The 57,500-nt window shown below is 43.3% G+C and overlaps 5 protein-coding genes across 8 annotated transcripts; 2 read left to right on the top strand and 3 right to left on the bottom strand.

Annotated features, from left to right (window-relative positions):
* The first annotated feature begins 13 nt into the window (after nt 1–13).
* Nucleotides 14–7,308, top strand: slc49a3 (solute carrier family 49 member 3). Of its 2 annotated transcripts, XM_056472448.1 has the most exons (10): nt 14–317; nt 2,159–2,317; nt 2,722–2,938; nt 3,020–3,096; nt 3,246–3,383; nt 4,993–5,109; nt 5,265–5,417; nt 5,774–5,931; nt 6,070–6,173; nt 6,337–7,308. In XM_056472448.1, exons 1-10 carry the CDS (start codon nt 156–158, stop codon nt 6,477–6,479), a joined length of 1,428 nt encoding a protein of 475 aa, XP_056328423.1. In that variant the 5' UTR covers nt 14–155; the 3' UTR covers nt 6,480–7,308. The 2 variants fall into 2 exon arrangements, with proteins under 2 accessions (XP_056328423.1, XP_056328424.1); XM_056472449.1 differs by lacking the exon at nt 2,159–2,317.
* A 5,898-nt stretch (nt 7,309–13,206) lies between these two features.
* LOC130240858 (nuclear cap-binding protein subunit 1) lies at nt 13,207–30,274 on the bottom strand. Of its 2 annotated transcripts, none has more exons than XM_056472519.1 (23): nt 30,056–30,274; nt 29,014–29,105; nt 28,799–28,899; nt 26,746–26,902; nt 26,405–26,512; nt 25,803–25,924; nt 25,579–25,648; nt 22,606–22,821; nt 22,371–22,468; nt 22,174–22,237; nt 21,957–22,067; nt 21,738–21,802; nt 21,543–21,605; nt 18,486–18,560; nt 18,308–18,411; nt 16,872–16,994; nt 15,991–16,093; nt 15,800–15,893; nt 15,596–15,699; nt 15,383–15,500; nt 15,149–15,295; nt 14,749–14,862; nt 13,207–13,923 (listed from the first exon to the last, which is right to left on the bottom strand). In XM_056472519.1, exons 1-23 carry the CDS (start codon nt 30,087–30,089, stop codon nt 13,810–13,812), a joined length of 2,397 nt encoding a protein of 798 aa, XP_056328494.1. In that variant the 5' UTR covers nt 30,090–30,274; the 3' UTR covers nt 13,207–13,809. The 2 variants fall into 2 exon arrangements, with proteins under 2 accessions (XP_056328494.1, XP_056328495.1); XM_056472520.1 differs by having other exon boundaries at nt 15,149–15,292.
* Nucleotides 30,275–30,832: 558 nt separating this feature from the next.
* On the top strand, nt 30,833–39,443 carry LOC130241110 (thiosulfate sulfurtransferase/rhodanese-like domain-containing protein 2). The gene is given in 10 exon segments (XM_056472839.1): nt 30,833–31,180; nt 32,710–33,203; nt 33,283–33,391; nt 33,470–33,592; nt 36,154–36,259; nt 37,953–38,068; nt 38,695–38,853; nt 39,028–39,166; nt 39,240–39,331; nt 39,334–39,443. Coding segments are annotated over 10 exon segments (1,527 nt in total). The 5' UTR covers nt 30,833–31,015; the 3' UTR covers nt 39,358–39,443.
* A 210-nt stretch (nt 39,444–39,653) lies between these two features.
* atp6v0e1 (ATPase H+ transporting V0 subunit e1) lies at nt 39,654–45,602 on the bottom strand. Its single transcript, XM_056472974.1, has 4 exons — nt 45,387–45,602; nt 43,524–43,571; nt 43,022–43,130; nt 39,654–40,180 (listed from the first exon to the last, which is right to left on the bottom strand). The coding sequence occupies exons 1-3, from the start codon at nt 45,488–45,490 to the stop codon at nt 43,037–43,039; spliced, it is 246 nt and encodes an 81-aa protein (XP_056328949.1). The 5' UTR covers nt 45,491–45,602; the 3' UTR covers nt 39,654–40,180; nt 43,022–43,036.
* Nucleotides 45,603–49,324: 3,722 nt separating this feature from the next.
* On the bottom strand, nt 49,325–54,774 carry rpl26 (ribosomal protein L26). 2 transcript variants are annotated; one of them, XM_056472456.1, is made up of 4 exons: nt 54,666–54,774; nt 52,628–52,800; nt 52,390–52,530; nt 49,325–49,492 (listed from the first exon to the last, which is right to left on the bottom strand). In XM_056472456.1, the coding sequence occupies exons 2-4, from the start codon at nt 52,793–52,795 to the stop codon at nt 49,364–49,366; spliced, it is 438 nt and encodes a 145-aa protein (XP_056328431.1). In that variant the 5' UTR covers nt 52,796–52,800; nt 54,666–54,774; the 3' UTR covers nt 49,325–49,363. The 2 variants fall into 2 exon arrangements, with proteins under 2 accessions (XP_056328431.1, XP_056328432.1); XM_056472457.1 differs by having other exon boundaries at nt 54,602–54,680.
* Between the last annotated feature and the right edge of the window lie 2,726 nt (nt 54,775–57,500).

Below are 57,500 nucleotides of genomic sequence, written 5' to 3'. Positions count from 1 at the left end.
CCTCCAGACGCGGAACTGAAGCTCCACACACACCGGCTCTGGAGCTTCAGTGCGGGCATGCGCGCTGGCACTGCGCCGTCTCGAGCAGCACCGTCTCCGCACACTGATGGACTCCGCGCTCGGGTTTTAAACAGGAGATTCTCCGGTCCTGCTGGATGATGGAGGGGGAAGGCGCGGAGAGCGAGCCGCTGATCCGGAGCTCGAGCGCCGCTGACCGGCCTGACCCCGCCGCAGGAGCTGCTGCCCGGTTCACGGAGTACCGGAGGAGATGGTTCATCCTGTCGGTGCTCTGCCTGCTCAACTGCTCCAACGCCATGGTAGGGTCAGCTTAAATCATTATTAACGCTGTCCTTCATCATCCACATGTCCTGCTGATTCCAGATTCTGACCACCGTCAAACGGCGATATCAGTAGTAAACACGAGCTACTCAGCCTGTAGGACGGGTTGTTTTGATGACGTCACCGCGCGGCTCCTCCCCCTGCACTGCAGCTGGTGTCCAATAGGAGGACGCTGTTTTAATTGTTTTAGTTTAATGTGTATTGGCGTTCACCTGCCCTCAGGTAGTGTTACCTTTAAAGGGACATGATTATTCTCATTCTCCACCTGTTCCACACCTGTATCTGTCATCTGAGTTCACACAATGGCCGTCAGTGGGGTTTATCCAGAATATCCTGCTCTGTGTTCAACAGAGGAAACTCATTAAGAAAATTAAGATTCATTTACCTGCTATTATCATCATTCAGAAACATCACATGAAGATGCTGAGAACTCTCTCACACACACACACACACGCACACACACTCACACACAGCGTCCACAGCGGAGTACACTGGCCTATACAGTGAAATGAGAGGAGCTGTGTGGATCAGAGAGATACAAATATAGAAACACATGTCAGCAGGGGCGACACGGTGGCTCAGTGGTGTCGCACTGTGGCCTCACAGCAAGAAGGTCGCTGTTTCGAGTCCCGGCTGGGTCAGTTGGTGTTTCTGTGTGGAGTTTGCATGTTCTCCCCGTGTTGGTGTGGGTTTCCTCCAGGTGCTCCGGTTTCCCCCACAGTCCAAACACATGCGCTATAGGGGAACTGATCAACTAAACTGGCTGTAGTGTATGAGTGTGGTGTATGGGTATTTCCCAGTACTGGGTGGCGGCTGGAAGGGCATCTGCTGTGTAAAACATATACTGGATAAGTTGGTGGTTCATTCCGCTGTGGTGACCCCTGATGAATAAAGAGACTAAACTGAAGGAAAATGAATGAATGATGTGAGCCAGTGTTCTGCTAATGTAAAGGGAATGACAGGTGTGTGTGTGTGTGTGAGAGAGTTACTCTCTCTCTCCTCTCCATGTGCACCAGACAGCCGCTTCACTCCATGCATATCCACATTGTGTGTGTGTGTGTGTGTGTGTGCTGGAGCTGATGGTCCCACTGAGGCCATTCTCGTGAGCGGCGTGTGTCTGTCCATCTGTGTGTCCACTGGGACACTCATTTAGACACACACACACACTGCAGACGTGTCAGAAGGCCAAAGCTGTTTGTCTGAAACAGGAGAGATGGACATGATGTCGGACACACAGCAGAGCAGATGGAGAGGAACCTGAGAACACACACACACACACACACACACACACACACACACACACACACTGAAGAGATTCTAAACTATTATCTGTTGAATACAAAAGGAGATAATGTGAAGAATGCTGAAAGAGCAGACACTGACGTCCACAGGAGGAGCAGAAATACTGAAGAAACAGGTCTGGAGCAGTGGAGAATGCTTAATCATGTGTGAACCGTCTCTCTCTCACACACACACACACGTGCACACACACACACACACACACACTGAATGAAGATGAAGCGCTTCAGAATACAGCATCGAGTGTAAACAGCCGACACGAACTGCTGCTCTAACACTGACGGCACATTCATAACATCATTCCTGACTGATACACACATGACTGAGTGTGTGTGTGTGTGTGTGTGTGTGTGTGTGTGTGTGTGTGTGTGATGAGCTGTTTCTGCAGTTTCAGCAGATAAATGTGGAACTGAGTCACATGAAACACACACACACACACACACACACACACACACACACACACACACACACACACACAGAGAGAGAGAGAGAGAGTAACAGTACAGTGGTGTGTCCTCAGGCCTGGTTGACCTTTGCCCCCGTGGCGGGTCAGAGTGCGCAGCTGCTGTGTGTGTCTCTGCCGCTGGTGAACTGGCTCTCGCTGGTGTTCGTGCTGGTGGCCGTCGTCTGCAGCTTCAGCAGCATGTGGGTTCTGGACACGCTGGGCCTGCGCTGCTCGGTAATACACACACACACTTCACCAGAACACACACTTCACTGTAAGAATCACACTCCACAATAACACACACTATTGTAACACACACACACACTTGACCATATTTGTAATTAGTTTTGAAGTTGTTGTTGTATTGAGGTAAAGGCTCCTGTAATGCACAACTCATGTTTATGTGGGCTTTAACTCCAGTAGAGTGTGTGTGTGTGTGTGTGTGTGTGTGTGTGAGTGAATATCTCCAGCAGCCTTGGATGACATGTATGTGTCATCAGAGGAGGAAAGCCCCGCCCACTAGTGCCCATCATCTCTCCATCTCATTAGCATAAACAGCAGCCCTGAGTGAGAAGCAGCCGTCTGTCCATTAGACCAGCGTGTGTTAACCTCTGTGTGTGTGTGTGTGTCTCCCGCAGCTGATCGGCAGCTCCTGGCTGAACGCATGTGGGTGTGTGTTGCGTGTGTGTGGCGTGTTGAGCGTGACGCCGCAGTGGGCCGTGTTCGCTGTGGTCATGTGTGGTCAGACTCTGTGTGCTTTAGCGCAGCCGCTAGTCATCTTCGCACCCACTAAACTAGCGGCTCTGTGGTTCCCGGATCACCAGCGGGCCACGGCTAACATGCTAGCATCCATGGGTAACCAGCACACACACACACACACACACACTGATTCTTAATATTGTGCGCAGATCAGACTAACTGTGTGTGTGTTTTCAGCCAACACCGTGGGTCTGCTGCTGGCCAATCTGCTCTCTCCGCTGATCGTGGGCTACAGCGGGGACCTGTTCCTACTGGTGAGCCTGAAGAGTGTGTGTGTGTGTGTGTGTGTGTGTGTGTGTGTGTGTGTGTGTGTGTGTGTGATGTGTGCCTTCAGCTCTTCATGCTCTGCATTCTGTGCCACTGGTGTATGTGTGTATGTGTGTGTGTGTGTGTGTATCCACAGCTCCTCATATACTCCATACCCGCTGCATTGGCCTGTCTGTTGGCCACTCTGGGCATCCGTCAGGCGGTTCCTCCAACTCCTGCATCCGCCAGCAGCTCCAGTTCTGCTTCTGAACCCTTCCTACAGGGCATCAGACAGGTACACACACACACACACACACACACACACACACACTCTTCAGGGGCCTCAGGGGCCTCAGGGCCGGTTCCACAACGCTGGATTAACAAACTCAGGATTAGTTTAGAGTTGACTAAATCAAATCAGAACATAACCTTAGCAAAACTAAAATATAACCTGAACATAACCTGAACACAAGTCAAGTATAACCTGAACATCACCCAAATATAACCCAAATATAACCTTAGCATAACTCAAATATAACCTGAACAGAACCAAAACATAACTTGAACATAACCCAAACATCTTCAAAACATAACCCAAATATAACCTGAACTTAACCAGAACATAACCTGAACATAACTCAAATATAACCAGAACATAACTGAAACATAACCTGAACACAAGTCAAATATAACATGAACATAACCCAAATAAAACCAGCATTTAACATGAACATAACCAAAACATAACCTGAACATAACACACACAGCGAGGACACACACATAGCGCAGACACAGACAGACAGACAGACAGACAGAGCGTGTTTAGCTTCGCACTCTGCTTGCACGCATATGTGACAGGATACAGGTTAATCTCCACTGCTGTATGGATATCTGTGATGTTAATGTACAGAATAAACCTGATTTAACGTCCACACACCGGGACTGAAGCGTCTTCCTTTATAATTGTTCTGACACGCGGCTGTGCTGATGAAGTAAAGCTGAAGTGAATGGCTGTACTTCATTACACACATGCTCTATTTTAAATCATGTTAAACATGTGAAACTCACTCTTGATGATGATTGATGATCCTAGCGAACTGAACACACCTGTTACTCCCGGCTGCTTTGCGCACTTCTGGTCTTGTTGACATGATTATACATGTGACTACCGGACATGTTAATGCGCGCAGCTGTCAATCAATATTGGTGGGTGGGGGGACCGCGGGGGGACGTCAAGTTGCGGTCGATCTGAAAACCGCTCCAACTGGTCCACCGTTTATTATGTTGTTAAATTTGAAAAAAAAAAAAAGTTTATATGGGTGTGTTTATATCAGCCCAATATGACGGTCTATACTACTATATCTACACACACATCTGTTCAAACAGCTATAAAAGTAGATTTTTCACCATAGCTGCCCTTCAAAATGTACCATTTCCTGTCAGCCTCCTCTCTTGCTTTGTTGCGAGCCGTACTGCAGTGTTTGATTATTATATCTGAGCGCGGCTCACTCGCTGTGAACAGCAGCGTCTCATTTCAGAGCTCTCTCGGTTCTCAGAGTTACTACAACATAATCAGTGCATCCATGCTCGACCTTTAAGGTTTCACGAGAGTAACATGCACGAGCAGACCTCTCGATTACTTCAACTGAGCTCAGATTAGTCTGATGTAAGGGTCTTCACCTTGTGGTTGCGGCTCACTGAAGTCAGGTTTTCGACAGTAATCCTCTTTTGAAACAGCGCCCTGCTCAGTCTAGCAGATTAAGTTACCATGATGACAGAACACAACACGACAGAGCTCCTTCATGGTACCGGTACAGTTATCCAGCTAACCCTGTGATCCGGCTTGGTGGAACCGGCCAGCACTGATGTGGAATGATCACGGTGTTCTTCCTCTTGTCTTTCAGCTGCTGGGGAACAGAGCCTACCTGATCCTGCTGGCGTGCTTCGGCTCCGGGATCGGTGTATTCACCTGCTTCTCCACCCTGCTGGAGCAGATCCTGTGTGTGAAGGGTTACTCTAATGTACGAACACACACACACACACACACACACACACACACACACACACACACACACACACACTAGAATAACTGTACTTGCTGGCTGGATGCTGACAGACTGATTGACGGGTATTGACAGATGATCAATAACCGGTGCGTGTGGGTGTGTTCCTCCAGGGTTTTGCAGGAGTGTGTGGTGCCGTCTCCATCGTGTGTGGTGTAGCAGGAGCGTTCCTCCTCAGCCTGTATGTGGACAGAAGCAAGAAGTTCACGGAGGTGATGAAGATCTGCATGTGTCTGACCTCCGTGAGCTGCTCTGTGTTCGCTGTGGTGAGTCTGGAGATGAGGATGAGGATGATGATGAAGATCCAGTTCTAGTTTAGTGTTGAGCTGAGAGTGTGTCTGAGCCTCACACATCATCAGGAAGCCTATTCCAGAGTTCAGGAGCCATACATGAGAAGGCTCGACCTCCTTTAGTGGACTCTGCTGTTCTGGGTCCTACAGAAGCCCTGAGTGTAGAGATGTTGAAGAGCGAGTTGGACTGCAGTGAGACAGAAGCTGGGTCAGATGAACAGGAGCTGGGTTATGATGACAATGATAGATAAGAAGCTACCGAGAGTAATGCTGATTAAGATGAGGATATTGATGCTGTGTGTGTGTGTGTGTGTGTGTGTGTGTGTGCGCAGGTCAGTCAGCTGCCGCAGCAGAGTGTCCTGCTAGTGCTGGTCTGCTGCTGCTTCGGGCTCTTCGGGTACTCTGTGTATCCTGTGGGGATGGAGCTCAGCGTGGAGACCACACACCCGCTGGGGGAGGCCACATCTGCAGGACTCATATTCACCTCAGGGTACGCCAGCCTGTGTGTGTGTGTGTTTATTTACAGCAGTTTTGACAGTGTGTGTGAGAGAGAGAGAGAGAGAGTCTACAGCAGCTCTGATTAGATGTGTGTGTGTGTGTGTGTGTGTGTGTGTGTGTGTGTGTTCAGGCAGATCCAGGCTGCGCTGTACCTGCTGCTGCTGCAGGCTCTGGCCACACCCACACACTCTCCAACATCTGTTTGTGCAGCTGACACCAGCATGAACTGGACAGGTGAGAGACACACACACACACACACACACACACACACACAGCTGATGCAGAGCCTGTAGCTGTTTTTCCATCCACGTGTGTGTGTGTGTGTGTATCTATCATGTTGATGTTCTGTGTGTCCAGTACTGACCGCTCTCTCTCTCTCTCTCACACACACTCACAGTGCCGGTGCTGGTGATGGCAGGTGTGTGTGCTGTCAGCTCCTGCGGTTTCGTGGTGCTTTTCCACACTGAGTATCGGAGACTCCGAGCTGAAGCCGACAGCGCCACAGAACCGGAGCCCACAGGAGACGCCGCTGATGCATGATGGGAAAACACACTCGTTTTCACCCTAAACACACACACACACACACACACACACTTCACCTCACTAACACTGACAACACACGTGCCTTCAAGATGGTTTGGTTTAAACTCAGGGCCTCATTTAATAACACACACACACCTTAAAGAGTGTGTGCACAACGGCTCAGTGACGAGCTGTTTCCTCTTCAACAGATATCCTGCAGAACGCCGGCAGACACACACACACACACACACACACACTCACACTCACACTCACTCATTTATTATTGGAGAAAGTGACCGCACTATCCCACCATCCTCATCTGACCACTCAGGCTGCATCTACACTGCAGATCTTGATGGTCATTTCTGATTTGTGACTGCATCAGGTTTTAATAGGGACTCGTATCCAATCGTATGCATTTACACAGCACACGGCAAAGGCACAATGAGCAGGAATATAAGAGCGGGCGCTGACCAGCAGCTGATAATTAAACAGCGCTCTTTTCTCTATTCCTGTATTTAAACTGTTCACAGGATTAGATTTTTTACAATTCTTTGTTTTACTATAGACAGAAGAGTTCTCAGTTGGCCAGCTTCTCTTATTACAGGCTTTTTTAAGTGTGTGTGTGTGTGTGTGTGTGTGTGTGTGTGTGTGTGTGTTAGGGCATTTAAATCCCCAAGTGCCAAAAGCAGCATTCTTCAAAATATCTTCAACAGAGGAAACTCAATGTTCAGTAGAGAGTAAAGGAAGAGGAGATCCTCGTGTGTATCTGAGCTGACAGGGTGTTCAGAGGTTTACACTCTTCCAGATCTGAACATTCAGAAGGCTCAGAGTTTCAGCACTTTCTACACTCGTGTGTGTGTGTGTGTGTGTGTGTGTGTGTTGATCTGAGATCAGTGTTCACACACTAATGTTACACAAAGAAGCTCCTGACGCACAACATCAGCTCTGTGGCCTGGACCGATGCTTCATGCGGTGTTACAGTGCTGCTGCTGTTTTATACTACAGTAATGTGGTTTTCTAACAGGTACACACGTTTTATTTCTGATGCTTTATTTTATTAAGTTTACAGGTTTCTCCTGCTTATGTGTCTAAAATGACAGATATATCTGAGTGCAATAACGCTTCATTAGGGTGTAAAGGTGTGTGTGTAGCGGGTGAACTGTAGGTCTGACCACTAAACTGCACTTCTTTATATATTCAGCTCTAATCAATATCTGATGCTCATTTATTTTTGAAATAATCTTTTTTTACTGTGATCAAATTAAATATTTACTATCTATAAATGCTGCTTTGTGTGTGTGTGTGTGTGTGTGTGTGTGTGTGTGTGTGTGTGTGTGTGTGTGTGTGTGTGTGTGAAGTCACTGCTGCCATATCTGATAATGCTGATCTGAACTGTATGAACAGGTCAGTCTGGATGTCCCCATGAAGGGTTATGAAATGTACATCTGTGTTTAATGTGACGTAATTTCAACTAAACCATGAAGACCGTAGCCCCTCCCCTTTAAAAAAAAGCAACCAATAGTGTTTAGTTTTAATCTCAGCTCTGACAGCGTGTAGGCTGTAGTATCGTATCGGCGAGTACAAGGAAAAAAAGCATGGTATCGGCGAGTACAAGAAATAAAGCATCGTATCGGCGAGTACAAGAAATAAAGCATCGTATCGGCGAGTACAAGAAATGTAAAAAAAAAAAAAAAAAAGCATCGTATCGGCGAGTACAAGAAATGTAAAAAAAAAAAAAAAAAGCATCGTATCGGCGAGTACAAGAAATAAAGCATCGTATCGGCGAGTACAAAAAAATAAAGCATCGTATCGGCGAGTACAATAAATAAAGTATCGTATCGGCGAGTACAATAAATAAAATATCGTATCGGCGAGTACAAGAAATAAAGCATCGTATCGGCGAGTACATGTAAAAAAAAAAAAAAAAAAGCATCGTATCGGCGAGTACAATAAATAAAATATCGTATCGGCGAGTACAAGAAATAAAGCATCGTATCGGCGAGTACAATAAATAAAATATCGTATCGGCGAGTACAAGAAATGTAAAAAAAAAAAAGCATCGTATCGGCGAGTACAAGAAATGTAAAAAAAAAAAAAAGCATCGTATCGGCGAGTACAAGAAATGTAAAAAAAAAAAAAAGCATCGTATCGGCGAGTACAAGAAATGTAAAAAAGAAATAAAGCATCGTATCGGCGAGTACAAGAAATAAAGCATCGTATCGGCGAGTACAAGAAATAAAGCATCGTATCGGCGAGTACAAGAAATAAAGCATCGTATCGGCGAGTACAAGAAATAAAGCATCGTATCGGCGAGTACAAGAAATAAAGCATCGTATCGGCGAGTACAAGAAATAAAGCATCGTATCGGCGAGTACAAGAAATAAAGCATCGTATCGGCGAGTACAAGAAATAAAGCATCGTATCGGCGAGTACAAGAAATAAAGCATCGTATCGGCGAGTACAAGAAATAAAGTATCGTATCGGAGAGTACAAGAAATAAAGTATCGTATCGGCGAGTACAAGAAATAAAGCATCGTATCGGCGAGTACAAGAAATAAAGCATCGTATCGGCGAGTACAAGAAATAAAGCATCGTATCGGCGAGTACAAGAAATAAAGCATCGTATCGGCGAGTACAAGAAATAAAGCATCGTATCGGCGAGTACAAGAAATGTAAAACAAAAAAAAGCATCGTATCGGCGAGTACAAGAAATGTAAAAAAAAAAAAAAAAACATTGTATCGGCGAGTACAAGAAATAAAAAAAGCATCGTATCGGCGAGTACAAGAAATAAAAAAAGCATCGTATCGGCGAGTACAAGAAATAAAAAAAGCATCGTATCGGCGAGTACAAAGAAATAAAGCATCGTATCGGCGAGTACAAAAAAATAAAGCATCGTATCGGCGAGTACAAGAAATAAAGCATCGTATCGGCGAGTACAAGAAATAAAGCATCGTATCGGCGAGTACAAGAAATAAAGCATCGTATCGGCGAGTACAAGAAATAAAATATCGTATCGGCGAGTACAAGAAATAAAGCATCGTATCGGCGAGTACAAGAAATAAAGCATCGTATCGGCGAGTACAATAAATAAAGCATCGTATCGGCGAGTACAAGAAATAAAGCATCGTATCGGCGAGTACAAGAAATAAAGCATCGTATCGGCGAGTACAAGAAATAAAGCATCGTATCGGCGAGTACAAGAAATAAAGCATCGTATCGGCGAGTACAAGAAATAAAGCATCGTATCGGCGAGTACAAGAAATAAAGCATCGTATCGGCGAGTACAAGAAATAAAGCATCGTATCGGCGAGTACAAGAAATAAAGCATCGTATCGGCGAGTACAAGAAATAAAGCATCGTATCGGCGAGTACAATAAATAAAATATCGTATCGGCGAGTACAATAAATAAAATATCGTATCGGCGAGTACAATAAATAAAGCATCGTATCGGCGAGTACAAGAAATAAAGTATCGTATCGGCGAGTACAAGAAATAAAGCATCGTATCGGCGAGTACAATAAATAAAGTATCGTATCGGCGAGTACAAGAAATAAAGCATCGTATCGGCGAGTACAAGAAATAAAGTATCATATCGGCGAGTACAAGAAATAAAGCATCGTATCGGCGAGTACAATAAATAAAGTATCATATCGGCGAGTACAAGAAATAAAGCATCGTATCGGCGAGTACAAGAAATAAAGTATCATATCGGCGAGTACAATAAATAAAATATCGTATCGGCGAGTACAAGAAATGTAAAAAAAAAAAAAAAAAAAAAAAAAAAGCATCGTATCGGCGAGTACAATAAATAAAGTATCATATCGGCGAGTACAAGAAATAAAGCATCGTATCGGCGAGTACAAGAAATAAAGCATCGTATCGGCGAGTACAATAAATAAAATATCGTATCGGCGAGTACAATAAATAAAATATCGTATCGGCGAGTACAAGAAATAAAGCATCGTATCGGCGAGTACAAGAAATAAAGTATCATATCGGCGAGTACAAGAAAATAAAGCATCGTATCGGCGAGTACAATAAATAAAGTATCATATCGGCGAGTACAAGAAATAAAGCATCGTATCGGCGAGTACAAGAAATAAAGTATCATATCGGCGAGTACAATAAATAAAATATCGTATCGGCGAGTACAAGAAATGTAAAAAAAAAAAATAAAAAAAAAAAAAAGCATCGTATCGGCGAGTACAAGAAATAAAGCATCGTAGCGGCGAGTACAGGAAATAAAAAAAGTATCGTACCGGCGAGTACAAGAAATAAAGTATGGTATCGGCGAGTACAAGAAATAAAAAAGCTTTGTATCGGCAAGTACAAGAAATTTTTAAAAAGTATCGTATCAGAGAGGACAGGTAAAAAGTATCGTATCAGAGAGGAAAAGATAAGTTCGCATCGGAGAGGACAAGATAAAAAAGTATTGTATCGGAGAGGACAAGTAAAAAGTATCGTATCGGAGAGGACAAGAAAAAAGTATCGTATCAAAGAGGACAAGAAAAAAAAATCGTATCGAAGAGGACAAGAAAAAAAGTATCGTATCAGAGAGGACAAGTAAAAAAGTATCGTATTAAAGAGGTCAAGAAAAAAAATATCGCATCGGAGAGGACAAATAAAAAAGTATCGCATCGGAGAGGACAAGAAAAAAAGTATCATATCGGAGAGGACAAGTAAAACAGTATCGTATCGAAGAGGACAAGAAAAAAGTATCGTATCGAAGAGGACAAGAAAAAAAGTATCGTATCGAAGAGGACAAGAAAAAAGTATCGTATCGGAGAGGACAAGTTAAAAAGTATCGTATCGGAGAGGACAAGTAAAAAAGTATCGTATCGGAGAGGACAAGTAAAAAAAGTATCGTATCGGAGAGGACAAGAAAAAAGTATCGGAGAGGACAAGAAAAAAAGTATCGTATCAGAGAGGACAAGTAAAAAAGTATCGTATTAAAGAGGTCAAGAAAAAAATATATTGTATCGGAGAGGACAAGAAAAAAAGTATCGTATCGAAGAGGACAAGAAAAAAGTATCGTATCGGAGAGGACAAGAAAAAAAGTATCGTATCGAAGAGGACAAGAAAAAAGTATCGTATCGGAGAGGACAAGTAAAGTATCGAAGAGGACAAGAAAAAAGTATCGTATCAGAGAGGACAAGATAAAAAAGTATCGTATCGGAGAGGACAAGAAAAAAAAGTATCGTATCGGAGAGGACAAGAAAAAAAAGTATCGTATCGGAGAGGACAAGAAAAAAAAAAGTGTCGTATCAGAGAGGACAAGAAAAAAAAGTATCGTATCAGAGAGGACAAGTAAAAAAGTATCGTATCGGAGAGGACAAGTAAAAAGTATCGTATCGAAGAGGACAAGAAAAAAGTATCGTATCGGAGAGGACAAGTAAAAAGTATCGTATCGAAGAGGACAAGAAAAAAGTATCGTATCGGAGAGGACAAGTAAAAAGTATCGTATCGAAGAGGACAAGAAAAAAGTATCGTATCGGAGAGGACAAGAAAAAAAGTATCGTATCAGAGAGGACAAGTAAAAAAGTATCGTATCGGAGAGGACAAGTAAAAAGTATCGTATCGAAGAGGACAAGAAAAAAGTATCGTATCGGAGAGGACAAGTAAAAAGTATCGTATCGAAGAGGACAAGAAAAAAGTATCGTATCGGAGAGGACAAGAAAAAAAATTATCGTATCAGAGAGGACAAGTAAAAAAGTATTGTATCGGAGAGGACAAGTAAAAAAAGTATCGTATCGAAGAGGACAAGAAAAAAAGTATCGTATCAGAGAGGACAAGTAAAAAAGTATCGTATTAAAGAGGTCAAGAAAAAGTTTTGTATTGCACGTAGAAGAAATAAATGTAACGGTAAGCACAAGAAAAAAAGTATCAATAGTAACATGTATTAAAAATAGTTTTATAACAGCAACTACAAAAAAATAAATATCATCAACAAGCAAAAAAAAAAGGTAGCGGTACACATACTTAGTCTTCAAAAGAAAATGGTATCGTGTATGCTGCCTATTCCTACTGTTTACCTTACAACGGGTGTTATTTCAAGTGTAATTTATGTTGATATATTCCTCATCCTGTGTTCTTATGGCCTTTGGGCAGGTTTGGGGTGTAAGGTTCTGCTGTGGTTTTGTATTTCGTAACCCTTTTGATATGTTTGCAAAGGTTAACAAAAAGAAACTGAGCAATATTAGTGTAACTAACCCTGTATCTAGAGGCTATCAGACTGATACCAGATTTAGCATTATGGCCCACCCCTACCAGTGTTTGAGGTCATAGCAGTAGTGTCCTGAAGGGGGCGGGGCATGGCAGATATTAGAGAGCATTTGATTGGTCAGAGGATTTGATGAGAAACTGAAGTATGAGCTGACGACAAAATAAATAAATCCTTGATCCATTTAGTTTATTTTGGAGCACTCTAGACTATAGATATCTGATCTCACTAGCGGACTGACAATATTGTCTTTAAAACAATATCTTTATGATTTCACTGTAAACCTGCTGCTCCTGTTCACAGTCATGAACACACAAACTCCAGTCATCATCCTCCTGCTCCACAACACACACACACACACACACACACACACACACACACACACGCACACACGCGCGCACACACGCGCGCACACACACGCGCACACACACGCGCACACACACGCGCACACACACGCGCACACACACGCGCACACACACGCGCACACACACACACACCAACAGAAGACAGCAAGACTGCGTTTGTTTTCTTTTGTATTTTAGTGTAAAAAAACAAACAAACAAACAAAAATACAGACGTTTCATCATCCAGAATCATGGCATTAGCATGAGAAGCTGGATCTGCTCCATCATCCTCCAAAAGACATAAAACCCATAAAATACAGCAGAGTCTGATCACGCTAGCAGCTCCACGCATGTGTGTGTGTGTCGATACGGAGCGGTTAAAAGATCCACACTTACCACAGAGCTGATGACCAGACAAAAACAAACCACCAGACGGATAAACAGGCTCCTATTACTCTGAGTCTGTGTCTGTGTAGAGTCCAAATGTCCAATCATTCCTAAATCAAGCAGCACAATATCTCTGTTAATGAAGTGGTGAAATACTCTGGCCTCTGCATTTTGAAGTGAGTGTGTGTCAGATCCATGATTTCTGAAAGCAACACTATATGCTGTGCTCGTCTAGACAATGCTGACTGATTTAACAATGATTAGACATTTGGACTAGAAACAGACACCAACTCTGCACAAGTACAGCATGTTTATCAGTGCAGTAGAGCACACTACACCCGGATGCTCGCGCTGACCCTGCAGACGCCCCGTGCAGCAGTGCATTGTGGGCCTCAGAGCTGCAGGGCGCAGAACTGCTGGTAGACGGCCAGGATATGGTGGTCCAGCTCAGCGGTGAACAGCAGGTTCTCCAGGGTGCCCATGTACTGCTGGATGATGGGGTGATGCTGTGGAGAACAGGAGGAGGACAGCAGGGTTATGATCAGTGAAGAATATGAACATTACTGAATCTGCAGTTCATCATCTGGCCACTGGGGGCTGCTACAAAACACAGCACACTTCTATCGACTCCAATGTTAAAGTGACCAACTTTACAGCAGAAATAAAGGAGTTTACACCCTGGGACAAACATATAGTCTGGTGTATATAGCTAACACCACCCTGCATGATAACTGTGAGGGGGTGAATGTGTTAATAACTCATCTCTCTCATTTATATTCATCCTTAAATTCTGCATAATTAAGGGCGTGGTCAGTTGATTGACAGGTCTCTGGTGCTAGTCACCTGAGCTCAGCATATATATCGTATTAGTGCTTTAGCTTTATGTGGCTTGCCTTTTGGGATTAATTCTTACAATTACCAGATAATAATGGCGTGCTGTGCACATTGGTTATAATTTATATATGAATTTCATCAACACAAAAGCATCTTACACACACGTTACAGCAGTGTGTAGGCCAAACTGATCAAAAACAACTCATCAATTATCATTCAGGTGTTAAATAGGAGGAATTCCTTGTAAATTAAACAAATAATCAATAAATCTTATCAGCTTAGTCAGTATTAGAGGACAGAAAGGCATCAGAGAACTGTCTGAAGTGGAGGACAGACACCTATAATCACTGGTGTCGGCCGTGATCAGATCACTGAAAGCCCATCTGAACACCAGTGAAACAGGGCATGAGGGTTCTACTGTTCTACACTACACTGGAGTCAAAACTGAATCAACAACACACAAACATCTTGGAGAGCGCAGTGAAGAGAGACATTACCATGAGGAAGATCTGCTGCAGCCGCTCGATACAGCTCTTATACCAGCTGGTGTTTATATCTGTGCCTGCGGTCTCACAGCGCACCAGGTGCTCCGTCAGCAGCATGATGAAGCGCTGTACACACACACACACACACACACATCAGTGACAGTAGAAACACACACTGGTCAGGCGTTAAAGATCATTCACATATATGTGTGTGTAAGTCTTGATTGTCACTGACTTCAATACTAATACAATACTATGCAACAATGGTTACAACATTCTTCAAAATATCTCCTCTCGTGTTCAACAGAAGAACGACACTCGCAGATGTTTGTTAGTGAGCGATGTCAGAATGCTGCAGTCAGTGTGTATGATCAGACAGTGCGGTGTGGTCTATAATCTTAGGTGTTCAGACCTGGAAGATGACGAGGAACAGGTTCTTCTGCTCGCTCTGCGCCGCCTCCACCTTCTCCTGCAGCTTCTCGATCTGCTCCTCCAGCTGACCGTCCTCATCCTCACTGTTCTTCTCCATCTCCTCTTCATCACCGCTGTCACGCTGCTGCTGCACGCACACGCATATTTAGACACACATACACAGACAGACAGACAGACAGACACACACACACACACACACACACTCGTCCTGCACCTTCTTGCTCTGCTGTTTCTCCAGCTTCTCCTTGGCCTCGTCCAGCTCCTTCTGGATCTTCTGCACGTGTTTGTTCATCTTCCGGATGGTGGAGTGAAGAATCTCCCACACATAAAACCTGCACACACACACACACACACACACACACAGAAAACATGGGTCACTTCACCTGCACAGGTAAGTGTGTGTGTGCGCATGTGTCTGTGTGTGTACCTGGTGAAATCGTGAGCCATATCCGGAGAGAAGACCCAGTTGGCGACAGCAGCACAGTCCACGATCTGCGTGCGGATCAGCTTATCCACCAGCACCGAGATCATCTGCAGGACACAAACAGGAATATTCATGTGTATCTGTGTGTAATCGCTTAATCTGTAATCAGTAGTGTGTGTTTGTGCAGTGGTGTGTGTGTGTGTGTACCTCAGGGTGGCTCCTCCAGAACTCATACAGCACTCTCAGGATGTGCAGCTTCCCCTCATCACTGTCCGTCAGCGTCTTCAGCACCTCGTGGAACCTGAAGAACACATGAAAATTAACCACGGCGGAGCTCTCAGTGTGTGTGTGTGCGTGTGCGTGTGTGTGTGTGTGTGTGTGTGAGAGAGAGAACTGACTTGGCCAGCGCACTGAAGGAGTGACTGAAGGATTTGGCCGCCAGATGAAGCAGCGTCTGCAGAAACACTTCGATCTTCAGCGGGTTGAAGCTGTCGCCCTCATCTGGACACACACAGAACAGCAGAACACACTCAATCTGGAGAAACTACACACACACACACACAGCTGTGGATGGGGGATTATTAGAGGATCACACACAGCTAAGTAACACACACACACCACTTACTGTATCAGCTCAGGTGTGTGTTAGTCTCTAATAATTCAACAGCCCATCATCACATCATATGATTAGCATACAGTTGAAGTCAGAGTTATTAGCCACGTTTACTGTTTCCCCAATTTCTGTTTATCAGAGAGCAGACTTCTCCAACACATCTCTAATCATAATAGTGTTAATAACTCATCTCTAATAACTGATGTCTTTTCTCTTTGTCATGATGACAGCACATAATATTAGACTAGATATTCTTTAAGACACTAGTATTCAGCTTAAAGTGACATTTAAAGGCTTCACTAGGGTAATTAGGGTAAAGTTAGGGTAATTAGGCAAGTCATTGTATAACAGTGGTTTATTCTGGAGACAATCCAACACTAATATTGCTGAAGGGGCTAATAATATTGACCTTAAAATGGCTTTAAAACTATTAAAAACTGCTTTTATTCTAGCTGAAATAAAACAAATCAGACTTTCTCCAGAAGAACAAATATTAGAGGAAATACTGTGAGAAATCCTGAATCTGAGAAACATCATTTGGAGAATATCTGAAGGAGACAACAAAATTAAAAGTGGGGCTGATAATTCAGACTTCAGCTGTATATCAGTCATGATACTCCAAACACACACACACACACACACACACACACACACACACACACACACCATCATCTTCATCCTGGTTGGGGTTGGGGACGTCCTTCAGAATGATCAGGATCTCTTCGTTAGACGCTCGGTTCTTAATGGCGTTTCCTACTGTCAATGATAGAGCGTATCCTGGTAATGAACCTGAAACAACACAAGACACATTATCTGTGTGTGTTTGTATATTGGTTCATGCATGCGTTTGAGTATATTAGTGCAAATCTGTGTGTATATATGTATATACATATATATATATACACACACACACACACACACACACACACACACACACACACACACACACACACACATTCATTCTCTATTGGCTTAGTCCCTTTATTGATCAGGGGTCACCACAGCAGAATGAACTATTCGACATTTTACAAAGCGGATGGCCTTCCAGCTGCAACCCAGTACTGGGAAACACCCACACACACTACAGCCAATTTAGTTGATCAATTGCCCTATAGCGCATGTGTTTGGACTGTGGGGGGAAACTGGAGCACACGGAGGAAACCCACGCCAACACGGGGAGAACATGCAAGTGATCGTGCTACCCACTGTGCCACCGTGACACTTCATTTATATAGAAAGACCCACCCCGCACTGACAAGGGATCAGAATTTGTTCCATACATGAGCTAATTTGTCCTACTTTGACTGGTATACCATCACAAATAGTGAAAATAACCCATAAAAGGCGAAATCTGACGTAAATGAAGTCATCCTCCACTACAGTAATACTTTTACTGTTGTTAAATAGAGAAAACATTTTACAAGGAACGCAACTTACACCAAATCTTCCACCTTTCTTCTATTCTTGAAAGAAAAAAATTAGGCTATTGTTGGTATACATGAACTTTCAAATGTACTTCACTAAAGGGACTAGAAAAATCATCAAGCTCTACATTATTATCATTATTATTATTGGTAGTAGTAGTAGTAGTAGTAGAATAAAGTATTATTATTTATTTTTAATTGCTCAATATTCAAATGGGCAAATTGTGAAAGTTGAGGAAATCTGTGGTAATTTAATCGTGCTGCTCAGTTTGTTATCTGCATAATAAATGACAAATCTATAAATGTTTTTAATTTATAACTCTTTCCTAATGATATATGGACCAAATTAATGGCCGATGTAATTACTTATTTTAAAAATAGTAATTTCTTTTTTTACTCTAAATCTTCAGGAAATATTTATTTGTATTTAATTTTTACACATTAAAAAGTGTGATATTGATGACCATCCAACAAGCTAATCCAGCTAGAAAATAGTGCTTAAAATGCCACTAAATTCAGTACTTAAACCTCATATTTAAAGAGAAAAATCAAGTCAATAACTGTAAAAAGCTCCACTTTAAGAAAAAAAGAGCCACCGCTCTAACCAGGCTGGCTACAGACCTGATATATACAGAGATTGTGCGTGTGTGTGTGTGTGTGTGTGTGTGTTGGACGTACTGCTGCTCTCCTCCGCATATTTATAGTAGCTGACGGGGTCTGCAGGAATCAGCGCTGAGAAGCTGGCAGGAACGATGTCCACGATCCGCTGGTGATACGACAGCCTGTGGGAGAGAATACACACTCAAACACACATCTGCTGCAGCTCCACGTGTGTGTGTGTGTGTGTGTGGTTTACCTCATACACTTCTCCAAAACCTCTTTTACAAACTTGGGTTTGGGCTTCTCCATGTCTTGAGTCAAGCAGTCGGCCCTGCAGGAGCAGAATCAGGAGAGAATCATCAGCAAACAGAAGATAGACAGAAACATCAACACACGAGACCCGGAGAGGGCAGAGAGAGCATCAGACGAGAGAGAGAATAAATGAATATAGAGTGATAAAGCCTGTCAGAACCAGCTAATAATGCCATTCTGAAGGCAGAAAATCTCCCTGTAATATTTATGAAGTAGTTCAGTAACACACAGCAGTGTGCACGTTCCTCAACATCTGTTAATCAAATACAGAACTGAGATCCTGATTTAATAACAGCTCATATTAATGGAGTCTCAGACTCACTGAGGCCAATGAAAACGGTTTAGCACATCTAGAAAAGATTGAATATAGGACATCAGGGGTGTAACGGATCACGGTTAATCTCTGACTCGTACGGATCACACAGTTCAGAACACACAAGACCCACAGATTAATTCATTTTTAACTTGTAGATTAATCCTAAATGAGTAACGATCACAGAGAGATCACCTCTCGCATCATCCAAATCATGTTTATGAAAGCATTTAAGCCAGGGGAGTCCAAACTCGGTCCTGGAGGGCCGGTGTCCTGCTCAGTTTAGCTCTTGCTTCAACACACCTGCCAGGAAGGTTCTAGTATATAGTAAGAGTTTGATTCGCTGGCTCAGGTGTGTTTGATTAGGGTTGGAGCTAAACTCTCCAGGACACCGGCCCTCCAGAACCGAGTTTGGACACCCCTGATTTAAGCTTTCCTGTATAATATAATGATGTATAAAAGAGGTTGTGCTGGGTTATTGGGGATGTGCTGGTTTCTCAGGTGTTTTCTGTCACTTGTTTAGCCTGCATTAATGAATTCAGTGTAAGCAACACCATCAATCATTAAAAGATCGGGATCTGAACACCCACACTGAACATTCTTTATAAAGGATGCTGACTTGCATATGTTTATTAATCCTAAGAGATTGAGTCTTTGGTCTTTGAGTTTAGTAATGAGGTTACAATCAATCCAATAACACAGCAGTGCTGGGAGAACAGTCTATAGTTCAGATAAAACCACTGATGTTTATGGTCAAGATTAAAATCACCGTCATATACATTTAACGATGCTCAAACATGACAGTTATAGGCAACAATTACATTTAACCAACAGGTGGCGACAACCAGCCATCAGAAATACACCAGTGAATAATTCTGAGTGAAGAACTTCATCATTTACTGAGAATGAGAGTAAATATAGCGTCTCTACATTCAGCGCTCTCAGGAGTAACAGTGCATTTCTCACAGCACTGAAGATTTGACTGTGTTTATTCAGCTGGTTACTTCATTTTATTTTTAATAAAATCACAGGTTCTCAGTTCTGTTTGTTAAATCAGGCCCCTCATGTATCAGCGCTGCGTACGCCAGGTTTCACGCTCACGTCTAGATTTACTAACGATGAAAGTAACGTGAGTGTGCGTTGGTCCGCACCGACTTCATGTCTGGTGTACGTCTGTTTCCTGTGTGTGTTTGTTTTAATTCCATTGGCGACTCCTAGAGGCAGTTATGTTAAACTGCACACTACAGAGTATCGCACCAATAAAGTATCCTGGCAACTAACTGGTGCTTTCCAAAGGGATCTGGCAGACCGCTCGGGGTTAAGCCAGTCGTGTTTGAGCCATGCAATAGCAGCAGTATGTGACGGGATCATCCGCATATCTATCAGGTATAGAAAGTTTCCACACTATGCAGTTGACCAGCAAAACATTAAAGCACAATCTGCAGCGATCGCCAGTTTCCCCAGTGTAATCAGAGCGATCGACTGCACACACACTGCTATAAAGACACCATCTGAAGATGAATCTGCACACATGAATCAGAAACATTTCCATTCAATACATGTGCAAATAACATGAGATGCTCAAATGCGCTTAAATATTGGAGCAGGGTGGCCTTGGTGAACACATGATTCATTCATCCTCACTAACAGCATGGTGGAGAAGAGGCTCCAAGGTGGCAGGCACTCGGTCAGGTGTGGAGCGGGCGATTGGGCAGCTGAAATGCTGGTGGCGCTGCCTTGATAAGAGCGGAGGAGTGCTGCTATACCACCCTAACACAGTGTTCCTCTAATACATCTGTGTCTCCCACAGACACTACTCCAGACAGTAAAGTGTCACCCACAACGGAGGCAACTCCGCCTGTTCGCTCCACACTGTGACGGTGCGCCGCTGTTCTCCTCTTACCCTGCACCTTTACATCAGACCATTTCTTTTTTTAATTCCCACACAGTGTGATGTTCAGACCCCACTGTGTTAACCACGTCAGCTAAACTCTCCAGCTCTATTGTTTTCTTTTGTTATTAATTCTGGAGGACAAACTTGCAGATAACACAGTTTATCTCCAGTCTACCTCTGACAGGAGCACCTCACATTCACATTCTGTCAAGTTTCTCTTCTTGCGTGCTTTTGCCATTGCTTTTTCACTTGGTTTTGCCAAAGTGGAGTCATTAGCATATTTATAAGGGGGAGGAGTCAGGGAGGGGTTTTGCGCTCGTGCACGTGCACTCAGTTTCAGGATAATTTAGATGTATAAAGAGAACATGCGTGGGATTCAGCGTGCGCAGTGTTTCATACATCTGATTACACACATTTACAGCTTTCTCCGTACACAATGTTTTAGCATGAATTCAACACAAGTCTGTACATGAGGGCCCTGGTGTCTTGCAGTGGTGTTTTTGCAGTAAATAGAAAGTAAATTACATGAGTCTCCTCCCCTTTTCGGCTGATCTGAAAATGGCTAAAACAACCATAATGTGGTCTGAACCGGGACATTAGCGATCCGTTACACCACTATAGGAAATGCATTAAAACAGCCTCTTAGAGTTTCCTGGTCAGCTTCTGAATGAGTGATCAGCCATTCACTGATTCTGGTTTAATCTTCTGTAATCTCATTATTAAACCTGAAATCCCTCAACTGTAGAGGTCTGATTATTCTGCTCCTGATGTGGGTGAGTGATGCGGATCCTCACCAGTCGTCCCAGCTCCATCTGAACTGGAAATTACTCAGATGATGGGAAAACCAGTTGATGAAGCTGAAACACAGAACGATTCCATGAGAGATGCGCAGTGTGTGTTTACACGGCTGTAAATGTGTTACTATACACACACGTATCTGTGTGTGTGTGTGTGTGTGTGTGTGTGTGTGTGTGTAACGAGTGTCTCACCGGTCTATGCAGGTGGTGTTCATGGTGTCGATGCGCATGTACATCATCTCTGTGGCCTGAGCCAGCTGAACACAGCGGGTCAAAGAACACACCGGAACAAGCACGCACGCACGCACGCATGCACGCACACACACGCACACACACACACACACACACACACACACACACACACACACACACACACACACACACACACACACTAACAGCAGTGAAGGATACGACTTGTGGTAGTGAGCCGGGCTGCAGCTTGCAGAGCTCGATCAGCAGCGCCGTGTACATCACATCTATATGAGGAGGAGCCGGCAGCTGGAACAACTCTCCGAAGATCACCTGCGCGCACGCACACGCACACACACACACACAAACAGCAGTCAAATACACACATAGAAAAGTAGCCACCGAACACACACAGCATCAGTCAAACACACACACACACCTCCACTATATGGTAGTTGAGGGGGATCTTGTTCTTTCCAGGGTAACTGAGGAGCTGAGCCGCACTGAGAGAAACAGAGCAAACACACTTATAAACACTGCTGTATGTCTGTCTGTCTGTGTGTCTGTGTGTGTGTGTGTGTGTGTGTGTGTGTGTGTGTGTGTGTGTGTGTGTGTGTGTAGACTCTGAACACTGACCAGGTCTTCCTCTCCCTCCAGTGAGACTTTATAATGCAGTGTAGATTCTCCTCGATCACGAAACGCTCCACTGAATGACTGCCTGGCATCACCGGACCCTGACACACACACACACACAAATTACACACTCAAATTAAACACACAAAAATATTAAACACTCACACACACTTGACTATTGACAACAGCTGGAGTGTTAAATAAGCGTCTTTCCCTAAACGCGTGCGTGTGTGTGTACCTCCGGGGCGTCGGTGTAGTCGAACATGCGGAACACAGTGTGTGGCGTGGGGTAGTGGGCGTCGGGGCAGTGGGCAGGAGGGGTGAAGGGCGGCAGGTTGTGCTGCAGGGCTTCACACAGGACGCTGTCGAAGGCGATGTACGGACGCAGGATGTGGCGCTCCTGCCAGCGGTCCTTCTTCAGCTTCTGCACCTGTGCCCATAGACAGTCCAGATACTGCACACACACACACACACACACACACACACACACACACACACACACACACACACACACACACACACACACACACACACACACACACACACACACACACACACACACACACACACACACACACACACACACACACACACACACACACACACACACACACACACAGAGAGAGACGTTTTATTTTTTTTCTTAAAATGGAAGAATTGTAATTATATTCACATTCAAGGCAATAGTGAATATTAGAGGACAAATCAGTGTACTGTCTGATATATCCACAGGAGGGCGCAAGCAAACAATACAAGCAAATAGGCACTAGACATTTAGACTTAAATATGGCATACCTTTAGGTACACCTGTCCAACTGCTCTAATCAGCCAATCACATGGCAGCAGCTCAATGCATGTAGGCATGTAAACATGGTCAAGACGATCTGGTTGTTGCTGCCAGACGGGCTGCTCTGAGTATTTCAGAAACTGCTGATCTACTGGGATTTTCACGCACAACCATCTCTAGGGTTTACAGATAATGGTCCGACAAAGAGGAAATATCCAGTGAGGGGCAGTTCTGTGGGCGCAAATGCCTTGTTGATGCCAGAGGTCAGAGGAGAATGGCCAGACTGGTTCCAGCTGATAGAAAGGCAACAGTAACTCAAATAAGCACTCGTTACAACCGAGGTCTGCAGAAGAGCATCTCTGAACACACAACACGTCCAACCTTGAGGCGGATGGGCTACAGCAGCAGAAGACCACACCGGGTGCCGCTCCTGTCAGCTAAGAACAGGAAACTGAGGCTACAATTCACACAGGCTCACCAAAACTGGACAATAGAAGATTGGAGAAACGTTGCCTGGTCTGATGAGTCTCCATTTCTGCTGACACATTCAGATGCTCGGCTCACAATTTGGCCTCAACATCATGAAAGCATGGATCCATCCTGCCTTGTATCAGCGGTTCAGGCTGCTGGTGGTGGTGTAATGGTGTGGGGGAGATTTTCTTTGGGTCCATTAGTACCAATTGAGCATGGTGTCAACACCACAGCCTACCTGAGTATTGTTCTGACCATGTCCATCCCTTTATAAGCACAGTGTCTCCATCTTCTGATGGCTACTTCCAGCAGGATAACGCACCATGTCATAAAGCACCAATCATCTCAGACTGGTTTCTTGAACATGACAATGAGTTCACTGTACTCAAATGGCCTCCACAGTCACCAGAGCTCAATCCAATAGAGCACCTTTGGGATGTGGTGGAACGGGAGATTGGCATCATGGATGTGCAGCCGACAAATCTGCAGCAACTGTGTGATGCTATCATGTCAATATGGAGCAAAATCTCTGAGGAATATTTCCAGTAGCTTGTTGAATCTCTGACACCAAGGATTAGGGCAGTTCTGAAGGCAAAAGGGGGTCTGACCCGGTACTAGTGAGGTGTACCTAATAAAGTGGCCTGTGCATGTAAAATAAACATGTACATCTACAAATAAAAGCTATTTCTGAGATGATTCCTATATAGTGCTGTGGATAACGCTCCTTTAGTTTTCCATCAGCTGTACTGAAGAATGGCTCACGTTTACGGTTCTTTCTGGTTTAGAAATAAAGTCTAGAACAATAATAATAATAACATTAAAGTTAAAAAAATGATGAAATATAGACATGACATGATGAAATATGACTGACTGGAACACACTGAGGTCAGAAGGGACACATTTGACTGCTGAACAGGGTTGGGGATGTTGACCAATTTGGCATTGTGTGATGTCTAAAGTTTAACATCGCGATGGACGATGGCATCGTCGCCCTAGGTGGCGGTGAATTAATTATTTATGAATAATGATTTAATTCATAACGAATTCATTATTTACAGCCTACCGTTTCAACTAGCTGACCCGCAGGCTCTTTGTTTTACCCATAACCAAATCATAAATAAAGATAAGTTCACATTCAGCATGACAGTGTGTGTGTATGGTCACGTGACGCGTGTTTTCAGCAGTATAGTGTGGCCGGAGGGCTTTCAGAAATGCTGGGTGAAATGCCAGTGTGGACGTGGAGCGTTTTCGTTCTAAATTGCCATTTTAAAACTAAGACATATCAGTGTAAACGGGGCCTCGGTGTGTGTTTTTCACAAGTGGCCTGCTGCTGCGATGCCGGCTCAGCATCGTGATGTCTATCGACCCAACCCTACTGCTGAAGTTCACCTCCGACTGTGTCTGGATCAGCATTATATCATTCATATGTTTGGCATTCAGCAGCACTAGCCTCATCTGTGGAGTCAAAGTGATGTTAAATGAGGCGATCTTAAGTCTGCTTTGAGTTCACAGGTCAGATCTGCAACTTAGACACATTCTAGAGGTCCAAGGAGGATGTAGGAAAACTTACTCAGCATACAGCACAAGTTAACAGGACACAGAGTACATCAGTCAGGGCTCACGGCGCTGCTTTCTACATTTAAATGAGTCTTTTATAATAAATTCAATGAATATTCAATATTCAGATCATCTTTTCACAGACCTAGTAACTTGAGCATATTGTAAAAGGGGCGGGGCTCTGTTTAATGGGCGTGTTTGTGTTTTGGTGCTTCCAAATATCAAAATCATTTGGCAAAATGTACTTAGTCCAGCTAAAAAACACCTAAAAACGCTTAATTATTCACTATTTACATGCAATTGTGACACTTTCTGCAGGTGGTGTGTGTGTGTGTGTGTGTGTGTGTGTGTGTGTGTGTGTGTGTGCGTGTGTGTGTGTGTGTGTGTGTGTGTCACCTCTTCCTGTGGGTGGGGCTTCTCAGCGCTCCACACCTGCAGCATGGGCACGTGAGTCTTCTGCCGCCGCCTGAAACACACATGCACACATTAGCATCACTGCACATCTCCAGGACCCTGCCTTCCTCTGCTGCTCAGTGCTGAGATCATCTTCTGGACACACTGCGCTCTACAGCTGAACACCGCTCCGCTCCTGCTGTGCAGTGCTGAGGAACTGAACGTACTTCAGATATCCGTCGATCTGGCTGAGCAGGCGGTCCATCTCCACATCCTTCTTCTCGTACAGCTCCTTCCCCACCCACGGCAGACTGGACAACACCGCATACACATACCAGTCTGAGCGCACCTGCCAAGGATAAACACACACACACACACACACACACACACACACACACACACATTCATTTTCCTTCAGCCTACTCCCTTATTTATCAGGGGTCACCACAGCAGAATGAACCACCAACTATTCCAGCATATGTTTTACACAGCAGATGCCCTTCCAGCTGCAACCCATCACTGGGAAACACCCATACACAACAGCTAGTTTAGATCATCAGTTCCTCTATAGCGCATGTGTGGGGGAAACCGGAGCATCTGGAGGAAACCCACGCCAACACGGGGAGAACATGCAAACTCCACACAGAAACACCAACTGACCCAGCCGAGACTCGAACCAGAGACCTTCTTGCTGTGAGGTGATCATGCTACCCACTGCACCACTGTGACACCACACACACATCGTAATCACAATTATTTTGTCCCATGAGGCCCAAAGCTCTCACACACACTGTCTGCTGGTCGTGTGTGTGTATGTGTGTGTGTTTACCTGAGGAATGTCCTCCTCCTGCGTCACACTGATGAAGTTCTCAAACATGGCCACCATTGAGGGTGCAGCGATCACATGACAGTTGACCAGATCACTGAGGAAGCGCACCTGCGGAGCACAGCACAGGTGAGCGTGCATGCACACACACACACACGTGATTAATGGACATTTTACCATTATTTTAAACACAAAACACACACACACCACACACACACACACACACACACACACACACACACACACACACACACACACACACACACACACACACACACACACACACACACACACACACACACACACACACACACACACACACACACACACACACACACACACACCAGATAGAGGGCCTCTGAGTACAGGTTGGCCTTCAGCGTCTCCTTCAGCTGCCGGATCATCGCCTCCACAAACTCTCCACCAAAGTTGTAGTTGCGGGCGTTCAGGAGCCCCACCAGCGTGCTGTACACCGTCAGCTTCTCCGGCAGCAGACGCGCACTGAACACACACATTTAACACAACATATTTTAGACAACACACACTCACACACATTACACTTTAGATAACACACATCCACACAGAACCTGTTAAAAAAAACACACACACACACACACACTTCAGCAGGAGTTGAGCAGATGAGCATTATGGTCATTAGTGAGTCCAGAGCAGTGCAGAGGGAAACATTACAACCAACACAAGTTACACAATATTAATTAGGGTTGGGGATCGTTTGGGCTTATTTCCATACCACCGCTGAAACCACACTTATAAAATGGTACCGGAGCCAAAACAGTGCCTGAACCCATACTGAACAGCAACAAAATTAATTGACAAACTTTTAATTGAACAGTATAATTAAAGGATTCATCCACTCATATTTTGTACATTTGAATTGCATTAATATATTTATTTTGATCATTTGTTGTTGTTAACCTGTGGAAAGGCGGTCATCAAAATCAGGGAACTCTTTTCTCTAGGGTTGGAGCTTGTGACTGCATTTACATGGACATCAGTGATCTAATGATCTACCTTAATATGAATAAGACAATAACATGATGAAGGTGTTTACATGAGCTGCTTTCTGAATGTTCCTGTAATGATCCCGTTTTCCATTAACATCACTGCACCAGCACACTATCCACATGTCCTCCAGAGTTTCATGTAATTTCAGGAGCTTCGTGATTTAGTCGACTCTAACTGCAGTTCGGCACTTTCACTGTCACTCAGGAGCATATTGTTGATGCCCCCCGTGACAAACCGAGGCATTGGAGGAGAATATTAGGCTATGGCCTGCTGGAACAGTGCTGTTTAATGGAGTTTGATACCGCACACTGAATGGACAGAAGAGACCTCCACATTTCATGACACGGGTGTCTGCGGTCCTCTAAGGGAATCAAAAATAATATCAGTTCACATGGTGGACTCTTAATCAGAGTATTGTCTTAATCATATTAACATCTGAGTACTGGTGTCCACGTAAACACAAGTGGCAGATGATGCGAGCTGTCAGACAGTGCATGTTGATCATGAGCTCTCAGATGTTTCATTAGTTTGATGTGTTTCCCCCAGGTACACACAACTTTAGTAAAGCGCCTGCTGCACACTGCCGTGTCAGAATCCCTGTGTGTAAAATACAGCCACACTTTAAAACACTCAGTTTGAGCAAATTAGATGAACGAGATCATGTGTGTTGATGAAGGGAGTTGCTCACAGGATGCCCTGTACTGCACGCTTTACCCTCTACATTCATATGCTGACTCGGCCTGGTGCATACGGGATACAGAGGTGCTGGTGCCTTACAGTGGCCAACCCTAATAATGACTTTGAGTAAAGTACAGCATTACTTTATAAAGTCATAATACTTGAGTTACTTTTATAAAGTGTACTGACTGACTTTAGTTAAATTAATTAACTTTTTAAAAACCGCTGAAGTGAAATGAGCGTGGCCATGTTGAATCCAGCACTGATGAGAGACCGCAGGAGCACTGAGCTAATGAGACTAAAAGCACAACAGCAGCAAACACACTGCTCTACACCCTCATCATCTCTATATACAGCCTGGAGAGAGGTCAGAAGATAACACTATCCTGCAGTATTAGGATTACTGATGTGTGTTTAAAGGTGACTGAAGGTTATTCAGTGCGTTCATAACAGAGCTCCTCTGTTAAAAACCCTGCAAGCTCTGAAAGAGACCAAGCCTCAGCCAGGTGAGGGAAAGTAGCTCAAAAGAAGTGCAAGAGTAACGCAGAGGTGGCGTAACGCATTACTTCCTATAATAAGTAACACAACTAGTCAGTGTCCTGTAGAGGAACTCATCTCTCTCAGAGGTGACTCTCCCCAGCACTGCTCACGGGTGTAAACCGGACTCCAGTGAAACACAGCAGATCGACTCACACAGCACACAGGATGCGCAGGATTTTGCTTTTATAGTTGGGCAGATCAGCCTCCAGCACTCCGGCCAGACCCTCCAGGTTGCTCTCCAGTGAGGACGTGCTCTGAAACACACACACACACACACACAGATGAGCAAGTGCGTTTCTGCATTCTGATCCACTCTGAACATCAGACTGAAAACACACAAACACACACACACACACACACACACACACCTTCTCTCCCACACGGCAGATCAGAGACTCCAGCCGGTCCTCGATCTCGATGGGTTCAGACGTCCGCCTGCGCTTATGCGGCTGCGCTCCGGCTGCAGAAACACACACACAGGTCAGATTTAGGGTCACTATTAGAGCTGTATGATATAATATCAACACATTGTCATGATCACAATATTAGTATATTAATTACATCATTAACACAACTCTCAACATCTCCTTCCAGTATTGTGCAGCACTCACACACACACACACACACACACACACACACACACACACACACACACACACAGAGAGATTCAGGAAGACTCTCTCATGTATTTTACTTCTAATATTATTCTGTTAGTCTAATAATAGTCTAACTCTAGATTATCTTCTAGGTTTATCCTCTGTGGTTTCACCTCTTCATCAAATACAGAACTGATGTACAGTTATTCGTCTCTTCTGCTGTCCTGTGTGGGGCTGTGGGTAATTCAGATTCATAATAAAAGAGATTTAATTCTGGATTAAACAGTCACAATATTAAGAAAGCGTCTAAAAGTGAAGTTAACATTATTAACAGCCGTGCAGGCTCATTATTCTCCAGATTTACTATTGTTTTAATCATGTCGACAGTGTGTTTATGTCTGAAATCCTCCATTAGTAACTCTCAGGAGAGCTCGGTGAATAAGAGCATTGATCAGGTGTGCTGAACACAATAAGGACACACTGATCAATACTCTAATACAGCCGCTATTTCTGATGTCTGCTGGTTTCAGCTCTCTGCAGAACATCTGGTTTAGTGTCCAACAGCAGGAGGAACGCTCATAATCGCCGGAATGTGAGGAACTGAGGATGTAATGCTCATTTCTGGGTGAACTGCCCCTTTAATGATCGTTTCTAAATATGCAAATGCGCCTAATGAGGACACTCAGACTATATAATGAATCCATACAGCACTCAGAAACAGTTTATCCGCCTGGCGCTCACACACAGCACACACATGCTAATATTGTTATGATTATGGATATGAATATGAAGTGATGCTAATGCTAGCGCTCACCGTCGCCTTCATCGCTGTGTCTCCGGCGGGACATTTCTGCAGTTCAGCGAACACTGAGGGGGAAACACTGGAAATACGGTGATTAGCGAAGAAAAGTCGCCTTCAGCGGAGCTCGGGGCTCTGAATGGAGCAACCGTTAAACACACGGTACAAATAAAGCGGTTTGATTTAAGGAGAACACATCCGGCGTCGACGGAAACACGTGTGATTCGTGGGCAGTGAATCCCAAATCATCACTGCGAATCGGTTCGTTCGAGCGCGTTCAGCGACTCCTTTATGTCATGGTGTGGCCGAAGCTCTTTTCTGTAAAAGTGATAGTTCACCTCAGTAATTACATTTCCTCTCGTTTACTCACACTCCAGTGGTTATAAAGTATTATTAGTGTCTTTCTAACACAAAAGAAGTGGTTTTGAAAAAAACCGTGACACTGACTTGCATAGTAGAAAAAACAAATACTTACGTTAACAGTTACAGGTTTGCAACATTTTTCTAAACATCTTCTTTTGTGTTTAACAGACGAATTAACCCGTTAAAATTTAAAACAAGTTGTTTTTAAAAGTACTATCCCTTTAAATGGAGTTTAAAGTCATTTTACTCGCCCTCAAGTGCTTGTACACTTTTCGCAATTTATTAATATGCCTATAATTATAATATTTCCACGATACACCGATGAGTGCTGCAAAATGACATCTTTAGTTCAGTATATTTTGTTCCTACTATTGCGTGAACTGAACGAGTCTTCCAGAAGTGAATCAGATCCGACTCCTCAGAGTGACTCGTTCGCCGGTAGACTCGTGTCCTGTTGTGTTGAGTTCGATCGGCTGCTTCTCTGCTCTGTTTATGATTAATGATCGTTATTATTTAATGACTCTATCATCAAAAGGTCAACTTTATTAGTCGCATAGAAGAGCTCGAGACTCTTTTAGCGCGAGGTGAGCTTGTAGATCCTCAGCACCGCGCATGCTCGAGTTCTGGAGTGTTTATCTGAATATTCCAGCTGTGATGATGGCAGATGAGCTCTTATATCTGTGTGATGTGGAGAGTCTGAGTGCAGAAATACAGAGAAGAGAAGAACAGCAGGAGTTTACGGAGAGCAGGAGGATTTACAGCCGAGCGAGGAGGAGGGTGAGGATCTTCATCATCATCATCAATACAGATCATTAAACACAGCAGATACAGTGAGGATCTGCACACACTACAGCAGCAGCAGCGTGTTCATCATGTCGGACACCCGAAATATCCCTGCTGCTGTAGTGTTTCTGACAGATTAATGTAATTATTACTGATTAAGGTAATATACTTATTTAAATCAGTGTTCTCCTCAGTGCGTGTTATAGATGATTCTTAATTCATCACAGAGGAGTGCATTCTGTATCCAGTGTTTGGGTTTATACATAAGAACTAATGCGAGATGTGTAATCAGATTACTTTCTCAAGTAACTAATAAAGTAACTCGTTACTTTTTCCTTTCCTTCTTGTGTTTACTCATTTCACACGCACAAAAATAGACTCAGAATGCCTTAAAGTCCATTAAAACAGTGTTTTTGAGCGTCCTACAGTTTATTAAACTGTGCAGATGTGGATTTACAGGCTGAGATTTATTCACTTTTATCATAAAGAGCTTTACATTTGTCTAAAATATAAGTTATATTATTTAAATGCAGATAAACAATCCCTGCCCAGGTGTAAAACAGGAACACAAAAGTAATATAGTGTAATATAATTATTGCTGTCACATTAATAACATACAAGATGAAGGTTTATATGATATTTACATGAGCACTGTACTGTGTGTGTTTATATCTATATTTATAAATTCACACACACACACACACACACACACACACACACACACACACACACACACACACACACACACACGCTGTACATAAAATACTAAAATATTTCAATTAAATATATTTTACATGTGTATTTATTTGAATATATGATTTGTATTATATATAAATATTTATAAATGTAAATATAAACAAATATTTTATACAATATACTCATGCACATATTTATACATACAAACATATGCAGGAATATAACGTATAAATAATATTGACCTTTATTGTGGGTGTGATTAAGTGTTTGACAGCACTAATTATCTTTAATTTCATTCATTTATACATTCATTTTCTTTTCGGCCTAGTCCCCCCATCAATCAGGGGCCACCACAGCGGAATGAACCGCCAATATATCCAGCATATGTTTTACACAGCGGATGCCCTTCCAGCTGCAACCCAGTACTGGGAAACACCCATAAACACTCATACACTACGGGCACTTTAGTTCATCTCCTATACCACATGTGTTTGGACTTGTGGGGGAAACCGGAGCACCCGGAGGAAACACACACCAACACGAGGAGAACATGCAAACTCCACACAGAAACACCAACTGACCCAGCCGGGACTCGAACCAGAGACCTTCTTGCTGTAAGGCGATCGTGGTACCCACTACGCCACCGCGCCGCCCTATCTTTAATTGTTATTCTGTAATTAACACATGTAGTCATGAGAGATTGTACGGCTTTAGTTTACTCTCCTCACTCACTCATTAAAGCTGATGTTTGGGCTGAACCGGCTCCGTGACGCACAGATCTATAGTGTTATGAGGGTTAAGTGTTCCGTTTTCCATTGTGTGTTCAGGTGTTCGCTCAGTTCGTGGCATCGAAGCAGGCTCCTGCGTCCAGCGGCTCGGGGTGTGTGTGGCTCTGCTGCGGACACACACACACTGATCCCGCTTCCATACACAGACACGCGTCCAGCAGCCACAGCGCAGAGATTCACCAGCTGACCAGCGACTCACTGAAGCTTCAGAAGACTCACAGTGACTCACTGAATCATCAGACTGACAGCGATTCACTGAATCATCAGACTGACAGCGACTCACTGAATCCTCAGACTCATGGTGACTCACTGAATCATCAGACTCGGAGCAATTCACTGAATCATCAGACTGACAGCGATGACTCACTGAATCATCAGACTCACAGCGACTCAGTGACTCATCAAAACACTCATGGCGACTCAGTGAATCCTGCGAGTGTGTGTGCTGCAGCAGGAGTGTGTGTTGCTGGATCTGCAGACGTGTCCTCCTGGATGCCTGACATGAGCCGCGTCTCAGAACATGAGCTGACCAGGTGAGACCTTGTGATGTGTGTGTATGTGATGTGTGTGTGTTCTCTGTGTGTGTGATGTGTGTGTGATCTGTGTGTGCAGCGGTGAGGGTGTGGTGCTGCTCTTCTACTGCTACTGTCTCCTTCCGGACCCGCAGCTCATCTCCCGCTGGCAGCAGCAGCTCTGCACAGCACTGCACCTCACAGGCAAGGTAACGCTGACCTCTGACTGACCCCTGACCTGTGTTCACTGAGACTGACCCCTGACCTCTGTCTGTGTGGTTCTGCAGGTTCGAGTGGCGACTGAAGGAATAAACGGTACAGTGGGCGGAACCGCAGCCGGCGCTGAGCTCTACATGCAGACGCTGCTCCGCCATCCAGCGTTCAGCAGCATGCAGACGGAGGACTTCAAGGTCACACACACACACACACACACACACACACACACACACACACACACACACACACACACACACGTACACCTCAACATGTGAGTGTTCCTCCACATGTCTTCATCACAGTTGTTCTCAATACTCAGGGCCAGATTAACCAATGGGCCTTATGGACACAGGTCCAGGGGCCCATGTGCACTTGGGGCCCATGCGAGGGGGGAAATGCCAAGTTCGGAGTGTCTACTGAGGCTAAGTGTAAATAGCGCACCACGATGGAATATACTATACACACGGATTCACTGATGGACAGAGACTACACCAGTAAAGAGCGCAGCTAACATCAGTGTGAGCGGTGCAGCTCGTAAAGCACACGGTAACATGCTTTGAGCTGATCGTCATTGGAATCCACCGTGCTTCTCTTACTCTCCCCATTACATATCATGCAGATGCAGATGTGATATGAAGTCACTAGTGCCTTGTGGGTGTTTAATAATGTTCAGCCCAGTTCAGATTTGCTTGTTTGACTTGATTAATCCCCAAAGGGAAATTCACATGTCACAGCAGAGCTCTGCATGATAAAATAGATCAAACAAGTTACACACACACACACACACACACACACACACATTAATATATAAACACACACACACACACACATTAATATATACACACACACACACACACACACACATATATATATACACACACACACACACACACACACACACACACACACACGCACACATACATACACACATATATATATATACACACACACACATATATAACCAATAGTAAATGACAGTCATACTGCACACCTTAGTTCCAAAAACTATGAGTAAACACGTGTCCATATCTAACAGAGCTGTATAGTAACGCAGCAGAACTCCTTCACTACTGTACTTCAGTACTAAACGGCAGTGTCTGTCCTCTACTGGAGGATTGTTTTCTTCTCCTGCTTCAGTACATATTGTCTATGAGTTTAACACATTTACTCAGATTTATTATGAGCTGCATCATTACTAGGGGTGTCAGAATTATTGATATCTGTTCAGTAATAGATCATAACCGGTTATTACGTACTGACGTCATTTATCTCCTGTGCGTCATGTCGCAGTAGAATACTATAGTGAAGGAGGCGAGGGCGAGTGAATAACACTCTTACTACACTGAGGACGGCCCAGCACACGAGCTGCTATTTCACTACTATGGAGAAATGCTGTAAGACTCCATCTCTGCCTCTCTCTCTCTCACTTTGGATGTTTGACCCGCTGGGCTGTTTGTGAGGTAACTTTTCCTCTCCTCTCGGCTGTTAAAGAGATAATTGTGGATCCAGATGTGAGCGTGCCTGTGGTGTGAGTTTTCTCCACTGTCTATTATGGATTACCTGTGATAACAGCGTATTATACACATATAGACTGTAACCGCGGCTGTTCTTCCCACCATCAGTGAACAACGCTTTCATTTCTAAAGCCGATAGCAGCCCTTTCTGTTGAGAAGGTGAAGACAATAATCAATCAGAGGGGTGTAAGACCTCACCTGTCAGCGTTTAAAAAGCAGGCGGGAGAATATTTACATTAGTTTATTTGCTATAAATGCTCATGCTGTCTTCTGTGTATGAGTTTTGTTTGATACATTCAGAAAGAGAGTTTTCCTTGAGCAGGTCAGATTAAGGGGACAGGTCATATATCTGACTGCTGTATTAAAGGACACAAGTGTATTACACATAATGCATGAATATTCATATATTTATAGATTGTGAAGAAAAAAATCTAATTATGTATGGAAAGCATCGCCAATGCACCGAGATATCGAATTGAACTGAATCGATGGCATGATAATCATAACCAAGCCGTGAGACCAGTGTAGCTTCACACCCCTACTGGTTACTCTTATAGACCTGTTTCTTGGCTGCTGCATGGAGGGCGCTACAGTGACCAGCTTCTTCCGGTAGAATGTTTCGAACTTCCGTTTACAGCGTTTACAACCGGTAATCTGCGACCCGAAAATGAGTTTCAATAGGGTTTTGAGTGGATTACGGAGTGATTTTGTGACACACAACTTTGAAAGGTGTTAAAGCTGATATAATCTGTCAGATCTGTGGTTCAAGCACGAGAGAAAAACAGTATCGTTAGCCATGTTTCATTTCATTCTGTTTAATCACACGCCCCAAACAAAGATCTTTACAATAAACAAGACAACATGATGTCTTTCTTTAATAACTCCATTACACAGCACTTGTACTTTTACTTTCAGTACTTCAGTAGTACATTTGGAAATAAACTACTTGCAATACTGAAGTACAAAACATGTTGAATTCTGGGTAATGATGTCAGAATTTACCGCTATTCTGGAATTGATGTGTGAACGGTCTTTTCAGGAAAAATTCCATAATGTCCTCGCCTGTGTGAACCGCGCTTTCTTAAATTTTGTCGTGAGATGAATTGAAGTCGCTCCAGTAATTTTCCAGATATTTGTGAAAGGGGCTGCTATCACTCACACTCAGTCGTGCGCTGCACTTTAATGCACATCTTGTGTGTGTGTGTGTGTGTGTGTGTGTGTGTGTGTGTGTGTGTGTGTAGAGAAGTGCCGGCGGTGCGCAGTGTTTCTCCAGCCTGAAGGTTGGTGTACACAGAGAGATCGTGCCGATGGGTGTAGATCCAGAGCTTGTCTCCTACAGATCCGCCGGTAAGATCAAAATTCATGACTAATTAGTGTCTAATTATATAATTAGTATGAGTATTATATGAATAATCATCAATACACTGCTGATTACAGACTGACTCCCAGGGCCGTTTATATTGGAGTTGATATTTAGCCGCATCATGTTAGTGTTTCAGCTGCACGGTGGCGCAGTGGGTATCACGATCGCCTCATAGTAAGAAGGTCGCTGTTTCGAGTCTCGGCTGGGTCAGCTGGTGTTTCTGTGTGGAGTTTGCATGTTCTCCCCGTGTTGGCGTGGGTTTCCTCCGGGTGCTCCGGTTTCCCTCACAGTCCAAACACATGCGCTATAGGGGAACTGATCAACTAAACTGGCCATAGTGTATGAGTGTGAATGAGAGTGTATGAATGTTTCCCAGTGATGGGTTGCAGCTGGAAGGGCATCCGCTGCATAAAATGTGCTGGATAATTGGTGGTTCATTCCGCTGTGGCGACCTCTGATGAATAAAGAGACTAAGCTCAAGGAAAATGAATGAATGTATGAATGAATATTGGGGTTTCGTAACCTCTCATTTTTATGAGGTGGTTCGTCAGCCCAACGCTCAACCCCTAACCTGGAGGACCAGGACACACACACACACACACTCACTCACTCACTCACTCACTCACTCACTCACTCATACACTACGGCCAATTTAGTTGATCAGTTCCCCTATAGCGCATGTGTTTGGACTGTGGGGGAAACCGGAGCACCCGGAGGAAACCCACACCAACACAGGGAGAACATGCAAACTCCACACAGAAACACCAGCTGACCCTGCCGAGACTCGAACCAGCAACCTTCTTGCTCTGAGGTGATCATGCTACCCACTGCGCCACCGTGACGCCTTTGCTAATGGGGTATATGCACCGTGTGATTTGAGTCAGCCAGCTCCAGAACTTCCTGTTAGCTGTCATCCATATAAAATGACTGCGTGGCTGAGATACGATATGAAGTGGGTCTCAGACCAAACCAGCAGCGCTGCAGTGAAGGAGATCTCTCCACAGCATGTCTTCAACTGTACTCCAGTATTGTCAATGGAGTTTTGTGCTGTCCTGCTGTTAATGACGGCGCCTGTGTTTAATCAGTCTGTCGTCTCTTTACTCTTTAATAACCTAATGAATGTTTACATTTATTAACCGACTGTATTTTGATTACATTATTATTACAACATGGATGCGGTAAAGGGAACCGTATGACATTGAAAACAGTCCCAATAGCTCTCCCCATACGTTCATCATTGGCTGAAAAACAGCATATAGGCCATTACTTACCTTTACTACATCATTTCATTTCAGGTATATTAGTATAGCGCTTTTCACATTAGCATACGTTACATTAGCAGCTGTTTAATTAGCATAAATCATCTCTCCATAATCATCCCAGTGAATATTTCTAATAAACCCTGTTAGAACGTTATTAATCTGTGAGCGTGTGTGTGTAAATACGTGGCACTCATATTAACACTGAACTGAGAGTGGCCGGAGTGAATACGATCATCCATAAACGGACACGCTGTCTGTTTTAGACTCTTGAGCGCCATCTAGTGTGTGAATAATGCGCAGGCTAGTGTATACTGCACCAGCTGACTGTCAGCTTTGTGTTTAATTACAGCATGAATACACTACTGCAGCTCAGAGCGGTGTTTAGTGTGTGTTACCGCAGTAAATGTGTCCTCAGGGATCCACCTGGAGCCGCAGGAGTTCCACCGGGAGGTGCAGGCGCTGGTGGAGAGCCCGGCGCTGCAGGCCAACACCATACTGCTGGACTGCAGGAACTTCTACGAGAGCAAAATCGTGAGTGTTCTACGGTGGCCCAGAGAGCTCAATCACTGCAGCTGGAGAAAACACGCACGCACGCACGCACGTTTATCAAGACTGCAACTCATGGTCATCATCAGAGGCTGCTGGAGATATTCACACACTGCTGACACACACACACACACACACACACACACACACGTGTTTGACACATGTGCATTAAATTTCACAGTGAACACTATAAATTAAAATAATTCCTCCAACACACCGTATGCCTCGTCAGGGTGGAGCTGAACGAATGTTCAATCCGTATATCCTGCATTCTGCATCCTGATGCGAGTTGAACGTGCCTCAGTCGCAGCTCAGCGATGCACAGTAAACAATCTGAGCTGATGACGGCTGCTCGTCTGCTCTGGATGAACGACCTAAAGTACCTGCTGATGGTGAGGGCGTGGCCTATGAGTCACGTAACAGTCTGCTGTGTGTTCTGATTGGCCTGTTGTCCACCGGGGTTTCACACTCCTGTAATTTGCATGAGAATGAGTAAACAGTGGCGTCTGCGGCTCACGGTGCGGCCGTCTCCATACACTGATCTCTGATCACTCCACTGTGCACAGGTTTACCCAGAGTTCTCTATTAAGCTCCTTTAACATCTGTTCCAGGGTCAGTTCAGCTGCTGTGTGGCTCCGGACATCCGCAAGTTCAGCTACTTCCCTGATTACGTGGACCAGAATCTGGATCTGTTTCGGGATAAGAGGGTTCTGATGTACTGCACCGGCGGCATCCGCTGCGAACGCGGCTCTGCGTACCTGCGCTCCAAGGTGAGTCCAACACACACACACACACACACACACACATCCTGCTGAGCTGGTTTAGTTGTGTTGATGAGGGCTGGTGATGTCCAGCAACAGGGTTGAGCAGCCCTGCTTTACACTCACACACAGATCATCTCCAATCTGAAAAGTGTGTGTGTGTGTGTGTGTGTGTGTGTGCAGCGTGTCTGTAAGGAGGTGTACCAGCTGAAGGGAGGCATTCATAAATACCTGGAGCAGTTCCCTGATGGGTTCTACCGCGGTAAACTCTTCGTGTTTGACGAGCGCTACGCCATCGCCTTCAACCAGGACGTCATCTCAGGTGTGTGTTCCATCCTGTACAGGTGTATGTGTGTGTGTGTGTGTGATGTGTCTCTCTCTCTCTCTCCCCGCAGTGTGTCGGTACTGCTCTCAGCCGTGGGATCAGTACGTGCGCTGCTCTACAGGTGTGTGTGGTCAGCTGCTGCTGTCGTGTGTGTCCTGCAGAGTGTGTGGTCTGACCGCCTGCTGTGAAGAGTGTGAGGAGTCCAACCGAGAGCAGTGCCAGTGCACCCGGAGCCGGCCACGCATACCCACACACACTGCTGAAAACAGTCAATAAATCAACTATAATCATCACACACACACACACACACACACACACACACACACACACACACACTGCTGAAAACAGTCTATAAATCACACACACACACACACACACACACACACACACACACACACACACACACACACACACACAGCTGAAAACAGTCAATAAATCAACTATAATCTCACACACACACACAAACTCAATAAATGTGCAGTCATGATCTTCCGTCTGTTTATTCCTCAAATAAGCACACAAATACATTTAATCAACAGTTTGATCAGCTCAATCAGCTGCGCGCGCACACACACACACACACACACGTCTTAAAGGCGCAGTACACCCACAAATCAACATTCCGCCATCATCTCCTCATCATGCTCCAATAGTTTCCTCCTGTTGAACACAAAGGCAGAAGCACTGATGAATGGACGGCTCCTGCTGTAGATGTCAGTGTTTCCAGCATTCTTCTGAATATCTTCCTCTGTGTTCAACAGAAGCTCATAATAGTTTAGAAACTCCTGAGTGAGGAAATGCTGAGGAATGTTCAGTTTAGTGTGCGCTGTCCCTTTAATCATCTAGAATATCCTTGAAGCTCAGATCATATAAATAAAGAGCAGACACACACACACACACACACACACACACACAGAGGCACATGCAGACGTCTGGAGAGAATCAGCTGGGGGAATCAGGCTGGAGGCTCCTGATCAGCTCTGATTTGGCAAATATACACGCTTCCAGCACCTGCAACACAGGCCATGCTGTTAGTTCATTATATTAAAGCGCTCATCATATAAAACAAGAAGATTAAATCTGATTTAGCTGTGCTGAGGCCGTGTCCACACTAAGACCTTTTCATTTTAACACACACTTTCCTCTCGGTCTCCCGTTCACACTGACATGCGTTCTTAGTAAAGCGGATCTTGTAAACGCTGTCTAAAGGTGATGAATGCGTGGTGTTTTGGTGTTCAGTGTGGACGGTGAGAACAGAGTGTGGAGATGGAGCACGCTCAGAGGAAATCAGTTTTCAGATGAATCTGCATTAGTGTAGACGCAGCCGGAATTAACCATCCTCTATTCTATAATGAACTTTTCTATAATGAACAGGTTTATAACAATAAAAAGACATTAAACACAGTAAATAATGCACAAAATAAGAAAAAGCTCAAACTTTATACTATGAAATAAAAATAATCTTAAAATATTAATCAAAATATGAAAATAGGGGAAATATTATGAGATTAAAGTGGAGATATTACAATAAAGTCCAAATGTTCCAGAAACAGCTTTCCCCATAATATTTTGATTTCTTCTCGTAGTGAAGTTTATTAACTGATTTGGAGATGATCACATGACTATGATTGAACACGGCTGGTTCTGCATTAGCTATGTATGATCCACCAATCAGGCGATTCCTAACCCACTATATAGAGCCAGGGTTTCTCACTACAGCCATCTTCGATTTGACGAATCCCCCCTTCCACCCCTACTCCTCTACCTTTGCCTTTATAGGGCGGCACGGTGGCCCAGTGGTTAGCACTGTTGCCTCACAGCAAGAACGTCACCGGTTCTAGTCCTTTAACAGGCCAGCTGTCGTTTCTGTGCGTGGTTTGCATGTTCTTCCCGTGCTCATGTGGGTTTCCTCCGGTTTCCTCCCACACGTGAATTGATCAATCTAAATTTAGCACTGCAGTCAAACTCTCATCCTGCAGCATATCTCTTCATAGCATTCATTTTAGTCATCAGCTCTTATCAAGGGCGGAGTGGTCGAGATCTACCTGAGCTCAAAGCTCCCCTCTCGCCCTGCAAACAGGAGGGAGCCCAGGGCTTAAGGACCTTTAGGGCTCAGGGCTCTCTCCCGGGACAGCGTGCCAAACTTGTGTATAATCAATCATCAGCTGAGTGTGAACTCTTGAATCACTACGACTTTATTCTCATCACATTTCTCACGATATCACTTTATTCTCCAAATATTTTGACTATAATCTCATAAAATGACACCTTTACTCTGGAAATATGATGACTTTAATCTCGTAATCTGCTTTGACAGTCCACATTGTAAAAGCGCTACACAAATAAAGGTGAATTGAACTTTAGCATGTCACTAATACACCATCATGAAAATGAAATAGAAGACTATTCTACACATGGTAGATTAAACCTTATAAATAAAGTCTCTGAATATTCACTGCTCATTCACAATATTGTAGAGGATGTTGACAGTAAAGCCGTGACTGACTCTTCAGTGATCCTGAGTCACAGTTCTAAAATACACACATCTCCATCTGAGCCTGATTCTGCTGCCTGTGACCATCACTGATGATGATGATGATGAAGTTCAGGGGCTGATGTGGGGATTGCGGAGCCCTACAGTCCTTATATACACCCTTTGGTTGATCTATTTTGTCATCTTCTTCATACATCACTCATATATCATCTTTTCTGAGTCAGTATCTTAATGCAGTCTCTACATTTTCAAAGATTTGTTTTCCTCTAATTAATTCACAACTAAAATAATAATAGACTGTGTGTCTTATAAAAGCTGCTGGACTGCTCCATGATTGGCAGTCATAGAAGATATACAACAGCGTATTACTGTCACGTTAAAAAAATCAAAGACTGCATGACTAAAGTTAGAATATTCCAGGAATAAAGTCAAAATAAAATATCAGGAATAAAGTAAAAATATTCTGAGGAGTTGTAGTAATGTGAGATTAGCGATACAAGGATAAAAACGAAATACTGTGAAAATAAACTCGAAATATTAAGAGAATAAAGAGAAAAATATTATGAAAATAATGTTGAAATATTACAAAAATAAAGTAGAAATATTGTGAAAATATTGTGAAAATACACTCAAAATATTATGAAAATAAACTCGAAATATTAAGACAATAAAATAGAAATATTACAAAAATAAAGTTGAAATATCACAATAAATAATCTTAAAATATTTAGAAAATAATGTAAATATTACAAAAATAAAGTCTAAATATTATGAAAATATTGCAAAAAGTTTAAATATCATGAAAAGTAGTAATACAGGGATAACGTCGAAATATTACGCAAATAAACTCGAAATATTACAAAGTAAATATTACAAAAATAAAGTTTAAATATTATAAAAAGTTGTAGTAATACAAGGATAAATAAACAAGGAGAATAAAATCTGCATATAATGAGAATAATGTCAAAATATTATGAGAATAAAGTCTAAATATTATAAGCCGTAGTATTGAGATTCTGTTTGCAATATTTTGAGAAAACACCTAGTTTATTCTCGTAACTTTTCTCATAATATTACGACTTTATTCTGTAATATTTCAACATTTCCCATAATATTCTGATTTATTATTATATCACTAAGGCTTTATTCTCATAATATATCAGCTTTATTCTCCAAATATTAAGACTTTAATCTCATATTCTCAGACTTCTTAGCATGACACCAATACACCATCATGGAAATAAACAGAAAATATTCTATACATCATCTATGGAAGCTTCTCTTCTGTTTATTGGCAGCCCCCAATAGATTTCTCTCTGCTTATTGGTTAAATCTGATGCTGATGCTGTAAGTGTTACCGTGGCGACGGGTGTTCAGGGCCAGTGGTAGTACAGGTACCAGATGGTGTCGTTCTTCAGCACCGGCCCGAACAGAGGATTGAGCTGAGAGAGGATCGCTATCAGCCAGCTGGAGAAGAGGAGGAAGAGTACAGGTGAATATCAGGACACTCAAACACTCACTGCAGCGCCACCTGCAGGCCCACAAAGGACACACACACACACACACACACACACACACACACACGCACACTGCTGATATATGATGAATAATGCACACAGAACAGGCCAGAGCTCAGTTAACACACACACACACACACACACACACACACACGTTATGCTCATCATCTTCACTAAATAAAGCACACACTGACCTGATAACGGCTGCTCTGATCAATACTGCGCTGATCAATACTGAGTTTGACCTTCAGCAACTCTACTTCATCACAGTAAACTCATATTCACTACAGTAAAGCTGACAGTCCTCTATAGTGTGTTATAATGTACAGATCAGTTTACTTACAAGAGATAGCAGCAGACAGCAGTCAGAACCAGCATCGTCACAATGACCCTAAACAACACACACACACACACACACACACACACACACACACGCACTGCATTATTAATCAATACTGAGAGTGTCAGATGATCCACTCACACACACACACACATTACAACTGGATTATTTCTGCTCTAAACACAACAAGATTAACATATTTACTGTCAAACTAAGTGAACTTTACTATGATAGAGCACTGTGAGGTGGAGGATTACTACTCTATGAGCTCTTCAAACAGAGGAATAACAGCAGCAGACTAAACAGGAGTAAAACTGAGGTAAAACAGGGTAAATGACATATGAACAGGAGTAAAACTGAGGTAAAACAGGGTAAATGACATATGAACAGGAGTAAAACTGAGGTAAAACAGGGTAAATGACATAAACAGGAGTAAAACTGAGGTAAAACAGGGTAAATGACATATGAACAGGAGTAAAACTGAGGTAAAACAGGGTAAATGACATAACAGGAGTAAAACTGAGGTAAAACAGGGTAAATGACATATAAACAGGAGTAAAACTGAGGTAAAACAGGGTAAATGACATATGAACAGGAGTAAAACTGAGGTAAAACAGGGTAAATGACATATGAACAGGAGTAAAACTGAGGTAAAACAGGGTAAATGACATATAAACAGGAGTAAAACTGAGGTAAAACAGGGTAAATGACATATGAACAGGAGTAAAACTGAGGTAAAACAGGGTAAATGACATATAAACAGGAGTAAAACTGAGGTAAAACAGGGTAAATGACATAAACAGGAGTAAAACTGAGGTAAAACAGGGTAAATGACATATGAACAGGAGTAAAACTGAGGTAAAACAGGGTAAATGACATAAACAGGAGTAAAACTGAGGTAAAACAGGGTAAATGACATATAAACAGGAGTAAAACTGAGGTAAAACAGGGTAAATGACATATGAACAGGAGTAAAACTGAGGTAAAACAGGGTAAATGACATAAACAGGAGTAAAACTGAGGTAAAACAGGGTAAATTACATATAAACAGGAGTAAAACTGAGGTAAAACAGGGTAAATGACATATGAACAGGAGTAAAACTGAGGTAAAACAGGGTAAATGACATATAAACAGGAGTAAAACTGAGGTAAAACAGGGTAAATGACATAAACAGGAGTAAAACTGAGGTAAAACAGGGTAAATGACATATGAACAGGAGTAAAACTGAGGTAAAACAGGGTAAATGACATAACAGGAGTAAAACTGAGGTAAAACAGGGTAAATGACATATAAACAGGAGTAAAACTGAGGTAAAACAGGGTAAATGACATATGAACAGGAGTAAAACTGAGGTAAAACAGGGTAAATGACATAAACAGGAGTAAAACTGAGGTAAAACAGGGTAAATGACATATAAACAGGAGTAAAACTGAGGTAAAACAGGGTAAATGACATATGAACAGGAGTAAAACTGAGGTAAAACAGGGTAAATGACATAAACAGGAGTAAAACTGAGGTAAAACAGAGTAAATTATATAAACAGGAGTAAAACTGAGGTAAAACAGGGTAAATTACATATAAACAGGAATAATTAAGGTAAACTAATTGAGGTAAAACGTTAAAATAAAGGAAAAACTGAGGAAAACGGCACGAGAGAGACACGGGAATCACTGAGGTAAAACTGAGGTCAAATAGGAGAAAAACCTGAATAAAACGTAAACAAAGCAGGACTAAACACGGTAAAAACATGATTAAAGCGGGTAAAATAATAATAAACCGAAATAAAGCGTGTAAAATAAGATTAGAGGTCAATAAAGCAGAGTTTTGTGTGTTAAAGTGTGTGAGGAAATGCTAATGTGTCTGACCCGCGGTTTGCTCCTTTCGGGATGAACCATGGGATCACTCCGCCGACCAGACCCCACAGCAGGGTCATCACCGAGATCGCGATCGCAAACGTGGAAACGGCCATCGGTAATCCTCCGGTGATCGGTTTAATAACTTATTTAATACACGACAAACTTCGAGAAGTTCAGTTTCCGACGGTGACGGTCATGTGACGCTGGAGAGAGACGACACGTGACTGCCGCCTGGCTCTTCCTCTTCTCTCACACACACTACACAGATACATGCTCCATAAACACACACACACACACACACACACACACACACACACACTTAAACAAGAGCCGGAACTGTAGGCTGCTTAAATACAATCTCACTAATAATAAAGCAGTTAAACTTACTAGTTAAACTACAGTTGCGCGACACAGTCGCTCAGTGGTTAGCTGTGGCATCACAGCACTCAGGTCTCTGGTTCGAGTCTCGGCTGGGTCAGGTGGTGTTTCTGTGTGGAGTTTGCATGTTCTCCCCGAGTTGGCGTGGGTTTCCTCCAAGTGCTCCGGTTTCCCCCACAGTCCAAACACATGCACTATAGGGGAACTGATCAACTAAATTGGCCTGAGTCTGAGCGTGTATGGGTGTTTCCCAGTACTGAGTTTACACTACATTTACATTTAGCAGATGCTTTTATCCAAAGCGACTTACAATTGAGGACAAGGAAGCAATTTACACAACTAAAGAGCAGCAGTGAACAAGTGCTATAGACAAGTTTCAGGTGTGTAAAGTCTAAGAAGCAAAGCATTAGTAATGTGTTTTTTTTGGGGGGGGTTTTTTGAGAGAGAGAGAGAGAGAGAGGGCACAGTTAGTGGTATAGCCAGAGAGGCAGTTGCAGATTAGGAAGGAAAGTGGAGACTAAACAGTTGCGTTTTTAGTGGTTTCTTGAAGACAGCAAGTGACTCGGCTGTTCTGATGTAGTTAGGGAGTTCATTCCACCAACTGGGCAGATTGAATGTGAGAGTTCGGGAAAGTGATTTCTTCCCTCTTCGGGATGGAACAACGAGGCGACGTTCATTCACAGAACGCAAGTTTCTGGAGGGCACATATATCTGCAGAAGTGAGAGCAGATACGAAGGAGCACAGCTAGAGGTCACTTTGTAAGCAAACATCAGAGCTTTGAATTTGATGCGGGCAGCAACTGGCAGCCAGTGCAAACGGGTGAGTAGCGGAGTGACATGTGCTCTTTTGGGTTCATCAAAGACCACTCGTGCTGCTGCGTTCTGAAGCAGCTGAAGAGGTTTGATAGAACTAGCTGGTAGCCCGGCTAGCAGAGAGTTGCAATAGTCCAGTTTGGAGAGGACAAGAGCTTGAACAATGAGTTGAGCTGTATGTTCAGATAGGAAGGGTCGGACCTTTCTGATGTTGTAGAGAGCGAATCTGCAAGATCGAGCAGTTCTAGAAATGTGGTCAGAGAAGTTCAGTTGGTCATCAATCGTTACTCCAAGGCTTTTTACCATTTTGGATGCAGTGATGGTTGCTCCGTCCATCTGGATTGAAAAGTTATGGTGAAGAGTCGGGTTGGCAGAAACTTCAAGCATTTCCGTTTTCATGAGGTTAAGCTGGAGATGATGATCTTTCATCCAGAGTGAAATGTCTGACAGGCAGGCTGAAATGCGAGCTGGAACCGAGGGATCGTCAGGGTGAAAAGAGAGGTATAGCTGGGTGTCATCAGCATAGCAGTGGTAGGAAAAACCATGTTTCTGGATGACTGTTCCTAAAGATGTCGTGTAGATGAAGAGAAGTGGCCCAAGAACAGAGCCCTGAGGTACCCCAGTGTTTAGATGCTGTAGGTTGGACACCTCTCCCCTCCACGACACCCTGAATGACCTGTCCGAGAGGTAGGAACTGAACCATTGAATAACAGTGCCTGCACGCCCAGTGACTCAAGCGTAGATAGCAGGATCTGGTGGTTTACAGTGTCAAAAGTTGCAGCTGGAAGGGCATCCGCTGTGTAAAGCATAGGAACATTTTGTTTCTATAGTAGTTGGTGGTTCACTCCACTGTGGCGACCCCTAATGAATAAAGGAACTAAGCTGAAGGAAAACGAATTAGTTTTGTGCTTTATTTAACGTTAAATAAAATGTCAATACCCCTGTTATACTATAAATGTCCATAAAGGACCTATTGTTAAATAAATAAATAAAAGCTGCACATGTGCACATACATCTGTATATAACACCAACAACAGAGAAGAACAGGAATAAAACACACACACTGCAGTTTTCAGTAGATCGCTGTTTTCTGAGGCCGGAGTGTGTTTAATCCACTGTAGTGAAACTCAACCCTTCTCATTAGCATTCATTATTTAATTGAACTCCTGGCGTTGATGAGAATAGTTAGTGCAGTTCAGTAGAGCAGAACACTAACAGCACTAGCACTCCTCGCTAACTCAACACACAACTCAACTAAGCAGAAATAAATGAACCTCTCCTCTTCACTCAGTAATGACCTATTCACTCAGAGCAGTCGCTTCTTCTGAACAGATATACTGCAGATGCTGGAAACAGGCTGTTCTGTTCCTCTAATGAACGTCAATATCTGCGTTCCTCCAGCAGTTTTCAGATTCTCTCGTGTTCTGTTTAACAGAAGAAACTCCGAAAGATTGAGTGTGAGGAAGTGCTCATTTCTGGGTGAACTGCCTCATAAAAAGAAAACACACATGACTTGAATATCCTTACCTCAAGACTTTAGAGTGGCCTAATCAAAGTCCTGATCTGAAACCAACTGAGATGCTGTGGCTTGTACTTAAAAGGCGGTTCATGCTGGAGAAGCCTGCAGTGTGTCTGAATGACAGTAATTGTGCAGAGGTGAGTGTTCAGAACTCCAGCACTGCGCTGGACAGACTCACTCAGACTCTCAGAGAACACTGGACTGCAGGAGCTGCTGCTGACACCAGTTATTATTGGGGGGAACACACAGGGCTATGTAGTCTTGTATTTAGTTTTAACCTTCATTTCAAAATGACTCGTGTTCACATTTGACTAATATTTAAGTCACTTTGACGATCAGAAACAGCGTGAAGAACATGCAAATAAGAAATCAGTGAGGAGGAAAACAGTTCACACACCCCTGAACATCTCAACTGCAGATGACTGATCAATAGTATTGGCATATTTAAATCTTCACTATAGATCTGCATGAATATAGAACACACAGAGCAGAACTCAAACCTTTTATAATAACATTAAAGGTCTTGAATTAATCCTGACAGACTGTGGTCAAACAGGAAGTGAACATTGCTCATGTGTTTATGACATCAGACTCCAGCGGTTGCTCAAGTGGACACTCTCAGATTTCGACATTATTAAACAGGCAGACAGAGCTAAACTCAGTTTAACCCTCGTGTGTGCTGTTGGGTCGTTTTCACTCACTCTGGGCTGATTTTGTGTCTTAATTTTGCCTTATCTTCTAGCAAATGTGATGTCTGCTGAAGAATCTGATCTTGAGCATTATAGAAGAGTTTTCAGAAACACTGGTCAGATGTTCTCCTCTTTGGTGATGTTGGTGCTCCATTATAATCACATTTATTGATTGACAGTCATGACAGCAGATAACCCTGTGTTGTAGTCTGCTGCTGGTGTCCCTGTTGGGATTAAGAGGGTCGATCTGTCATTTCACTGTCGATCATCAGTTATAGTGTAATAAAATATTAGTTTCAGGCTTTTATACAAGTATAGTGCACAATCCCAACAGGGAAACAAGCAACAACACAGGATGATCTGCTGTGACGGCTTTACACTCAATAAATGTGATCATAATGGAGGTCAATGGAGCAGAAACAGCATCAACAGAACCAAAGAGGAGTCCATCTGAACACCACACAAGGGTCAAATCCAGTGTGTTGTGCTGCAGTGCACTCTGGGAACGAAACACCGCTCAGTGAAATGAAGACAGGAGCACAGAGGAGGAACTTTACAGTCTTTTATTGTTAGCAAAACGAGCTCCATCACTCCTGCATCTTCTCGATGGTCTCCTCCTTGTATTTGCCCTTCTCCTTGATGTCCTGTCTGGATTTGGCCTTGCGCTCCAGGATCTTCTTGCGATCCTTGTCGAGCTTTAGCCTGGTGATCACAACCTGCACACACACACACTCGTAAGGTAACGGTACAAACACAGCACTGTTTATGCAGATGATCAGACATCTTCTAAACTACATCAGCAGGTGCACTGCGCATCTCTAGAAAGCCAAGCATTGAAGAGGCATCTGCAGGAAATGGAAATCTCCCTCATAACTCCACACGCTACACTGGGTGAGTCACAGATTAAAGGAATAAATGGTAAAGAAAAGCTTTACTACATCTGTGCAATGTTCTCTCACACACACACACACACACACACACACACACACACACACACTACTAGCTGCACATGCATCAGAGCAAATATACAGAGTTAGAGAAAAGAAAAATCCCTAACTTCATCACAATGACAATATTAAAGGACTGAGCGGAGTCAACATCACAGTGATGAAGGAAACAACGCGTCAGTGTGTAAAAACAGTGTGTTTGACAGTGCGCGCGACGTGTCTGAAGAGCGAGGAGGGATCCGGTGGTGAGGGGTGAGAAGGATGCGCGACTTATTTAAGGACCGGGAGGGAGACGTGTGATTTCCAGGAGATTATGAATATCACGTTTAACAACTATAGAGAGACACGATCCAGCGGTACATCCTTGATAAACTGTCTGACCTGCACTGCTCACTGGAGCTGAGACGAGCGCATGACAGTGTGTGTGTGTGTGTGTTCTGCGTGCGCAGATTTCCTGTGGGCCTAATCATAAGGTAAACACAGCAGTCTCCATCTGGAGCTCCTTCAGGGGACTCTACACTAGTAAACACTCACTGCATCACCCTCGCGCGGCTCTCACCTCGACCCACACTCGTCAGCGATACCAAGCAGACCAATCAGAGCTTGTGCTACGCGTACGTGTTACATTTTTGAGAGGTGGTCATCAGCGACGCAGACTACCACGGCGAGGGGCTATTAGTCCACACATAGGCCTCGCCGTAGCATACACGTGCGCTTGACACAGAAGTATAAATCAGCCTTAACAGCTGATAAGAGCGCTCTTCTCTATTCCTGTATGTAATCTGTTCTCAGCTTATATTGGTAACGTGGTGGACATTGCGCTCTCTTGCTCTCGTTAACATGCTGAAATACCTGTGCTACATGACTATAAAAGCATATTTAGTCCTCAGGTCTGAGATTTAAGGTTTGTAACTGCTGAAGTGTGTTCTGAAGTTAAAGTGTCAGACTTGACGTCATTCGCTATGGTTTATGATGCGCGACTCGCATTGACAGGTGAAAATCTGATCTACCTGCTCACACTGCAGACACAGATCTGATTCATATCAGAGAAGTGTCCACATATGAACAAGGCCTGAATCTGATTTGAGTAAATGGGAACTCATGTGATTTGTTCCTGCTCGAGTCACTTGAACAGTGCAGTGTAAATGCAGCTTTAGAGAAGATTTTCTTTATTATAGTAGCCGAGACCTGCTCACTTTAAGCGTGTAAGTAATAACTATATAAATTCATTTTGCATCAAAAAAGCATTTTAGATATCAGTAAAGGTGTCAATCACCGACATATTAGCGTGAATAAATTATTAGGCCTACCCTTTCATAAAAATAAGTTGAATATTGTGCATGTTTGCATCTAAAAAGTTCATAAATTCTCTTTAAAAGTGCAGATTGCACAATTTTTATTCAAATATTTACTATATATACACTATTTTCCCAAGGGTATATAAATACTGTAAGAAAATATCAGCACTTGGTTCATACTTTCAGTATTGAGGAACCAGAACTGTTGCTATGACAACAACTCTTGGATGAGATTTGAAGAACGAAATGATCCTGGATCAGGTCAAATCATCAATATCCAAATCCAGCTAACCGAGTAATCCACGGACGAAGAACAGACGCCAGGGCGGAGTCCTCAGCAGTAAATACATGGAGCACTTTAAAATGATATTGCAGAGAAAATAGTTCAACCATTATGGTAAACAGAGTTTAATGAGCTTTTTAAATATAAAGTTTAAAGTCTTATTGAGTTGGATTGTTGGTGATCGTATGGGTTTTGGCCAGATTGAATGAACAAAGGAAAATTAAAAACCATTTAAACATTGTGTTGCAGTTCAAAAAGAACCACAGCACAACATTTGAGTAGATTAGAGACAGAAGAGCTGAAATCTGGATCGAGATGAGACATTCAGAATTTAAGACACCCTGCTGAATACGTTTAGGGATCAACAGTTGACCATAAGATCAAATACAACAGCAATAAAACCATTCTTACACCACACACACACACACACACACACACACACACACACACTAATATCCTGCTGTTGTAAACACTGTCCTGCTAAACACTAAACTGATCTGCTGTACTGTCGAGCTTCAGTGAAGGTGGATCATGTTTAACTTAAAGGATGAACATTGAATTATAAGTGTTAGAGGTGCTGTAGTGACCTACAGGGACAGTGTTTTATACCAGGATTCCATCAAGTGCACTGTAAAGCAGCGGTCTCAAACTCAACTCCTGTAGAGCCGCAGCTCTGCATCCTCCAGCTCACACCTGCTCAATAGTGTCTGGTGGTCTTGATTAGTGGATGAGCTGTGTTAGATTAGAGCTGTGGCTCTTCAGGAGCTGAGTTCTACACCTGTGCTATAAAGGGTTAATACACCGATACAAGCGCAGCCTCACACACACACACACACACACACACACACACACACACACACACACACACACACACACACACACACACACACACACACACACACACACAAGCAGCTCCATCATCCTCACTGTACTTTATTACACACAGCTCAAGCCTGAGTTATATCAGTGAGTGACTCTGGTGTTGTGTGTAAACATGCTCTACATCTCCTGTTGTGTTTGTGTGTGTGTAAACATGCTCTACATCTCCTGTTGTGTGTGTAAACACGTGTCTGGATAACACACACCTTGCTGGGGTGGATGCCCACATGGACTGTGGTTCCGTTGGCCTTCTCCCGCTGCACGCGCTCGATGTAGATCACATACTTCTTCCTGTAGACCTGCACCACTTTACCGATCTGCTGGCCTTTGTAGTGTCCCCGAACCACCTGCACACACACACAGACAGACATGTCACACACACTGACTGACACACACACACACACCCCCCTATACACACACAGCACCATCAGCGTGCGCTCTGACCTGGACCTCGTCGTCCTTGCGGATGGGCATGGAGCGCACGTTGTATTTCTGCCGCAGCTCTTTGGACAGTGGAGACGACATGATCTTCCTGCGGATGTGGGACGGCGCGTTGAAGTGGCGCTTACGGTTCTTACGCCGGGAGGACGTCACAAACGTGTTGAGCTTCATGATGGCTGACGGAGGAAAACACAACAATCACTCAACACTTTATATACACACACACACACACAACTAGTGCTGGGCAGAGTTTAATCATCCAAAATAAAGGTGTGTGTTGATCATGTGCTGTGTGTGATTATATATTTACACACACACACACACACACACACACACACACACACACACACACACACACACACACATGTATTTCAGAATGATTTACATTTAGATTTAATATATAGACATGAAACAAGCTACACATCAATTTAAATGTTCATGTCAAAACTTTTTGTATTGTTTTTGTGTATATTTATATCACATATATATATATATATAAAAATATCTATCTAATGCACATATCTTAGGTCAAAACTAACTTAAATTTTAGATGCAATCAAATCAATTCATTTCTGCACAGCATTAATGTCAGTTATATTGAGGTTAAGTCAGTGTCATTATTGTGCAATATTTAATGAGAAATATCGATGTGCTATAGTCAATTCATTAGTCAATCAGTGTGTGTTTCCAGGATTATAAATCAGCTCAATAGGCATAAACACATTCAAGGCACTACAATGACATGCAGATGTCCCTGTGAAACGCTGCTATTCAGAAATCGTCATTTTCCTGGTCTACAGGTTGGAAACGGAGCTCATCTTGATGCTGAAACGGTTAAATCCACACTTTCTACACTTGACCAGACCGAGCCTGTGGATGCTACAACTACTAAACCAGTAAACATTAAAGTTACTCCACCTCACCCCTCAGATCTTATTTGTTTCGCACCTTTAGGAGTTCGTAAAACTAAAGAAGATACTTTGAGGAATGCTGGAAACCGGTCACCATTGACTTCCAGTGATTGTGTTTCCTACAATGTTTACAGCTCTTCAGCATTCTTCAAAATATCTTTAGTTTAACAGAAGTAAACTCAAGGTTTTAAATGGCTGTAGAGGGTTATTAGCGAGTAAATATTGATTATCAGGTGGACTGAGTGTGTCCTGTAAGACTGCAGTGCAGCAGGAGTGTGTGTTCAGCTCAATATACAGCAGATTCCAGCACAGAGACCAGCTTTGAGGATGAATGAAGCGGTGTGTGTTAAAACTATCCCATACTGACATGTTAATCACCTCATACACACACATACTACTGTACACAACACCTCTCACACACACACACACACACAATACCACCTGTATCATACCTAATACAGGACACACACAGTTGTACACAATACACACACACGCTCTACAGGACAACAGATGCCTGTTTCTATAAGACACACTCGCCTTACAGCCCTCAACACTTCACACACACCTTATTTACAGGACACACACACACACTCAATACAAGCCTAGCAGACACGTTCTCTCACGCAGCTGTACACAACACTAGCCTTAGAGCCCACAGAACACTTCATACACACACAACAGTCTTCCCGCACACTAAATACGGTATACACACACAATACAATTCACACACACTCTCTCTCAGTACAGGGCTCGACTCGCACTCGTGTCTCTCCCTCACACACACCGCTTGTGCTGTTCTTCCTCTACACTGCACACACTCTGGTCGGTGCATTGCTGGATGGTGTTGTGATCTCGGCATGCTGAAGCGCGCTTTCACGCTCAGTGTGAGAGTGTGTGTGTGTGTGTGTGTGTGTGTTAAAGTGTCGTTTGGCGGTGTTTAGAAGAGTCGCGAGCGCGACTGAACTTTAGCGGCTCAATGACGCCTTATGTCGCGTCTTAACACTAAAATACCGGTTTTACAGCAAACACACACATGCTGCGGCTCTACAGAGCGAGTTTGAAACACCGATGACGGATAATCCGCGCGGATGGCGGAGGATGAGAGAAAAACACCGGCGATCTGCGCTTACCCTGCCGACCTGTCACGATGGCCGCCGGAAAAGAGACTCGAGAACTACTTCCGCCAGAATTAGTGGAGCCGCAAGTCTCGCGAGATCACAGGGGTGAGGCGGGATTTCCGCTAGCGGGGAGAGATGAATAACAGTGTTATAAATATTGATAACTTTTATGCTAACAGAATATTGAACACCAGAGTTACTAAACCAATATAAAGAAGACATTCACACGGGGCGACTCGAGTCATTAAAGGGATAGTTCACTCAGACACTGTCATCAGTTACTCATTCACTCAGTCAGTCAGTCAGTCACGTGTGTGTTTAGCTTTACTCACTCTATTCTGATGAACACTAATGAAGATATTTAGAAGAAAACCAGACACCAGTAACCATCAACTTCAATACAGTGCACCAAAATACACTGCCTATATTCACTGAGAAATGGAGGAATATATCCATCTCCAGTATGGGCTGTGCTCTACTATGCTGAACACAGTATATCTCTTACTATATAAGTCAATGGTTACCCGTTTCAGCTTTCAGAATATCTTCATTAGTGTTCAGCAGAGTAACTCACACTCTCAGAAATAAAGGTGAGCTGGAGTGGTACCTTTTCTAAAGGCACACATTTGTGCTTAAAGGGTCCACATTGGTACCTCAACAGTATATATCAGCACCTGAACATTTGCAGAGGAACACTTTTGTACTTTTTAGGTACTAATATGAACTCTTGAGGTATTAATATGGACCTTTTACTAATTTGTACTGTTCGAAAAGGAACCACCCCAGTGAGAGCTCGAGTACATTTATTTCTGAGAGTGTGTGAAGGGTTTATTATAACATGAGGGAGAGTAAACACTGAGTACATTTACATTTATGAGTAAATTAATTAGCATTCAGTTACAAGTCATTAAGTAGGCTATATTATATCTGCAGTTAATGTATTTCTGAAGTGTGATTTACTCCTCAGACATCTTTAAGATGATAAACAGGATTTAATTAGTATATCATTACTTAAACTGACCATAAACCAGTTTAACCAGCACTTCATTAACATTCAGCTAATAAACAAACATAATAATAAACACATACACTAGCGGAGAACTACATTAAACAATGGAGTCAGTCCTTTATTCACACACACACACACACACACACACACACACACACACACACACACACACACACACACACACACACACACACACACACACACACGCACACACACACACGCACACACACACACACACACTGATAAAAGTTGCGTGTTGTGCTAATGATTTTATTATCACCAGAGTTGTGTGTAAGGCGTGCCACAGTGATGTGTTGCTGTAATCTAATCACATTCTTGAGGAGCGCAGTAATTACAGTTAGTGTGTGATCTGATCACAGTTACTAAAGTCAGTGTAATTGTGTTACTGACATTACAAATATAACATTTAGAAGAAACAAAAGCTTCTTTTAAAGTGCACCTACGGTGAAAAATCTGCATTTCAAGCTGTGAATGAGTTTATTTGAGAGCTGAATAAAGTGTGGTGGTAGTTGTCATGCATTATGAATGTGAAATGAACTGCTTTGCCAAGCTGAAAGACACTTAGGAGGATTGTGTGAAGAGTTCTGCAAAAGTGACCTGAGTGTTGAGAAATGCATCCTAGTGTCTGTAAAACACTGTAATGTGAAGAGAAGCGGAGCTGCTTATGGCGTATATCATGTCTTTTGCGCATGTGTGCTCACATTTCCAGGCGCACCAGTTGAAAACCATGAGTCACATGACAAGAACTGACCAATCAGCTTCATACTTTGTAAGCAATATAGACATTCGGGTAGACTAATTACCTCAGACACACTCAGAACACTGCAGTGCTTTTACACACTATAGATGTCTGTGGTTACAGGTCTCCAGGTTTCTTCACGTCCTTCTTTTGTGTTCAAAAAAACACAAACAGGTCTGGAACAAGTGAACGATGAGAGAATGTGAAGTTTTGGGTGAGCTCTTTCTCCTGAGCTCTATTGAATATGTCAGACTGCTGTGATCAGCCCACTGTGATGTGTCTCACTGAATATTAAACACTGAGAGAGCTGCAGTTTATTCAGTATTTATAGGTGGATTTTATATGTTTTAAAAGTAACTTCAAAGGAAAGTAATTAGTAATCTGATTACTTTTTACATTATGTAATTAGTAGTGTAATCAGATGACAATTTTCAAGTAGTAATCAGTCATTTGTTATCGATTACTTTTTAAAAGTAACTTACCCAACACTGATTATCATATAACTCCCTTTATAAACACTATTTCATCAGCAAATTTAAAAAAACATATCTATTCATGTAATGATCAAACTAAAATAAGCGCGTAATATGCTTGTGTGTGCGTGTGTGTGTGTGTGTGTGTGTGTGTGTGCGTGCGTGCGTGCGTGCGTGTGTGTGACTGCTCAGTTCTTCAGTCGGTCGCCCTCTGCTGGTCACTCTGCACAGTCGCTGCTATTGTGTTAGCTGAACAGCAGCAGGACACTGCTCCTCTGAGTAAATACACCCCGGCTGGCTTTGTTTTTGAACATGGACTCTGGCAGTGGCATCACCTGTGTGTGTGTGTGTGTGTGTGTGTGTGTGTGTGTGTGTGTGTGTGTGTGGGACACAGTAATACTACAGTACTCTTTCAGCGCTGATCACACACTGCTAGATGAGTAGAGTGAACATTAAACAGTATGACCAGCAGATGGCGCTGCCACATTACTATATCCTCCTCCTCCTCCTCCTCCTCCTCCTCATCATCATCATCATCAGGAGGATTTCTACACTAGCTGATCTCTCACTTTCCTCTTTAATTGACAGAGTGTTTTGCTGAAAAT

The sequence above is a fragment of the Danio aesculapii genome, chromosome 14 (assembly GCF_903798145.1).
Source record: "Danio aesculapii chromosome 14, fDanAes4.1, whole genome shotgun sequence".
In the NCBI taxonomy this organism is placed as follows: domain Eukaryota; kingdom Metazoa; phylum Chordata; class Actinopteri; order Cypriniformes; family Danionidae; genus Danio; species Danio aesculapii.
The sequence above is the reverse complement of the archived record's forward strand: the minus strand, read 5'-3'. Positions and strand labels throughout refer to the sequence as shown.

What these genes read in the sequence shown, in the direction of transcription:
- atp6v0e1 (XM_056472974.1), bottom strand. Translation starts at nt 45,490, where the DNA reads ATGGCCGTTTCCACGTTTGCGATCGCGATCTCGGTGATGACCCTGCTG. An exon ending in CCGAAAGGAGCAAACCGCGG is followed by an intron (nt 43,572 to 45,386) that starts GTCAGACACATT and finishes TGTGTTGTTTAG; the next exon opens with GGTCATTGTGACGATGCTGG. An exon ending in GCTGTCTGCTGCTATCTCTT is followed by an intron (nt 43,131 to 43,523) that starts GTAAGTAAACTG and finishes CCTCTTCTCCAG; the next exon opens with CTGGCTGATAGCGATCCTCT.
- slc49a3 (XM_056472448.1), top strand. Translation starts at nt 156, where the DNA reads ATGATGGAGGGGGAAGGCGCGGAGAGCGAGCCGCTGATCCGGAGCTCG. An exon ending in TCCTACAGGGCATCAGACAG is followed by an intron (nt 3,384 to 4,992) that starts GTACACACACAC and finishes CTTGTCTTTCAG; the next exon opens with CTGCTGGGGAACAGAGCCTA. An exon ending in GCTGCTCTGTGTTCGCTGTG is followed by an intron (nt 5,418 to 5,773) that starts GTGAGTCTGGAG and finishes GTGTGTGCGCAG; the next exon opens with GTCAGTCAGCTGCCGCAGCA.
- rpl26 (XM_056472456.1), bottom strand. Translation starts at nt 52,795, where the DNA reads ATGAAGCTCAACACGTTTGTGACGTCCTCCCGGCGTAAGAACCGTAAG. An exon ending in GCAAGGACGACGAGGTCCAG is followed by an intron (nt 52,531 to 52,627) that starts GTCAGAGCGCAC and finishes GTGTGTGTGCAG; the next exon opens with GTGGTTCGGGGACACTACAA. An exon ending in TGGGCATCCACCCCAGCAAG is followed by an intron (nt 49,493 to 52,389) that starts GTGTGTGTTATC and finishes GTGTGTGTGCAG; the next exon opens with GTTGTGATCACCAGGCTAAA.
- LOC130240858 (XM_056472519.1), bottom strand. Translation starts at nt 30,089, where the DNA reads ATGTCCCGCCGGAGACACAGCGATGAAGGCGACG. An exon ending in ATGGCTCACGATTTCACCAG is followed by an intron (nt 15,501 to 15,595) that starts GTACACACACAG and finishes GTGTGTGTGCAG; the next exon opens with GTTTTATGTGTGGGAGATTC. An exon ending in TGCAGCAGATCTTCCTCATG is followed by an intron (nt 13,924 to 14,748) that starts GTAATGTCTCTC and finishes TGTTCTCCACAG; the next exon opens with CATCACCCCATCATCCAGCA.